At 38.1% G+C, this 72,089-nt stretch overlaps 1 protein-coding gene across 3 annotated transcripts; it reads right to left on the reverse strand.

Moving 5' to 3' along the window:
- Nucleotides 1-1,043: 1,043 nt before the first annotated feature.
- On the reverse strand, nt 1,044-32,372 carry FMR1 (FMRP translational regulator 1). Of its 3 annotated transcripts, none has more exons than XM_032196086.1 (15): nt 32,232-32,372; nt 24,109-24,161; nt 23,001-23,094; nt 21,984-22,055; nt 21,565-21,713; nt 20,300-20,393; nt 20,095-20,211; nt 15,620-15,790; nt 15,085-15,163; nt 10,959-11,068; nt 7,636-7,722; nt 6,917-7,112; nt 5,519-5,698; nt 4,971-5,053; nt 1,044-2,934 (listed from the first exon to the last, which is right to left on the reverse strand). In XM_032196086.1, the coding sequence occupies exons 1-15, from the start codon at nt 32,280-32,282 to the stop codon at nt 2,824-2,826; spliced, it is 1,647 nt and encodes a 548-aa protein (XP_032051977.1). In that variant the 5' UTR covers nt 32,283-32,372; the 3' UTR covers nt 1,044-2,823. The 3 variants fall into 3 exon arrangements, with proteins under 3 accessions (XP_032051977.1, XP_032051976.1, XP_032051978.1); XM_032196085.1 differs by having other exon boundaries at nt 1,044-2,985; XM_032196087.1 differs by having other exon boundaries at nt 2,917-2,980.
- Between the last annotated feature and the right edge of the window lie 39,717 nt (nt 32,373-72,089).

The following is a 72,089-nucleotide window of genomic DNA, read 5'->3' on the forward strand; positions in this document are numbered from 1 at the left end:
ATTAAGCACTCCTACAAAGAATGCAGAGTGTACAGTCGATATCATACTTGGACTATTAAATTTGTTTCTGGCTTGTTGAAAGAAACAAGCATTGAACACGTTTGATTTTAGAGACAGCAAATAGCAGAAATATAATTTATAGCTAGGCCATTAAAAGTTTCTGTACACAAGAACTAAACTGATTTGATTGTTGAACTCATGAATGCTCATCATCAGAAAAACAAAACAAATGAACAAAAAAACATTTCAAACAACCTATATAAGTAGAGGTCTTTTCTTGACAAGATTTTATACCAACTCTGAAAAGTTACCATCATTAACATAAATACATTCGGTAAAGAAAGAAAACACTTTCTATTTTCATAAGCATCTGTTAATTTATAGGCTTTGATGTTAACCCTACTGAATTTAAACTCTGGCATCATTCACAAATACCTCTCATTCTTTTTAAAGAACTTTATTTTTTAAAATAACTTTAATTCATTAGACCATACTTTATAAGTTACCAATAGGACGGACCTGAACTCAAGCATCAGACATCGGTTGCACTTTCAAGTTTTTTAAACAACACATGATTTTTCAAAATAAAACTGTACATTTAGATTCACAGTTTAATTTGTTGAAATTTAATAACATTTAAAAAACACTGGAATTTGAATTGAAAGGGATACATGTTAAGCACACAAATACTGAAAGGTCATAATCCCAAAATGCACTTGAGAATGGAATGCAACTAATTAGTCAAGACTGTAGTAGTTTAGTAATTTCACATTTAACCTAGTTAGCACCTTAGTAAACTCAACCACTGAATGTAAGAAATATAGTGCATATAATGTGACAACTCAACAGGTATTGTACCATTTCATAATGAGATTGTTTCTTGAGCATTATGTGCCATATTTTTTGAAAATTGGTAATATTTTAAGAAGTTTCCTAGAACGTATAAGTAACAATGACTACAGTTAAAGTCTAAACAGAAATATTTTCTCTACTTGTTTTGAGATTTTTAAAGCAATCATTTATAAGGATTGCATCAACATCAGTTAGCAGAGGAAGATCAAACTTTATTGAAACTGCTTGCATACAAAATATATTGCACTATAACCAAACAAATGTCAACATAAAATCCAATCTGTTGTAGCTAATATGTACAGAGAATATTGCCCAAGAGCAGTTACATTACAAGGTCAGTCTACCTTGGTTAATTATCTACAGTATTTTAAACCAAACAGCTTACAGATGATGTGTGCAAGGTACCAATTTCTGTTTTCAAATACTATACATTCCCAAAATAAATAACTAGAAATCAACATTAATGTTTGGCAATACTTTTTAAGACATTTTTATATTTGTTAAATCATGTGCAGTTTGTTGCCGTTTTTAGTATGCTCACCTGTATGCAAGGAAAACAAAGAATGAAGAAAGCAAAAGAAACAAAACTCACAAAATACATCAGAGGCAAGGTCAAGTTTGTACAATTCTGTACACAATCAGTGGCTCTCCTTCTGGAGTAATTTGAATAAAATGGATTAAAATGGAGGTCCTTATACAGCTTTGCCCAGTGAGTTTAATGCATGATCAAAAATAAAAGAAAGCACAGCTCCTCCCACCGCTTCCCACCCTTCCCTGGTGTATGACTGTACTTTAGATCAAATTCTGCATTGCCTTCCAATGGGCTGGTAATTCAGACCTTGTACCTCAAAATAAGATGGATTTGTTCTACCCCCAGTATCTCCAGTTACTGCACCTGAACTTTTCAGAGTGGTGATTTTCTTCCTACCTCTCCTGAAATAGTCCCCAGATTAAAACAGAAATTCAAAAACTTTTGGGACGATGAAGAACATTAGCGCTTTAGACTGGTCATCCGGCCAAATAGCAGGCACACATTACTAGCTTGTGAACGAGTTACATTTGTTCCCTCAGTAACAACGAGTTTTTTAGTTTTCCACAATGGAAAGGTTTTTTTTTTTTCTTTTTTAAAAAAAAAAAAAAATCTGTACTGCCTACAAAGAAAAAAGTTACACCCCTTTTTCAATAACACTATTTGCCAAATCTTCAGTGCAAAATTTCCTATTCTTATAACTGCCTAACCCAATGCTTATGTAAGGAAAAAATTATGGAAAGCATGCACTTGTCTATAAAGTACTAACGTCTGACAAGGATTGCTACATATATTTTACATTTAGTGTTACCAACTCATCTTCCCTGATTTCTGCATCCAAATATAATATTCCTACCTGCCAAGATATAAAAAAGGCACAGATCATACAACTTTTTTGCTAATGAAAATGACAATTGTTACATCACACATTTTTCAGGGTCCACTAAAATACTGAAAAAGGTGGACCAGAATGTGAACTGACACAGGACATAAAACGACATAGCATTTCATGAAGAACTTGTAAGTTAGATTGAAAACAGAAGCCAATTTGATTACTGCAAACACTATTTATTCTGAAAATTGAAATTGAGCAGTGATTTTGACCCGATGCGTTAAAATGGTACAACTGAACAGAAAGTTTACCAATGCACAGCTCAGTATTTTTAAAACAAACAAAAAGATTCTTTCATTGTTTGAAGTGCAATATGTACTTGAAAGCGATTTTCGGAAATTCAGATATTTTTATGCAAATATTTGAATAACTTCTTATTCTGAAAACAACTGCATACTGTTGATGTTAAAAAAGGCTAACAGAGAACATATGTTCATTTCATGCCCTGCGCCATCTTGCCTACTATTTGTCTTTGGCCTAACAAGTTTCTCTAATGTGGAATAGGAATTACTGAAACAGTATAGGAAATATGACTTTAGAATTATGCAGTTTAGGGTACTCCGTTCACCAACGGCTGTTGACCATCTGCGCTGTCCGCTTTCTCTTTCTTCTGATTACGTTCTTTACCCGTGCGCAGCCGACTACCTTCATTGGAGGTATTCTGTAATGTTTTAGTGTGGACACTCCTTTCATTATTGCAGTCAATTCTGATCTGGAACAAGTCAGAGTTATATAAAGCATTCTCCTCCTTTCATCCACCCCTTACGCGTTCATTACCTTTGCAGCCTGGGAGGAGTGCTGTTTATTAAATCGTCAGAAGACACAAAATAGTAACACACCCTTAAGGCTCCGTTAAAAGTAACTAGCTAAAATGGAGCATGGCTGATTCTTTTTCTGTTTGAAAATGCCACATACTTTTGGCCATAAAAGAACAAATCTCCACAAACACTCCAGTCTGCCTAGTCTTGGAAAGCTCTGCTCCCTCACCAAAGCAAAAACATACTATATTTGTGCAAGAGCAAGAGTACATGGAACTCTGAAACATCATTTCACTTTTACTTCAAGTTTCTAGTTGTTGTATGGAAATATTAATTTTTGAAAAAATAAACAAAAATCATAAAATGATACTAACACCCCCAAAATTGTCTCATCCACCTAGGGAATCCAAAAAAGATTTCATTTAATTCACCAAAGATCTACATGGCTTTTATAAATGGCACTGAAAATACTCAAGTGAGCATTTTGAAAGCAAGATTTTTATGCTCGTAGGGGGTAAACTCTTAAACCCATTTCTGGCTTATTCCTTGAGATATTACAAAAATTTATTACAATTTGATCAGTCAGGTTTTAATCATATATAAGTACTTACTTAAATATAGAAAAAGTATCATCTCATCCAAATCTCAGAGTAACAGACAAAAATCATGACTTCGGTAAGTTCCTTAGTTTTTTTTTCCCCTCTAACATCAACATTCTTCTTTATCTGCTTCATCTTCCTTTACTTCAAATTTTGCAAGTGAATTGCTCATCAACTGTAAAAGTTGTGTGGCCATGTATGTGCATATATTTTTTTTGTGTGCTATTTGTTTGCATTTCATATCTGTATTTACATCCTTGAGTTTAGCACTCCCACTTCAAAAACAAAGCATTTGGTCACATGCTCCAAATTTTTCCTTTTTTTTTTTTTTTAAACAGCCTAAACCAAGACACTGAGAATCAGGTGAATCTCCCTCCAGACCTGTGATTCCTTGTAACACCATATAGAAGGTGGCAGCTACAGCTGCTCGTTATTCCTCCATCCTAACATAGCTCATCCTATGTGGTAAGAAGTGGTAGGTCTGCACACTAACAAAAAGCATTTCCATTTGGGGAACCTTAACATATATATATAAAAAATGTCATCATGAATAACTTCACCCTAGAAAACACTTGAAAAGTTGAAAAAATCAGTATCTTTATAAAAATCTGTAAGATCAATATTGAACTGTTTCTCCATTTATATTCTTAACTTGCTTCCTAGATTGCATAGCTTTGAATTGCAAACATTTAGTAATAAAGGTGCATTTAAAAGTGTAAACTTCTTCACTCTGGAGAGTTTGGCTACAATACAAGCACTCCCGCCCCTTTTATTTAAAGCATTAAGTACTCTTTTTGCTCAGTTACACTCCCTCATTTTGAAAGGAAAAACAAGAGCAGAAAATGCTGCGAAAAGGGAAAATGAAAAATAAAAAAAACTAATTACAACAAAGAATCAAATACAGCTGCCTAGTAAAACCTTAGGACTCATGATCAGTGTTCTAACTCAAGGGAAAGCTAAGTTCCAGAAATAAGCTCTATACTGTAATTTGAGCTGGGGTCAGTCTGAGCTAGCTTCAGGAGACAAGTTTGTCATCTCAATTCACTTCAAAAATTAAAATCAAATTACACTACTCTGAACTTTTAAAAACTGTCAGCAAAACAACAGTGTTAGTTCCACATTAGGAAGCTGTATCTTTACACAACTTGAGATACCAAGAGTCCTGTGTGTGGAATACAAAACAATACAGAACTCTGATATTCCTCTAAACATGATTAGATAACAAGGAACCAGAAGGCTACTTTGTCAGGTGCAGTTTTAAAGAATCCCATGTTAGTACATATACACTAACGCTTATGCATCTTTAAGCAGTGCAGAGTTCTAAGAAGAGGAAAAATTACCTGAAGAGATCCATCTGCTGTTCTCCCTTTTGCATCTCTTGAATTACGCTGACGGTTATCTGTTCGTGACTGTTCATCGTTTCCTGCAGAAAGAATTAATCAACCAGGTTTTTCGAGTAAGAACACAGAATTTTCTTGTATTCAAGAAGTGCACAGGCCTAACAGTTAATTACTTGAAAATTTTCATCCTAAGGGACATTAAAAAAATACCCTTGATAACATAACAACAATGCTCAAACTATGGCCCAAGTACCATCATAGAAAATCTTTTCATGCAGTAAATCACAGTACACAAAACCACCATTTAAAATCAGTACAGTTTAAGAAAGACTTTTCTTAGTTGCCCTCAGGAGACAAATGTCTCTCAAAACAATCAACCACAGGATAGAAAAGCGCAGTCAACTTTGGTAAGCTTCAACATATTTACAGATCTTTCCATGATGGCTAGGAGGCTAAAGCATGTTTTAAGACAGGAGGCTGAGGAAACTGAGTTTGCTTAAGGATAACACTGCTAACCTTCTCTTCTTCAAAAAGAAATCTAGATTTACCTTTGAATCCTCCACGACCCCGTCCTCCTTGCCCTCTTGCACCACCTCCACGTCTTCGCCCATCTCCTCTACGTAGGTAGTTGTCTCGCTCCTCTTCTGCTGGGGCTAACGACCAATCGCTAAGTTCATCTCTGTGATCAGATTCTGTTTCAGAAGCATTTGATGCTTCAGAATTAGTTCCTATCAAGAGGATAAAAAAATCCAAAACGTGCCAGTGTAGCTAAGCATGAAAATATTACAGTAGAATGGAAAATACATCTGTACACTTAGAGATTTCTCTTTTTTAAAATGGTTTTGAAATGTTTGCCTCCATACATAATACAGAGATGTGTTATGCATTACTTCTTCAAAAAAAGTCAGTATAGACTTTGTGAGTTAGAAGTATGTTTCAGGTTAAGTTGTCTGCCACACTTTTATAGTTAGTATTATTACTATCCATTATTGAATTTATTGTGCAAATGCAGTTAAAATCACATCTAATCAAATTCAGGAATTTCAGTTTTTTAAATATAACTTGTCCTGCCTCCCCTCAACGCACCACGAAACAGCCTGTAACACACACTACAGAAGCAGAAACTGAAGTCAGAACGCTGTAAACGTATCAGATTCAAAATAACTCCGTTACCTAATTTTTGAAGTTAACAGATCACTTTTACTGACAGAAGTTCATTCTTTTTCCAAATTTTCATTTTTCTATACACATTATTAGTCAGGTGAACCTGTGTCTTAAAAATCATAAAGGGCTTCACCAGAATAACATTAATTCTTGATTACATCATATGCATGTCATGGAGCTCACACAGACACTGCAATAAGTGCAAACATCAGCCGGCCTATACTCTGGATACTGAGGCAACAGATTGCTCTAAAGAAGCATGCTCCTTAGAACTATTCATAAATAAATTATACAAGATTTAAAAGAAGAACACACTGTCATTGACTATGCTCTTCTAGCAAAAGCACCTAAGTTCAACTTCAGGAGGTAAACATCCTACTTTCACTTGCAAGTATTTATACTAAAATAGCCTCTTACAGGGTCAAATGAAAACCAGGTTTTATTAAGAGTCATTCAAAATACAGATAAATTAACAATCCTTGTCCTTAGTAGTTCGTGATCTAGAAGACAGGCTATAGTGTTAAGAGACAGAAGCTGCAGTAAAATAGTGCTAATATAATCTGACCTATTTTCATTCAGAATATTTTCTGCTACATAAAGCTCTAAATAATCTCCAAATATTAGTACTTAATTGAATTTGTTTGAACATCTGTTTCCAAGTTCCTGCAACTGCCAAGCCTTAAATATTAACTACTAACAGAATGGCATTCAAGAAAGCAAGAGACCAAAGCAGCATCCAACAGGCTTCTATTAAAACTGTAAGCATGCTTCTAGTTACCTACCCGAAGCGTAGCCTGGACCACGTCTGCTATGCCCTCTGTTTCTGTAAGGTCGACTACCTCGCCCAAGTCCTGGACCATCATCAGTCATATATCCTTTTTCTTTATCTGTACGATTTGGTGGGGGCCTAGAAGTAGCTCCGATCTGTCGAAGCTGCTCATCTATTTGCAGTCTTTCCAAACGTAGCTGGTCCACTTCCTACTCAAACACAAGCATTGCAGGTGATGTAACCATACGTGAATGTACAGACACGCATTTCTCAGAAAAGAAAACAAAACTAATATATTGCTGTTGATAATGTATTTAATACTTCGTAAGTCAGCTTTGAGGATAGTTTGTTTACCAAAGAACCCTTTTAATGTTTAAAACTGTTGCACAGTTAGCAAGCTCTCCAGCTGTTACACAGACAGGTGAGTGCTGTTATATGACCTTCTGTTCAGAAAGGTTAGTACAGCACAAAGAAAAAAATCAACTGAATTAACTATGAATTGAAGAATCTAAGAAAAAATTCAGGGCTATCGAGCACTTTCCACTCCCATGTTAGAAGCCATTTAAGAATCAAAGAAATAAAACTTTTACAAGAAGCCTTTAATGTAGATTGTGTAACAGCCACTTTTCAACAGCTTTTTCGGCCTGAAAAGATTTTGTTCATCATCCTGTTTTTACCTTATTAAGTATTGTTAGACAAATTTCAGTGGTAGAGTAGCATCATTCTCCTCACCTTTAAATAATTAAGATGATAATCCAGAAGAACAGTTGCATTAGTGATGCTATCCTTGGTTCCCACAAATACGAATGGTACCATTCCCTACAACACAGTAACATTAAACCTATGATTACTGATTAGGCATCAAATACTGAAGAGAACCAAACATTATTATAAATTTAAAAAATATTTTTTACAACATGCATAAGCACAAATTCAAAAATGAAACAATACTATATTTAATTTTTGATGCTGACTAAAGGGAATTATCCTTCTATGCAAAAAAGATAATCTTAAGAAAATTTAGACATCGATATCAACATTTATTATTCCCATCAAGTAAAACATACAAAACCCTTCAGGTTTCCTCCCTTCCTTCAAAACTAATACCAACTTTGCTGATTATGTCTGCTCTCTCACACCAGCTACTTTTATGCTGCAGGTCCGTAAAGAAGCCTTTCTTAAATCCTTTTTTTAAAAGTCAAATTAACACTGTCACACAGCAAAGCTTGCTCTTCCTTAAGGATCCCTCAAATGGTAAAAGGCACATAAGTTAGCACATCAGGCAACAATTACTAGCTTACAAGCCCATTACCTTTCAAACATTAAGTGATTCATTAGTTACCTGTGAAATGTAGGCCTGGAGTTGATCAAGTTCTAACACCTGAAATTATGACCCTTACAGATAAAATATCTAAAGACCAACTTAGGTGGTGAAAAGTGGTGTAAGAAATCTACCTAAAAGAGTCCCAAGTGCTGAAAACAGCTAAATTTTAGCAGATTCAAAAATAATTTCCACAAGGATAACTCCAGTCTAAAACTGGGCTAAGCATCAATTCAAGAGGTAGGACTATTGCCCACACAAACCTAATGACTAAACTACCTGAATTTTGTACCAGCTGAAGCCTCACCACCGCAGTACGAGCTTCACTGTAAACCGCAGAGGTCAACCTAAATCTTGTAAACACTCAGTTGCTGAAACCCATGCCTGAGTAGACAGAGCTTGACTACCCCTAACTGAACTGATAACATTTTATTTTTTTTAAGTTGTTATATTAGGGTATCTCACAGTATCTCATCATGAGCTCTGAACACCCTTAACTCTCACTGCATGCATACTCTTTGCAGGATTGCATCCAAAAGATTTTTGTGTTTCCCTCTACCCGCCCCCAGCAACCCTTTAATCTTAAGAAAACGCTACACTAACTCTAGGCTTTGAGCTTTGGAAATCTGTTAGCCACTGGTGTGGTCCACTGAAGGTGTGGTCCACTGAAATGGACTATCTTATTATCTGGGTCATTTTATTTCATAAATATTTAATATGGCTTGATGAAGAGTAATTACTTTTACACTAAACTGGCATTAACTAGTATATAGTATCAATTTTTAAAAGACAACTGACTTAAAATAGCATGTAAGGAAGAGGTAGGTGCTTGTCACTTTCAGTGGGGAACTCTAGGTATAAAAATGCCAAATCTTAAGAATTTGAGCTAGTAGCAACATGAAGGATTGTTAGCCCTACAAAAACTCCAAAGTGCTTATTTATTGAGGCTTATTTCTGTCTTCAAAGCAAAAGCACCAATCTTCAACTTAGTTTCAGTAGTCAATTCTTATGCCCATAAGTCATCTGCTCAGAAATTTAGAAATAATATATGCTACTATAAGAAATAAAACCTATTTTAAAAGATGAAAAGCCTGAAGAACTCATAAAATCACGGGAGTTATGGAACCACACCCAAATTTTATGGGCAGGATTTTGAGATCTCATTCTTAACAGAAAGAACCCAATACTGTATTAAAAGTGACCCACTGTTCTTCACAAAACAAGTCTGCAATATGTGTCTACACAGTGGAAGATTCCTAGACATTCATTTCAAATATGACAGAAATAAGCTTACAGGTACTAACTTTTACCTGCCAGGTTTTGACATTTTTTTTTTTTTTTTTTTCTATTTTTCCTGGTGTAAAACATGACACAACTAACACCTAAAGCAGCATAAGGAATGCCAGGGTTAACAATGTCATTATCAGGAAAAACAGAAATAGGAACGCAGAGCTTGGCAGGTGAAAAGGTTTTCAGTTCATCTTTAAAAGATGTATTTTGGACATCAAATTAGTTTTTTCAAGACACAAGAATGAAAAAATCTGAAATCCAACTATAGCATGACTTACTCTTTTACCCAAATTTTCTTGTGTAGGCAACATTAAAAACTTTGAAACTTTTAGCCAGCAGCAAAAGCAGCACCCTCTTGCTTATTAAGACAGCTCAAGAATTTTAGAGTTGTAAGTTTGTTAGAAATAGTATTTGAAATAGAAGTGAATCTTTTAAATCTACGAAGAGTTGACTTTCTTACCTTTTCAAATAGATGTAAAAGTAGTAATGAAGTAAAAAAAAACTTAATTGCTTAGCCACTTTTTACAGAAAAATTGAACTGTGGGTCTTCTGTAATAATTTAATCATGATGATACAAAAGATGAAAAACTACTGAAGCAAGAACATAAGTGTTCTAGAAATCTATTTCATGTCTTATTCAAGGGTTATTTAATGAGTACATATTCAGATTTTCGGGTAAGAGTGTTTGATCAAGCACATTTCATATTTGAAGTGCAGGGACTTCTCCTAAATTGAGATGTTGAAACCTTTTTGCTTAAAGCTTTACTTTCAAACCTGCAACCTTTCCCCCACAACATAACCCCACACAGAAGTGCCTTAAGTTGTCAAATTACAAAGTTCAAGACTTCATTAAAGCCTTCTACAAGGCTGGTAGGTAGGAAAAAAATAAACAATTTTAGATAGCCTTTCTGTGCATAAATGGCGCTTCACATCATTCATGGCTGATTTTCCTTTAAATTACAATTCACATGCTACTGCGAATTCAGATTACATTTAAAAAAAGGGTTTAGGGGTTTACACACAGAACACAAACTTTTCCTTACAATGTAAGAACTTACTGGTAAAATTGAAAGCAGGTAAAACCCCAAGAAATCAGTCTCAAGGCAAATTAATGAATGGGAACAGGAAGATTTGCATATAATTTACAGCTTAGCATATGCCGAGAAACAGTATCACTGCTTCTAACAGGAATAATGTGAAATCTCTAAGAAGGTGCATCACAAAGTTTCATACAGCATTTTTTAAAACAAAAATAAAGTCCGATTTACATAGAAATGCCCCTTTAACATTAACAGGGAAACATAGTTCCATAAGGAAAAAGAACAGTAATCAGAGTTTCATCTCACTTACTACTACAAAAATACAAAGAAAATTTCATTTTAGCACTGGGTAGAATATAACCATCAGTTAACATATATAGAAATCACATGAACTAAAAACATACCTCTTCTTGTGGAATATTTTTATCATTTTCAGCCTCAATTCTCACTCTTACAACACCAGATTTGTCCACTATCTCCTGAATCAGCTTTCCATTTTTTCCTATTACTTTTCCTACAGAAAGAACATACAAAAGATTCCATTTTCAGGGTTTTTCCCCTAAAACCTGAGAGCATTACTATATTCTAGTTAAACACAACCATTCAGTAACAGTGCAAGAACTTGTCAAAATGACATAGTACTCCACAACAAAGATTTAGTCAACAAGCCATGAACTATAATGTCTAAGGCAGCCTGGGACGTTAACTTTGGTAATGTTCCAAAGCAATCACTGCAGCGTACAGGAAGAGAGGTACTTTATTATGAAGGTTCATAACTGAATATAGTTCCCTTCCTTTTCAAAGCTTCTACAGAGAACAAAGGAAATGAATCACAATTCTGCACTTCTGTATTACATCATCAATCTCGTTTTGAAAAAGGGTAGAATGGAAGACCTGGGGAACTCCAGACTGGTGAGCCTCACACCTCTATGCCCAGGAAGATCATGGAACAGATCCTCCTGGAAGCAAAGTTAAGGCAAGGAGGTGATCTGAGACAGCCAGCACACCTTCACCAGGGGTAAACCATGCCTTCCAGTGGTCTTCTATGATGGAGTAAATCATACAGTCAACAAAGAAAGACCAACCAGTGTCATCTACCTGGACTTCTGTAAGGTCTTTGACAGTCTCACACAACATACTTCTCTCTAAACTGGAGAGGTAAGAAGGGTGGATTATCTGGTGAATAAGGAATTGTCAGGATGGCTACACCCAGAGAGTTGCTCCAGGTGGAGGCTGGTGACAAATGGTGTCCATCTTTGGACCAGTGCTGCTTAATATCTTTATCAATAACACAGACAGTGGGATCAAGCGTATCCTCAGCAAGTTTGCAGATGACACCAAGCTGCGTGGTGTAGCTGACACACCAGAAAGAAGGGATGCCATCCACAGGGACCTGGACAAGCTTGAGAAGTGGGCCTATGCAACCCTAACAAGGGTCAACAAGTCCAAGAGCAAAGTGCTGCTACATGGGTCAGGGCAATCCCAGACCGGGAGAAGAACTCACTGAGAACAGCCCTGCAGAGAAGAACTTGGGAGCTCTGGTGGATGAAAAGCTCAACATGAGCCAGCAGTGGGTGCTTACAGCCCAGAAGGCCAACTGCATCCTGGGCTGCATCAACAGAGGCATGGCCAGCGATCGTCGAGGTCGAGGGAAGGGATTGTCCTCCTCTGCTCTGCCCTCATGAGGCCCCACCTGGAGCACTGCATCCAGGTCTGCAGCCCCCAGCACGAGGATGTGGGGCTGTTCGAGTGAGTCCAGAGAATGGCCACAGAGCTGATCAGAGGGCTGGGGCACCTCTCCTATGAAGAACGGCTGAGAGAATTGGGTGTGTTCAGCCTGGAGAAGGGATGGCTCCAGGGAAATCTCATTATGGCCTTTCAGTATTTAAAGCGGGGCTTATAAAAAAACCATATAGTGACTTTTTACACAGACTGATAGTGTTAGAACTATCAGGAAGGGGAAATAGTTTTTAACTAACAGAAATATTTAGATTATAAATTAGGAGGAAATTCTTAACTCAGAGGGTGGTGAGGCACTGAACAGGCTGCCCAGAGAAGTTGTGGATGCCCCATCCCTGGGGGCGTTCAAGGCCAGGATGGCTGGTGCTTTGGGCAGCCTGGTCAGGCAGGTACAAGGGGGTTGGTGGAACTGGATCTATAAGATCCCTTCCAAGCCAAGCTATTCTATGATCTTGGTTACATATCCATTCACTAACTCGCATGCTTATTTGGCTTTGCTTTGATATATTTAAATTAACTTCAGAGTCATTTAAGAATAAACTTTGTTGGTTACATATTTTTTTAAACTTTTACAATGACCTACATTTGATGTTTCATCACTTTTCAGGTAGAGAACAAAACCAAATCATTAGTTAGTTGGTTAAAAAAAAAAAAGCTAAGGTTTTCCTGTATTATAGATTCTCTTAAAAACTGAGCTTTTCTTTAGAGATAGTTGAAAAAAAGTTACAATTCATTAAAAAGTCAGATTAAAAACAAATTATACTCTGATGTCAGCAATGCCTACATTTATCTTCAGAACCACATTCTCATTTGAAAAAATGGAAAGTTTAGTTCTGTCCAACCTGAACACACTAACTTGTCTGAAAATAGACAGGATAAATGAGCTGCTTGGAAGGTGAATAAGGAAAGGCCGTATCTTGCAATTACAGGAATAAAGAAAAGTTTAGTAGAGTGATATCAAAGATGTTATCAGCACAGAACAGGAATACAGAATCTTAAAACTGATGAAAAACTTAGAATGTAACATTTATGCAGGCACATTACTTAAATAAGGGCAGAAAATACTGAATACAGGACTGCTACTGTTTTATTGGTACAATTAATCCCTGGAGAGCAAATTAAAACCCTCTTTTAGTTGCACGGGATACTGTACCTATTGTTCAAAGCTAAATAAAGTTTCCTAAATGAAGTTTCACTTTTGCATTTCCATTTTTCTACCATGAACTTTTAAATCCTTCATATTTGTAGAAAATTGACAAGAGATGGACAGTAAACTCTTCCTTGATCACAAAGGCCTACTCAGAGATTCTAAAGCTTATTTGGAATACTTTATTCCCTTACACATCTTCAGTAAATATAACAACATCTTGCTAATAAATATTGAAAAGCTTTGGTGGTATATAAAAAAGTCAAGTAAACCAAAACACGAAAATGAACAGTAAATTACTTGTGCCAATGAAAAAATATTTAGTATTTATTTTTAGATAGAATTCATCAACATACACAACATTCATTAAAAATTATGGACTGCATGCCTACGTTTTGTAACCTACATTTCAGGTTATTAATTTCCATGCAGCCTTTAAAAAGAATTATTTATGTTTTTTTTTTTTTTTTTTTTAAAAGATAATTAAGTAGAAAAACAGATGCTGAATTTTGTTTTATCTAAAGAAAATGCAAATGTAGGAAAATGGCCTTTTGCCTTTTTAATGAAAATTATTTAGTTTTCTGGCAAATCATTAGAAGTTAGAAAGTAAATTACCAAACATTGCTTATTTCAGATATGACATATGGTTGATCTAATTTTATATTAGAAGGGATCTAGGCCAAGAAACAGACTAGAAATGCAAAGCTGCCAAAACCGGAAGTAAGTTCAGAGATCTAAACGTAGAATAGAAACAAAGAAAATAAAACTTCAAGTTAAAATAATGACAGCCTATCATTTCACTTACCACCAGTGGAATTGGGAGGGAGTGGGATGGAGAACTTACCCTAAAAGCTACTGTTTTTATATCAACTCCGGAACTGAGGTGCCACATTCTGAAGTACTTGTCCCTCTGCAGAACTCCACATTGCTTCTACACCAGATTTCACATACTGCTTCACAAACTATTAGAATTACCTACCTTTCAAAGTACACTACAGTGTGTATTTTCCCTTCTCTTATCTACTGGGTTATGCTATGTATTTTTAACGTTGCTTTATAGCAACAGAAGCTCATTAAAATTATTTTACACACACACCAACAAGTGCTGCATGCATTCTTGTGGACCGTCTTGACATAGTTAATAATGGAAGTAATTAAATTGTCTTTTGAGTGTTTTCTTGACCTTTGAGTGCCTTAACCAGGCCTTCAATTCATCCCACACTGCTGCTTCTAAACAAACAATATTTTAGAAGTAAAAGCACAGGAGAAAAGACAAATACAAGTCAGAGCAATAATGACTCATCTGTTGTACAGCTGAACAAATCTCTCCACATCTTTGGAGGAAATCATTTTGGAGGAAATCATTTAATTCTTTGGCTCAATCTAGAAACTGCTTTTACTACTTCATATTTAAGTATAAGAATACTGCTTCTAGTTGAAGATCTTTCTGAACCGCAAACCAGTAGGTAATTCCTTCGTGTAAACTGAAAAATTCAGCACAGCTGAGAAAAAAAGCCCCAAGCTTTATACCACCTATGAACTATTCAAAGAAAACTTTATATGTATTTTTTAAATTCTGAAAGTAAAAACGTGTTCTCTAAAGGCATTTTTCTTTAATATCACACCCACCAGAATTGACATACCTACTAAGTTTCTTGGGACTTGTATGACATCTTCAGCAAATTCAAGGTAACTTCTTGCCTTTTTCACTGCATCTTGATCCTAAAACACATGTGTATGAGAGAAATGAGGTAAGTTACAGAGAATCACAGAATTTTCTAGGTTGGAAGAGACCTCAAGGTCATCGAGTCCAACCTCCAACCTAACGCTAACAGCCCTCCACTAAACCATATCCCTAAGCTCTACATCTAAACGTCTTTTGAAGACTTCCAAGGATGGTGACTCCACCACTTCCCTGGGCAGCCTGTTCCAATGCCTCGCAACCCTTTCAGTGAAGAAGTTCTTCCTAACATCTAGCCTAAAACTCCCCTGGCTCAACTTAAACCCATTCCCCCTCGTCCTGTCACCAGGCACGTGGGAGAACAGATCAACCCCCACCTCGCTACAGCCTCCCTTGAGGTACCTAAAAAGAGCGATAAGGTCGCCCCTGAGCCTCCTCTTCTCCAGGGGAGTTCTCCTATTGTAATCTCTTCTGAAAGGGTAAAGAAGGGAACTTACCTCTCCGTAAATATGGAATGTACAAGTATCTTCATCAAGATCAATAGCAGTCACTCCAGGGACTTTCCTGGCTTGCTGAATATTAGCACCATGAGTGCCAATGGCCAAACCCATTAGGTCTTCACGTACAACAAACTGTTCATGAAATCGTGATGCAAGTTGTCTAGAACTCTGAAAAGGATACATATTTATATAGATTATTACAGCAAATCCTTTGATCTCTGGCAGAAAAATGCACCCATTTCAACTGTTAATGGGAAAGAACAATAACTCAATTAATAGTCACAAGGAGACAGAGAAAATGTTAACTATATATGTATCTACTGTGCAAAAAAGAAATAAAATGAGAAATCTGTCCATGTAAGACAACACAAAATTAAGGTGTAACTCCAATACATTGCTTGGATCCAGAAAACACATTAAACTCATACTGGAATCGCTTCTACCCACACAGAAGGATCAACCTGAGAACTTCAGATTCATGCTACTAAGACAAAATCCCCTGCTCCACCAGGGCAATAAGAGTTACTAAAAACTATACCATTATATCAACTCTCAATCATTTTTGAAGCTCAGGTAATTGCAAACACCTGGTTTTGCAACTCTCATCACCTTCACATGAAGCTGTTATGGCGTAGCTAAACAATACAAAATGGATTACAGAATTTTAATGAGGATCTCCTATACGAAGTAAGACACCAAGAAAAAACTAATTCAAAATAGCTTTGAAAAAGTATTGCTAAAAATCTAGATAAAGCTTGCAAAAATAACGTAAGGAACAGGTTACCTCTACTGACTGTAAGGAACAGGTTACCTCTACTACAGATACCTCTACTGACCACAGTAAACAATTTTGTAAAGCAGCCCCAAGCTTCCAAGAAAGCTATGTTACTGAGCTCCAACTTACAGAATTATGCATAAACATGCCCATACATAAAACAGTTTCAATGTTTTCCTGATTGTATGAAGTTTCTGTCACACAACACGCACACAGAAAACAACTGAGAACACAGGGAAGCTTTTGAGAAATATCTTGCAGCACATTGTAGAGTTGGATCATGTTGAAAGCACTCAAACAAGTAGGAAAGGTAGATTTTAGCAGAATCATACAATCCTGTATTGATGTGAACAGCCTCTGCCCATTCCAAGTACCTCAGATTATTGTGGGTACAAAGAAAAATACTTGGGAAATGCTGAATTGCATACAGCATCCCATCAAGCAAGCAGGGAAGCCACTAAACATAAATGGTGACTTATTTCTAAACAGAAAAAAACACCATAAAAATTACTTGTTTATGAAGACTAAAACAATGACTGATAAATTTCTCCTACACATCCTCTTCATACTTTCAAAAAACAGATTTCTTAAAGGATGCCTGTGCTATATGAAATGGGAAGACCACTAAGTTTGGTTACCATGAGAACTAAAAGAAGCATATGGAGAGAAACCAGTAAGACACGAATACACAGAATAACACAGACATTGTTTATGACAATGAAGTTGTCATACATTTAAACAAAGTTACAGTACTTAAACCTACAGAGAAAAGCAAATATAAAGTATGTAAAAAAGTCATGGATTACCACAATAAGTAAAACTATGTAAAAATGCACATGTCATCCACTAATGTTTGAGCACAAGACCATGTAACAGACCACAGGAAAGTAACAGCTTAATGCATCTACGGAAGATACATTATCACAGATGGAAAGTCTGTATTAAGTAAAATGGAAAGAATGTTTTGCAAGAAAATAAAGTACAGCTCTGTATTACCTTTCCCAAGCCAAAATATAACTCCATATATTTTTCTGCATTGCAATCAAAGTGGTAAAGATGTACACAGGTGCACTTTAAGTTAGTTTGGGTACTAACAGCAGTTTAACCTCAGCAACATGAAACTCTACAGAGGTTGAAAAAACATGATGGAAATGCATACATAATGGTCTACTCTGTCCCATCTGAACCGCTACTGTTATCCAACCTCGTCAGCTTAAAGATAATGATAAATACCCTGTGGAAAATCACTGTCAGACAGAATCTGCTACAATGCATATGAAGTAAAGTATCCAAAAGTAAAGTCTTCACAAACTTGGGGGACCTCTATCACACAGTTCTTTAACTAGATTACAGACAACTCAGAAAGCAAGCACCAACTGCAATGTTTACAGATCTACATTTCAACTGATCCAAAAACTGATTTACTGTTTGATATGTTACAGACCACCAAATGAAGAGTAGAAAACAGGACGATCGTGTCAGTCCTTTACACAGCTACCTACAATACACAGAAAGTACGAAACTTCATCATTCCTAGGAACCTTAACTATGATGTTCACAATGCTGTTATATAGCATGTACTACAATAACATCAGCTTTTTCTGGAAATTATATATTACAAGATGCACTGCAACTAAACACAGTAAAATCTTTATTTTCTTTGGACAGATTAATGAGAAACAACTATGAAAATAATGTTTTAATAGACAGATAGAGGTCATGTCTTAATTGCATTCAGAGAGAATAAGATATAAACCAGAATGCAAAAATACATTTCCAAATTTGGGCTTTTTTTTTTTTTTTTTTAAACATTAAAAACACAACTAAGATACACCTACTAGGAAGGGAAGCAAACAAAAAATAACTGGTCATTTCACTTGATGCTCTAAAAGCCGTATTTGAGAAGGAAGGCCACATAAGTCCAGAAGCTAATATGCGGAAAAGAAGGTACAAAATACAACAAAGGGAAGGGAGGAAAAAAGCTGGTATAGTGATTATAGCTTAGATTAAGAGTACTCTTATAGATTAAAAGGCATGAAAATGAGTTTATTAATGGTTCATTGTTCCCATCAAATAATAACGCAGTAAAAGCCCAAAGCATTCACTAAGTGTATCCCCTGCAGATGGACGTGTGCAGTCTGTACGTCAATTAGCGTTTCAACAGAAATTCTGAATATGATTTTTAGTATCTGAAGTTTTTCAAATTTAGCTGAAACTGACTTCATGGTTCTCAACATACAAGAAACAAATGCCAACATCAAAAATGTCTCCCAACTTTTGTCACGGTAATTGTAACCATATTTTTCTTACAACAACCTTAATTTAAATACTGCTCATGTAGAATAAAGGCCTTCCAGTCAGAATCAAATCAAGTTGTCCAGTCTTTCACAGCAGGAAAAAAAAAGGTTCAGACTTAGAATGAGAGCAAGAATCCCACATTAGTTTGGGAAAGGAATCAATTACAGCAGCTGCTGGTGCATGCATTTGTGGGAGCATGTACAGAGAATTAGCTCTAAAAAGGCTGTTGTTCTTCCCACCTCCAAAATAATACTTTGCACTTCAAGAGGTAAACTACCCACACAATTGTCAGTTCTGGAGGAAGACAGAGAAGAATGGATTGTGCTCAAGAAGGAACACCAATAAGAAGAGACTAGTTTCCTCAAGATCAGCAAGAGACCAAGACCAAAAGAAACTTGGATCGCACCTTTCAAATACAGAAATCAAAAGAGTAATGAGAATAACAGAAGAACGAACTTGTTGTATCCAGTAGGTACACACACAGCTGCTTACAAGAGTCCTGAACGACTACACCACATCCCATTTCAAGCTAAAACCAAAATTGGTCTAATCCCTGTTGGGGTCATGGGGTGGGAATGACAAAATCTGGCTCTAAAATAACAGAGCTGGTATTCACCCAACGTAGAACTTTAATAACAATAGTTCAGGTGGTACTTCTAGTTCCTGCTGATGAATCTAAAAAAAAGTTTTTTTGAAATGTTGCTATTTTTTTCCAATTTGTAGATAGGAGTAAAAACATGAAGATATGTTAATTCTACTGTACAAAGATCCCCTGATTTCTTAGCCTACTCCTTTTTTTCCATGGACAAGTATGAGTCAAACTTCTTGCCAGTCAACACCCACTCTCCAGTTACAGGAATATCAGAAGCTGTATCTGCTGTAAGACAATTTCCTAACATTTTATCTAGAGACAAACCAATCCCTTTGTACATCCTACCAACATCAGTCTCACCCCTTCCTATAGATCCACCTCTCATTTTCACTATGTTTGTTTTGCAAGATTCAGTTGTAGTCCATCTCACTATCAAGCAATATTTACTCCACCTATTTTTAAAAACAGTTACAAAAGCTACTTAGTATGTGGCACTATTCATGCCATAGTGACTATTCTATGGTTCAAAATGCAAAATAAATACGTGTATATACTTATTTGTATTTAACACAAGATCCTGGTTGATGGGCAGGTCTGGATATAAGGTTGGATAAAAATGATTATTTTTAAGAAGTGGCCCTGTAACTATGAACCTCTTTGTTAGGGTTACATCTTCATCTGCATCTTTTTAACACTAAGAATAGCATCCGTAGATAATTGCTTTCATCCCCATACAAATCCTAACAGCTAGTAAGTGCCTGTGTTTTTTTCTTTTAAAAAAAAAAACTTCAGAGAAAAACAACATACCTCCAGCTGTTTGCTAGCTTCTTCATTCCTCAAAATCAGGGATAACTTGGTACGAAGACTTCGAAAGTGCATATCAATCAGCATATTTGCCCGCTTTGTTGTTACATCGTTGATTGACTAAATTATTAACAAAGAAAACAGTGTTTTACATATGTACCTTTCAAACAAAACACTATATTTGGTATAGTTAAATGTTAATACTTACTAAAATAATAAGTTGATGGTTTTCAGAATCATATGTTACAGAAAAAGCTCCAACTGCCTTTTTGAAGTCCTTATGTGCAGACTCTTTGGCACACCTAAGAATAAAAATGCAACATATACACATTTAAAAATAATAACTGCTGCATTTATGTTTCACGGCCAAAAAAAATATTATTTTCTTAATACAATGAATCTAAAAAAAAAATCATATCAAAGTTCTCCCTTTTAATGCAGGTATTCCTTTATTCTGACGTAATTTACTCCTTTTACTTCCAGTGGTTTTCAAAACAGTAGAATGAGAGTTGTTTTTTTTTCCAGAAAATTTATCTGTATGTACATCTAAGAAATGACAAACCAGTTATGGAAAACTTCACATTAAAATAAGCTACGATTGTCACATCCAGCAAACTTGAGTTTCAAACACTCCATGAACCAGTATATGCAACTTCACTGCATCCACTGCAGCATTCTAATGACCTTACGGTGATCTCTTGCACCGTTTTGCTTCTCTAGACTTCTTCTGTCTACTCATTACTTAGTGAACTTGTGTACTATAACATTACCTTGAGAAACTGAGTTTAATCTGAGTTTATAGCTTATTCCACATCAGGGTAATAAAACACATCTCAAAAAAGCAAGAATTGATTTGAAGCTAAACAAGGGGAGATGGTATTAATCCATGGTTTCAGAGCTATATTTTGAAGGAAAAGACACGACAGCATTAAAGGAGAAAAACAATTGTTTCTGTACCATACTATGGGAGATTTTGTTATTGCACAACTGAGCTATCACCAAAAGCGTGATATCCAGAGCTATCACCAAAATACCTTATGCCCTACAATACAGGGCAGTTTTCTATTGTCATTAAATACCAATTTGGATAGATTGTCAAATGCTCTTTCACTGATAGACTGACTGTTTGCAAATCATCTATAAAGTTGACCAAAACGGATTCATATTAATTTGAGTACATCACTGAACGAGAATACAAGTAATAATACATATTGTAATGAATAAAAATCTTAATCTATGCTGCATGTAAGTCTTAAAACCTTAAAGGAAGTATTTCCTCCTCCAGAAATAAGTTGCATTTCAAAGATAATTTTTATACTTCTGATCACATTCATATTTTTATTTTCTACATTCTTACATGAAAACTGTAAAAATTACTTTCAAACACTAAGAAGCATTTTTATTCCTTCTTTTCTCACACTCAAGAAGTTACCCATGTTTTGAAGCAAGTTATAAAGAAATTCTTGCACTTACATTTGCCTTAAATCCTCTGGAACTTCCAGTTTGATTTTATGAAAAGTATCTTTTGTTGCAGGTTTATTGGGGTTCACAGATCTCAAACGCTCAATTGTGACAATTTCGTTGTACGTAGCATCACAGGCTGCATATTCTATTACGTAAAACTGATATAAAAATAATAAAATCATCCAAGACACACATTTTATGACAAGAGTAAGACTTACACTATTAAGTGAAAGGTGCTTTTGTTAACTCTAAAAGTCAAATTTGAACTTTTTACATTGATGTAAATGGCAATTGCAACAGTACTAATCAAGAAGTTACTTGAAAGTGAAGAGGGAAAAGCTTATGTTACTGCACATCAATATAAAAGAAATCAACACAAAAAAATAGTTTATATAAGTAAATAAATATGTACATATGCATATTCCTACCTCACCCTTTATCATTCTCACTTTAGCCAACCACCAGCAGCAGGGTTCTTTTTCATTTGCCCTGGAATAAACCTAAACAAAATATACATATTATGTATTTGCAGCATTCTTAAAAGACATCAGAAAAGCTGATATTGATCAGTATAATCATCAGGTCTGTTATGTGTGAAAACCAGCAAGATATACTGATATTTAAAGTCTCCAACCTAGGCACTGCACAGTGTGTGTGTAACAGCTGAAATATCTACTGCAAGTACAGGTAGGATATAAACTTATCTATATCATATCGTAAATAATATTGTACCTAAGATTTACCAGTAATAATCGCTTCAGTGCTTAAATACGTTAATATTCAATCAACAACGTATATTGTGTGCAAGTCCAAAGAGGTTTTACAAGTGGGGGAGGGAAGATAGGAGAGGACATACATCTATACTACTTTAGTACATACATGACATTGGCCACATCTACAGAAAAAATTTGCCACGTTCTTATTTTTCAAATCAAAATAAACTTAAATAGCATGCAGCCAAAATACAAATGCAAGTTCTCACTTCTTTTTTAATAATAATGATAAAAAAATATTTTTTCATAAAGTGGGCAAGTTTTAAGAATATGTCGTACTTAAGTCAGACTCCCTCTACATATACATCAGTATTTACATTTTTATATTTAAATGTATTTTGTATACATATGTATTACATATATACATGTTACATATGCAACACAATCTTCCTCATTCAGCTTTAAGTTTCATTAACCTATAGACATTTAACATCTGCATAGTTAAAGAGTTAAAAATTAAATGTAGTCAAAGAAGTGAAGTACAGTCCAGGCTAACACAGCAAAACTCTCTTTTGATGACATGCATGACATCACATTCTATGTAGTACTTGGGATTAAAGATGTGATGCCATGCAACATAGAGGCAAGCCTTACAACTGGCTAGGCTGACATGTTTTCCACCCCAAGTCCTATTACTTCTCAAATCAAATTCTGAGAATGGAGCATGCGTACCTCTACTTCATCGCTTTCATTTATATCCTTATTATAGCCTGCAGGTGGAGGAAACCTCACATCGTGGAATGGTATTTGTCTCTCTGGTTGCCAGCTGCAAATAAAAATATGCTGAATGGCCTATTCACTTCTTTTATTTTATTTTTTTTAAGAAGAACCATTACTGTTTTCAAAATCCATTAATATTTGAGTTTTGCAGAGCTTGTGCACACAAACATCTATAGAAAAGGTAAATTAATGTTTGGAAGAAACACCCATTAAGTGATCATTAAGCAGCTTAAACGATAGCTTGATGCTACCTGCACTGTTTTGTACAAACTACTGCTGGAAGATTTCTGTTTACAGTCATAGGTTTTATTCTCAACATCAGAAACACAAATTAAAAAAATTTCATCACCCTTTTGAACTCTTTATTCAAAAGAAGTCTTATTTCTTTGGTTCTATCTATAGCTAATGAAAACGTGATCTGGAATCAGTCTGAATTCAATTTGAATTTTCAGGTTCTTTAATAGAGATTGAATAAAATGAGTATGACAAAAAGAACTTTTTAGAGAAATAAGAAAACAATTTCCCAAACCACAGACGATGCAATAAAGATTGACAGGAAAAAGTATATAGCAGCATGTTGTTTACCTCCTGAAGGAAAGAAAACCTGAGCTGAACAGTATAATGGAAGGCTAACTTGTAATGCCCTTAAATGATGAGGAAAATTTAAGCTAAGAAAACTAGCATTTATCACGTATCTGTAAAACACATTTTGTATTAACGTAATTCAGTAAATTAAAGTAAGACATTCCCATGAGACAGAAGCAGTCATGATATACCGCTTACTTACATTAGTTGCAATTATGTAAGTTCAATAATATGCTCATCTTTCTAAGAAATCTCACACCAACACAGTTTTGTACTTAAAAATATTTAAACAAATAAAAGCATCTACATGAAAATGTCACAACATAATAAACACCTCAAACATAATTCTAAAACACACTAGCAGCAAGCCTATAGTATCTAAAAGATGCCAATCTCCATCATTATTAAGTTATATTTAGTTTAATCAAATTCAAGATGAGAATGTTTCTAGGTGTAACATCAGCAATATACTTACTTGTTTTCAAATACAACTGTTATAGAATCTTCATGTACATCCTTTACAAATGCCTGTTAAGAAAAGAAAGATATAATTATGCTCTGCCTGTCCATATATTTTTAAAATAATTTTAAAATTGTTTTTTCCCCTTTCAGAAATATTAGCAGAACTCAAAATATAAGTACGGTGTTGACTCAGCCTTTTTAATTTTGCAATAGTCCTATATAAAATGCATACTGAAAGCTGATAACCTTGAATTCATGTCTGCCAGTGTACAGACACAATGTCCAAGCCATACACACGTTCTCTCCCACTACTTATAACAAGTAGAAAGGTCACTATCAAATGGCAAGATCATTCTGAATAGTGAGTTATAACTTGATTTTAACATGTTTGATTTTATAATGAACATTTTGTGCTTTCTGTCATGGAAACTATGTTGTAGAAATAAAACAAATACTCCTAGAAAACAATCCTGCCTCTTTTCTCCTTTACTTCAAGGTAAGCTTAAACATCACACTAGCAAAGTTTGCCGACATCCATTCCAGCACAGTATTAGTTTCATCACACTCAGCTTCCTTAGCACACAAACGAGAGTTAAATGCCCTGCAGACTTCCTTCACTTTCCTTCTGGGTGATGGACAGCAGTTGTGCTGTCTCCTACACAACCAGGAAGCAGAATACAGAACTAAGACTCAACCCCAAGTGCTTTTCCACAGTTATGCTACTCAGCTGATCGACCTTTGATCAACTCTCATCTTAATGCCCAAACTTCCCCATCTACAGAACAGCAAGAATGAGGCACTACTTGAAGAGCTTTGGGATTCACTAATGAAAGTATTTTTCACAGCCTCAAATTATAGAGGTCACAGAGCAACCAGGGCTGAAAAGATTGCAGTTTGTTCCTTTTTAAAATACTTTTACAAACTGCTAAAACAGACAGACACTGGCAAAGTGCTGAGCATTCCACTGGTATTTGTCCATATATAAATGTATATTATACGTATCATGCCCTTGCTCAGTAGGTGAAAGAGCACTAGCAAGAGAGACTATGGAAGTTTGTTCTACCAATGGAAATGTGTCTTAGCAGATCTAAAAATTCTCAGTAAGTTGGAAATAACTTAGCAGTAAATAACTTCTTTTAGAAATCATAGCTACTGAACTACAGAGCTTTTCATTCTCCTCCCATTTCAAGTTACTAAGACAAAAATGACTGGCATCTTACACGAAGGTAAAAGTTTGCTAGGTATGGAGTTTAAGTGGTTAAAAATCTTCTCCCAAGACTTTCCTTTATGAAGTATTTCCAAGCATTTGCTAAGTTGCAGAAGTAACTTGTGGAATCAAACAAGCAGTACCCGATGTAATGAAATTAAGCGGTATGTGTGCACAAGTACACATCTACAAGTGCACTGAGAGACATGCAGTAAAATGATAATTTGAAAATAACTAATGCCACCTTGAGCAGAAGTCAAAGCCAAGTTACAAGGACAACAGCAAAAGGGTGTTCTATACCTGGCTCATCTCTCTAAATACTGTAAATGAAATTACAGGAAAGTTTATTACTACTAGCATCCAAAGGAAATTTATTCAAGAAGCCCTAAGATTTAGAGATGGATTTAACAGAACTTAGGTAATTACTTATTTTGAAGTTCCAAGATATTCCTTCCAAGGGGATTACAAACGTAGTTGGTATTTTATGAAATGATCTAATACAAAGTAGATCTAAAACTGTTTCTCTGCATCATGTTGATAGTGGAACATACTCTTTATATAAAAAGGCACCAGAACTCCCAGTTGATCATTATGACCCCCGGACACTTATCTACTGTTTTATGTTGCTGTCTCCTCTGTAAGAGGAACCCAGAACAGAATATGCATTTCACAGATACTAAGATAGTCCTGACTTATTTTGCAACATTACACATGACTTTCGAAGGCTCTTCCACATTTCTTCCAGTGTTTGGTCATATGCAGCTCTGAAGTACCTATTCTTATGGATGCAGCAGAAATAGATGCCTTTAATACCTGAAAAAATACTGTAATCACTACCAAATATTTGGCATTAGTTTTTCACGCCATGGAATGGAGAACACAGAACTTAGTATTATTAGTAACATTTCAGTATGCAAAAGCAGAGGTTATTTTACAAAGCAAATCCTACAGATCCTACAACTGGGGGGATTAATGCTAAAGACTATCATTAATAACTAAACCAGATGGTGACACAAACAAGTCTTATCAAACTGAAGACTAACCTAACACCTTTAAACGTTATAGTACTTTAAAAATCTGGAAAATGTAAAATACAGCTAATTAAAAGAATATTTAACTATGGGCAATCCTTGCCTTAAACTTGCAGCAGGGCCCAGTGTAAAGGCTGAAGGTCTAGTACAGCAGACGCAGAGCTTTTATCATTCCTTTGCTATGATAGACACAGGGACTAAGGGACTCCACTAGGCTGAAGAGGATTCCAACACTGTGCAAATGTTTACAAATTTATTATTATAGCATTTTATCACTTTCCAGCTACTACAAAAGCTCCTCTTAAGGAAGAGGAATGACTTCAACATTGCTTTGGTCTCAACCCAAAACCAAAAAGACACCCGAACCAGGAACACTGAGGATGCCTGTTGACCATACACAAGTAGCATCAATTCAGATTATCAATAGTGGATATAATAAAATGGACAGTTTATTTTATTTATACAGAGTTCATAAATAGATGGAGTACCTGCTTTTGCTCCAGCCTGGCCAAGGAAGTTGATTTCATAACACTGTTATTTGCTCTTTATTTTCCAGCCTTGCTGATCTTATGAGGAGAGGGATACCTTGCAAAGTACCTCATTTCAAGTATACGACACTTCTGCTACTTTCATCATGAATTTTATGCTTACAAAACAATTAACCAGACAAAATACATTAATAGCCCAGATACACTGTTGCCTAATCCCAACTAATCACAGAAAGCCGGTTTTCCTTGTTCTGCAGTTACAATCTTGTGACACAGGAAAAAAAACCTCAGATACACCTTGGCCAGAACATTTTTCCAAGTCCATATAGAATTATTTCTATTTTTCACAGGTATAAGAATTTAATATCTCTAGTAAGTAAAATTAATTTGTACATTTAAGTTTGAACACTTAAGCCTTCCTACATTTCTAAGTATAAATTTAAATGCCTCAAAACATTTCTAAATTTTATAAGAACCTGTAAAAAAAAAAAACAAAAAACAAACACTCAACTATTATTGCATTATGAAAACTAAAACTTAGCACAATTGTATTTTGTATTCTGTATTCTGTGATACTCATAATACTATACACAAAGCTAAAAAGAAGTGACAGACCATTAACATCACAAACCAAATTCACAGTAACAGGACAAGCCAGTCCCAGATGTCACTGAAGGCAGAGAAGAGCCACTGATTTCACACAGAGTATTATGAAAAGCAAAACAAGCATTCACCAGGCTTTCTGGAAATAAAGAGTACAAGTTAGGCATTGAAATTTAAACCCAAAGATGCATATATTTGGGCTTGAAAGGCACACTCAAGAAGGGACAGAACACTGGCTATGATAAACATGAACACATACATGGGGAAAAAAAACCAACACATTAAAGACACACTGAAATCAGATGGAACTCAAATGAGAAAGCAGGACACTAATGTGTCAGCAGCTGTGATATCACTAACAGTGATACCAAATAAGAATACATAAGAAAAACAAATCACCAAGAGGTTTCCTCTTGCAAAGTGTACTTCTGTACACATAAACAATGACCAAGTCTGCTTGTTCCTCTCTGATGTGAAAGATACAAGTGTGGTAAGTTTCCTACACCAAATTTGACTTTCAGTCACATTAGCCATTAGCATTTATCTCCATGCTTTAGACATAATTAAAAGAGAATATAATCAAACAATGGCATGTTATGGTCTTCCTCACATATGACCATTCATACTGTAAGAACAGTTATATGCCAAAGATGTGGTCTAAATTGTATGAATGCTTAGATACAAAATGAGAATTTCTGGAAATTCCAGTGTATTTGTTATTTTTGTGCTAAATGGCATGACAGAAACTTCAGAAGAACAAAAAGGCACTAGCTGCCACGAAGTGTTTTGATTTTTTTTTTTTTTGTCTTACATTAGATGCAAGTAGTGTCAAACATTTTAATAACAGAGGATAATAACATTTTAAGTTAAAATAGGGAAAAAATGCTCTAAGATGAAAGTGTTATGTTTATACAAATGTGTATCTACTGTTTGCCTAACAGTTGTGAACCATTTTGTACCTGTTAGAAGGAAGGATGGCTACCAAATCTGAGAACAGGCATACCGCCATACAAACAAGCAGACCAGGAAACAAGAAAAGTCACAGAAATGACAAGATCAGGAAAAATGGTACAGACTATCATCCTCAGAAGGACTGAGCAGACATGATTAAGAATGTACAAAGAGACTGAAGATAGTTATTTGCTGAGGGTACATCTGTGTGGAACATTGAAAGAAAAAAAAAAAAAGGTATGGAATGCAAAGGGAGGCCCTGAGTACAGTCATTAACATAGACATGAAGTAAAGAAGAACTAAGATGAATGATTTCGTCAATTGCAGCTTCAACAGAAAAAAAAAGTGAAGTATCTAGAAAACTAACAAAACCATGGCAGAACACTGAAGCTACTGGGATAAGAATTTGAATATTTTAACAAGGTTATAGAGCAAGAAGTAGAAAAACTTGATTACAGAGAACATGCAGATGTTAACAACAAATATCTGAAGTAATCTGCCTCAAACAGGATGCTTTCCATTTCTAGCAGGATACAAGAGAATCACTCCCAAGCTGGGGAGAGTAAAAAATCCCATGCTGGAAAAGCATCCAGCACATGCCCTTTTACAGAGGAAAAGTATCTAAAGCTAGTGCTTGAAAGATTAGACAAGGGACTGTCTATTTGTCCTCTGAGAACAAGAGCTTAAAAAACCCATTTACCACACCATACTAACCAACAAGATGTGAAAAGATAAGCCCTAACAGCACACGTCTTCAAGGTTTCGTTACTTAGCTGTGCGCTCCAAAAGAGTGGTTCTCTCCCCTTAGGATTTGCAGCCCTGGCTGTTTGTTGGACTATTCTTAAAATAAATAAGGGGATTTAATCTTTTCTTTCCAGGGATTCCGGGCCACGCGATCTATCAAGTCATGACTAAGCATCTCTAGATACTGGATTACTGACTATTCCTGAATCATGCTTACTGACTGCACTGCACTTTCCATGGAATAGTTCACACGGGTAAGGAGAAAAAGTTCATTAAATTGTGATGCGTTCACCAAATATTTGAATTAGTTAATGTATTAATGAATACATGAAGAACCAGTCTCCAGTGCAGCAATCAAACCAAAGCATTCCAGAACTCTGTGAAGCAACGCACCTGACCAGTATGAAATGTGAATTAACATCTTCCACGTGCTGAATGCATGCTCTACCTCCTGAGGTATCAAAACCATCTCTTGGGTTCTGTGCGGAACATGATCCCTTCAGATGCATCTCAGCATGTGCTCTGGATCAAGTCCCACAGGTAACACAAGCAGAGAAAAGCCTGGTTCATGACTCTCAGTAGAGCTTAGGTGCCACTTAGACACCAGTTTTATACTTTCAAAATCAAGATGCTGCTGGGAACACTCAAAAATGAAACTGTTTAGGGACTTGAAATCATAGGGTCTTAACAGAGAGTTACAAAAAGGCTATGAAAACCTCAGGTGGCTGTTAGGTACCTATTTCTATCACATAGAACCTTCACAACTCCAGCAGCCTCATATTCTTCCCCTCCACATCCTAATATCAAGACGTAGGAGTTGTTCCAAAACACATAAATATTCTAATGAAGATCATCAGAACGATTCAGAGCAAACGAAACTAAGTATCAATAAACCATGAGATGGAATAAAAAATGTTTTATTTGTTTTACAACAATAACACTCTAAACATTTCTCAGGAAGTTGCTTAAAAAAAACTTCAACAAAAATAAATAAAATCTTGCCATTAAGTCTGCATTTAACATCATAACACTTCTTGTTATGCTGGATCAATCAATTCATTTTATAATCAAATTCTGGATCTGCAAGACAGGCATAAAACTCACAAGAAAATATTCTAACAAATTACTTACTAACAGTGTGATACCTAAAGATTATGATGAATTCCAGTTGCAAATCTTTTATTTAAGTAATTCAGGCTAGAAGAAAATTGCTTATGTACGCTGAATATTACTGCACAAGATTTCTTAATTTTTTAGTTTAAAATAATCTGTTGCTCCATTTATCTCAAGTTTGATGCTGCATCTAGGCAGGTAGTACTCATTAAGAGCTCCAGTTAAGTCCCCTTAGATAATTTAGCCAACTCCTCTTGGGTAACTTAACAAAAAAAAAAAAAAAAAAAAAAAAAAAAGGATTCTTGTATTTGAATTTCTAAAAGTTAAAAGGCAAACATAACATGCGCTGTGGACGCAATGTCTGTGCATACTTGGATACATTAAACCACACTAAAACATAATGAATAAATCCCTGTGAGTATCAATACGCTCATCTGAGATTGCGACCTAAACTACAACCAGAAATATGTTGGGTATTTTATGGAGAACAAGGAAAAAGGACATCGTGACATCAAAACTGAACATCGCAAAAAAAAGTTCCAGAAGCTTTCAGTTTGGCCCAGGTTTCTTTAACAATATTGACCACTAAAGAAATGTACAGTATCATTTTTATCATCTATTTTGTGTAAATATAGTCATAAAATTTGATAAAAGCCTTGTCAGAAATTCTCTCAAGCGACATATTACACCTTATATTTCTTCATGAGCAAATACTGCATCTTCAAAAAATTAGAACTGATTTCTGTTAAGTGCTAAATAAATTTAATTCCAAGAAGCAATATATAGATCCAGGACCCTGACTGCAACACTGCAAACCCACAGGATGCTCTGTGTACCATATTTACAAACTTCTCATACTTACCTTTTTCCTTATCTTAGGATCTTTCCAGAATATGAAATTATCTCATGGATTAAAAAAAAAAAAATAATCTTCAATTTCTTTGAAACAGAAAAAGGAAGAAAGCCAACAACTCAACGGTGTTGGAAGCCTACCATTTGGATACCAACCTGCCCTGCCACACTACCATCAGAGTGTGAAATTCTATCTGTGCCTTCATTGCTAACATAAATATTGGATGTCGCTCAATAGCTGGGCCCATATTTTAAAGTACTACAGCACCTAAATGACGGTAAACTTGCGGAAACTGATCCATGACAGTTTCTGGTACGTTCATAACAGGTGCACGTGCCAGTGAGGGTAGGCCCAAACCCAGTGTTCAAACTTTGATTTTCTGTGCACAGTGTAAAAGCACAGCGCACACCCTATTAATTAAAAGGCCCTTAATTAACACACGCCGACCCGCAGCAGCACTACGCGGTATTCATAAAGGCATTAAGTGCTCGGGGTGTATATGGAGGACTCGGTGACGGCTTTATTCAGCGCAAGGGCTTGGGAATAAACACGGAACGCTACCGAGCAGCCCCGGTAAGACGCACGTTAGATAAATAAAAGCACTCAGCGACTCAGCACACGCATTTTTGGTCCAGCAACGCTCTTTAATATCCGCAGGCGACGTCCCCAGCCGCGCCGCTGAGCCCCGCGGGCGGCCTCCGGGCCCGGCGCCGCACCTAACGGGCCCGGAGCGGCCGCGGAGCTCACCGCTAACGGCCCGGGCCCGGCCTCGGCGCCACGGAGACCAGGCCCAGGGCCCTCCTGGCCTCCCCCCCCCACCTCCGCCTTTTCCCCTCCCCACAATAGGGGAGGCCCGCGGCCTCCTAGGCCTCCGGGGGCCTCTCGCGGCCTCCCCCCTCCCCGGCCGGGCCCGCCGAGCCCCCGGCCGCGGCCCCCTCCCCTCGCACACGGCGCGGGCCTCGCCGCGGCCTCCCCCCTCCCCCCCCCCCAGCCCCGCTGTCCTTCCTCCTCCTCCTCCTCCTCCTCCCTGCCCCGGGGCCCCCGCTTTCCCTCAGCGCGGGGAGGAGCCGCCGCCTCCTCCTCCCCCTCCTCCTCCCGGCCCCGCTCCCTCCGCGGAGGCCCGGGCGGGCCGCGAGCAGCCGGTACCTTGTAGAAGGCCCCGTTGGAGCCCCGCACCTCCACCACCAGCTCCTCCATGTTGTGCGGCGGCGGCTCGGGGCGGGTAGAGCCAGGCCCGGCGCCTCCTCCCTGCCCTTCCCTTTCTCTGCCTCGGCGCAGGAGGAGAAGGAGGAGGGGGGGTGGGGGGGGGGAGAAGAGGAGGAGGGGGAGGCGGAGGAAGGCTCGGGGTGTGTGTGGTGTGTGTGTGTGTGCGCCGGGCGGGGGAGGGGAAGGGGAACCTCAGTTCACTGCGGGGGTGGGGCCGCGGAGGGGCGGGCCGGGGCCGGGGCCGGGGCCGTGCTGAGGGGTGGGGGGGGGGGGGCGCTGCGGGCGGCTCCGCGCCTCCGCTGCTCGCCCTCGGCCGCCCGGAAGTGAAAGCGAAACGGGCACCGCCGGGCGGCGCGCGCGGCCCCGAGGGAGGGAGGGAGGGGTGGGAGGGGAGGGGAGCGGAGGGGGAGGCGGCGCGGGGGCGCCCGCTTCGAATGTAAACACTGAGCCCGCGTCACGTGACGCGCCGGGGCGGAGCGCGGAGCGGGCCGCAGCCTGCGCGCCCACCGCCTAACGGCCGCGCAGCCGCAGCGGGGAGAGGCAACGGAAGGCGGTGGCCCGCCCCTGAGGTTGAGTGACAGCCCCGCTGGCCAATCGGGTGGCGCGGTGCGCCGCGCGTTCTGACCAATCGGAAGGGGGCGCGGCCTGTTCTGTCTGGCCATGGCGGGGGTTGGGCCTGTAACGGCCGCGGCAATGGCGGCGGGGGCATCATGGCGGCGGGACAACACTGGGGCGGGTGGGGCCAGGCCTGGCGCCCTTTGTGGCATCCCTGTAACAAGGGATCACCAAGAGAGGAGTGAATCAGAAAATAAAGTGTGAATCAGAATCCTTGTGTCAGTTTTTATTGGGTTCACCATGGCCGTGGTTAAAGACCTGAACGCCCCGTGAGGAGGCTGAAGCGAGACGAGCAGAGCACCAGGCCTGGGCAGCTGGCGTGCTGCTGCTCAACGCCACAGCGAGGCCTTGCTCAACAAGCAAGCTCTATGCCTGCTAAAAAATGGAAATAATATGCACCATATTACATACACTGTTACTTGACCTATAAAATGTCACTGGAACCATATAAATGGTTCAACGCAAAATCATTCAACAATCTACCCAGAGAGCTTATGCCCGCTTCTAAAACAAAGCTAGCTGATACTTTTTTGGCATTCTTTATTGCGATTATTCTCTAATTAGTAAAGCAGACTGTTGTCACACAGGCAGGTTATGTCTGAGCAGACAATATAAGGCTGGCTAATTTAGCTCTGACTTTTACTTTTGATTTCCCCATTTACCCCCAAGCTAAAAGCTGCTGTACTGTATAATCTTCCCTAATGCTTATTTTTTCATTTTCATTGCTTAAATTCAACATTTTTTATTTATTTTGTCTTGACTAGTGAATGTTCTAATCCCTGTCTGCTTAATGAGACCAATTTACGTATTTCCAGAGTGCGCTCTTGTTTTTCTGCTGATTGACTCTTAACCTTTCCTCATATTTTCCAAATTACTTACTGTTGCTGCTATTTTACTTTGAACAATTTCAGACTGAATTGTCCATCCCTTCTGAAATGTAATGTTCGCTAATTAACTAGTTCCTTTGTAGATTTACCAGATCCTTTTAAATGTGCCTGTCTGAAACTCAGTGACACTAAAAATAGATCTCAGTAATTCCATTAAAGTATTTTAATATTAATTATTATATCTATCACATTTATTTTTGTTACTTTATTATGTTTAAATAAATACCATATCCATTTAAAATTTCTTCCATCAAAAGATGTGTTAACATATCTACTGATCATCTTTATCCACACAAATTTCAAACTTTTGCATGTCTGACCCCCTTTCATGATAAACACCTTTCTCCCATCTGAAGTTCTGAATTTATAATCCCTTTCAAAACCAGCTGGAGTTAATGTTCCTCAGATGATCTGTCTGAACACTGGACCAGCTGAGCCGTGCTTCATTTACAATCTAGGTTTATAGTTAAAACACATACACTGTTTTTGGTTGGTTAGTTGCCTTTTTTAAATTTTATTTTATTTACGTAAAAGTATGGAAACAAAGAATGGGAGCTTTTTGGCCAACACCAGGTATTAAACTTGATCAGCCTCACCTAGCTGTGTCTGCCTGATCAGAGTATGATTTTGTAATCATTTCTATAGCTCAACAAATCTAGATTCTTACATGATATGAGTGGAAAATTAATCCCACTACGAAGCTTCCTTTATGAAGATCTTGCATGGAAGGCTTCTACTGACAATTAAGGAAAGATAAATGAGCTGATAAGAGATCTGTATTCTGATGCAGTTCACATTCCTTTTCTTGTTGGTGTACAATGTAGTCTCAATAAAGTGCCTTTCAGTAATCCAAGTGAAATGGTAATGTTATAGTAAGTAGGTCAGCAGTTGGAAGAAACAGTTACAATCAATAGAGATATAAAGATGAAAATCTTCTTGGACAAGGTTGCTTTATGATTAATCAATAATACCTGAAGGTTGATTATCACCATAGAATTGCACTTTTATTAACTTGTCCTTGACTAAACCGATACCCAGAAATGAAACATATCCAAATCACAGTATAGAATAGCAGGTATTCCCAGAACTTTTGAAGAGAAGCTGAACTAAAACAGAGATTTGCAAGTCTTAGTGTGTGTATACAAGAAATCGGATTATATTATGCCTGATCATTCAGTTCTTTAAATAGATAATGTGAACTTTATCTGTCAGTCCTGATAAAATCCTCTGAAAAGTAGTGTTTATGTGGAAAAACAATAAAAATATAATAATAGAATCATTAAGGTTGGAAAAGACCTCCAAGATCATTTGGTCCAACCATCACCCCACTATCAATGTCACCCACTAAACCATGTCCCGAAGTGCCAGGTCCAACCTTTCCTTGAACACCCCCAGGGACAGTGACGCCACCACCTCCCTGGGCAACCCATTCCATTGTCTGACTACTCTTTCTGAGAAGAAATGTCTCCTAATTTCTAACCTAAACCTCCCCTGGCACAACTTGACACCATTCTCTCTTGTCCTATCACTAGTTACCTATGAGAAGAGACTGACCCTCAGCTCCCTGCAACTTCTTTTCCTGTAGCTGTGGAGAGCAATAAGGTCTCCCCTGAGCCTCTGCTTCTCCAGACCAAACAAACCCAGTTCCCTCAGCCACTCCTCATAGGACTTGTGTTCCAGGCCCTTCAGCAGCTTTGTAGCCCTTCTCTGGACACATTTGAGGGCCTCAATGTCCTTCTTGTAGTGAGGGGCCCAAAGCTGAACACAGTACTCAAAGTGTGGCCTCACCATAGCAGACTAAAGGGGGGACGATCACCTCCTTGGTCCTGCTGGCTACACTATTCCTGATACAAGCCAGGATGCCGTTGGCCTTCTTGGCCATCTGGGCACACTGCCGACTCATGTTCAGCATCAATCAGCACCCCCGGATGCTTTTCCTCTGCACAGCTTTTGAGCCATTCTCCCCCAACCCTGTAGCGCTGCATGGGGTTGTTATGGCCCAAGTGCAGGACGTGGCAATTGGCTATGCTGAACCTCATCCCATTGGCCTCTGCCCATCAACCCGTGTTGTCCAGGTCCCCCTGCAGGGCCTTCCTGACCTCTGGCAGATCAACGCTTCCCCCCAGCTTGGTGTCATCTGCAAACGTACTGAGGGTGCACTCAATTCGCTCATCCAAGTCATCGATAAAGATACTAAAGAGGACAGGCTCCAACACTGACCCCTGGGGAACACCACTGGTGACTGGTTGCCAGCTGGATTTCACTCCGTTCACCACCACTCTCTGGGCCTGGCCATGCAGCCGGTTTTTAACCCAGCAAAGAGTATACCTGTCCAAGCTATGGGCTGCCAGCTTCTCCAGAAGAATTCTATGGTAGACCGAGTCAAAGGCCTTGCTGAAGTCTAGGTAGACTACATAAACAGGCTTTCCCTCATCCACCATGCGGGTCATCTGGTCATAGATGAGGTTGGTGAGGCAGGACTTCCCTTTCATGAACCCATGCTGACTGGGCCTAATCCCACAGTTGTCCCACATACATGGTGTGATTGCATTCAAGATGACCTGTTCCATCAACTTTTCTGGCACCAAGGGCAGGCTGACAAGCCTGTTGTTCCCTGGGTCCTCCTTATGACCCTTCTTATAGATGGATGTCACCTTAGCAAGTCTCCAGTCATGCAGGATCTCTCCAGATGACCAAGACCACTGATAGATGATAGAAAGCGGGCCCAGCAACCACATCCGCGAACTCCCTCAGCATCCTTGGGTGGATCCCAACTGGCCCTATGGACTTATGACAATCCAGATAGAGTAGCAGGTCTCTAACTGTTTCCACCTGAACTGTCATTACAAAAAGACAAAACCAAATACCGTAAAGTTATTTAAACTCCAAATCTGTCTTTACATGTGTAGACCGGTGGGTAGTTGTCTTCAATGTTGTAAAAATATATAAAATATATCAGCAGTAAAAGCCAATTCATCTGTATTCATTTTCTACCATAATTAATCGATCCGATCTGTGATTAAAATTGTATGTTTCTTTATTTTTTTGCTGTCATTACTCCACCTTCTCCTACAAAAAAAAAAAAAAAAAAAAAAAGTTTCCATATAGTAAGTTAGGAATGGATGTGCATCCAAGGTTCATTTTGTGACAGATTATGCTTTAACATAGATATATGTTTCCAGTTGTGGTTTTCAGTTTCTGCAGTATACTATATCTTCCTCACCCGAACCTGTAACGAAGCCCAAAGGATTGAAATCTGTATTGTACCTGCAATTCAAAAGCTTCCCAGTTTCATGAAGAGTCGAAATAAATATTGGAACCTAAACTTCAGAAGGCTATTAAAATCAGTGACTTACAAAAATACAGTCTTTTAAAAATAAGTATTCTGAAAATTCTATGTAACAACTATCAAGCTCTGGCTCAGTTCTATCATCAAAAAAAAAAAAAAAAAGTCATTATTATTCAATTCACCTGTGAAATAATTGTCTTGGTGGTTAATCTCTTTATTATTTGCTCCATGTTATGTTATTTTCAGAAAAATGGATCCAGTTTAAAATTAACAGTAATTTCTGCATTCTTCCAGAACAGTTTCTCTGTGTGCTGTTGTTGGTCCACAACTTTCAGTAATGCATTTTCTTTTCTTCTTTTTCAATGTTAATAATGAATTTGAAAGCATAGCATGTAGAGGTTTGTTGCTTAATTATTCGGTTTTGCTCATTCATTTCTATCCATTTCCCTTGTAACTCTACAAATTCATTTATTAGTACATTAAGCCTGAATGTTATTGGTGTTGTAAATGGTCCATGTTAATAGATGACACATGCATTCATATGTAAAACTGCATGTTAGTTTATGCAGCTACTTTTTTTTTTTTTTTAATTAATCGTTTACCAAATACCATTTGAGATGAAAGTGAAAAGATTCCCTGGATTATGTAGGTCTTGAAAATAAACAAATTAAAACAGAAAACCAAACCAAACCAAAACAAAAGCAATAAATTACAGGCGACCTGGAATACAACTGTTTAGAATGAAATGCAAGAGAAATGTTTGGTTCTTTAGTTGTTGTCAGATAGCATTCATGACTGTAAACATATGGATGCTTCCCTACAATATGTCTGATGGATAGATATGTATGAATACTGTGTGGTAATCCATACACCAGTCCTCATTTCAGTTACGTGAACTGTACTCTGAACATACAGCACGTAAATTATAGTTGATGTCTCTGGAAGATCCAGGACTTACTCTCTTATGATCCTCGTGACTTGGCATTAAAGTTGCCATTTAGAGAAGAAAAGACTGATATATTAGAAGTTAACTCACCAGGAATAACTTTGTTCCATAGAATTAAGAATCATATGCAAAATTTACTGGCATCAAAATGGTTGTAATTAATCTGACCATCTTAAGTGCAAGGCAAGTACAGCCCTATGCTTTTGTGGCCATAAACAGAACCTTAGATAACAATTCAGGTGGAGACAGCTATTCTCTAGATATCTACCTTCAGTCCACATTATGAGTCTTTACTGGATTTTTCAACCAGCTTCTGTATATTTATTAAAGGACAGTATTAATCAGCATCAATGTCACAGATGGAACTAAAAAGCTTAGAGGTTCTAAATTTCAAGTCAATCTAGAACTTAGTGTTATGTGTACAATAGATAGACATTTATAGTATATTTCATGTCTGATTTTATAACACAGAATGCAAGCATATTTTTTTAGCACCCATGGGAAATCAGTTGAGCAATCATCAGGTACTGATCCTAACAGTGCATTCCTTCTGCTGTGCATAAGAGCAGGATACTTCAATACTAAAGCTAGTACAGGGATTTATGAAGATTGATTATTGCCTCTCTTGAACACACTGCAGTTTTCACTGAGATTAAACTGAATAGATCACACAACTCCTCCAAAGCCATAGCAGAATTCCCCATGATGTTGAGCAGCAATAGGTCTATATTTCAAAGGCTGTATATGCTAGTACGTTTATATGGCCTTAACATTATTTGTATTGACCCTGATGGTGACTGCTATGGAAGTCCTGTATAAAATGTCATAATCTTGACAGACTGAGATATTTAACTCCCTATTACAAGCAAATATTACTTAAAAGATTTGTATTTTTTCCAGTAAATTGTTATAGAAAACAACACTGTAATCTTATACCATGGCAGCAGGTGACTTGGGGGAGGAAGGAGGCAAAAGCAATCAGACTGTAATAATGGTCTTTCTGCCCTGTTTACTATTTTGCTTTCAGCTGACATAGCTAGCATTTTTGGTCTCGGTAGCTAACATTTTTTTCTTTACTATTTTGGATGGTCTTTGACATATCATTTATATGCTTATACTATCCTAGATATATTTGGTATAGCAGTATTTTTACCTTCTTTTACTTTATCTGGTTTTCCAAAAACAAAACCAATAAACAGTCAGTATTAACTTGTTTCTGTAGCTTCACAAGTTGCAGAAAATAATGTTTGAAGACAGATAAACATTTTCTGAACACCTCGAAGAATTAAAGTGCAGTAATTGAATCTTACCACAAGAGGCCCCCCAAAGACAATTTGTCTTCAAGCATGACCATGAGATCATGAAAATTTATCTTCAGAATGTTGATGTGTTCCATATATTTAATTAAGTTTTAAGATAGTTTGAAAATTTAATTGTTGGTTTGAAAGAAAATATCATTTTAATTTCTTAAATATTGATTACAGTGTAGTTCAGGTTAAACAATAGTTCACATAAAAACAGGAATGTATTTGAACCAAATTAAACATTAAAAACAGTAGTAAATGTTAAAATTTAGTAATGATTTTTATTATTACTATTGCTAGATGTATTTTAATTTTGAGAACTGTCCTTTAAACCACGGTCTATGTTGCTCTTCCATTTCTTTCATCCACTTATGAGAAGACTATGAAACACCTTAGCAGTACATGCATAGAATCATAGAATGGCTTGGGTTGGAAGGGACCATCAAGACCATCTGGTTCCAACCCCCTGCCATGGGCAGGGACACCTTCCACCAGATCAGTTTGCTCAAAACCCCATCCAACCTGGCCTTGAACACTTCCAGGGATGGGGCATCCACAACTTCTCTGGGCAACTTGTTCCAGTGCTTCACCACCCTCTGAGTGATGAAATTCCTCCTAATATCTATCTAATCTAAAAGTACCCTCTTTTAGTTTAAAACTATTGCTCCTTGTCCTGTTGCCACACTCCCTGACAAGGAATCCCTTCCCAGCTTTCTTGTAGGCCTCATTTACGTACTGGAAAGCTGCTGTAAGGTCTCCCCAGAGCCTTCTCTTCTCCGGGCTGAACAGCCCTAACCTCCTCAGCCTATTTTCATAGGAGAAGTTCTCCATCCCTTTAATCATCCTCGTTACCCTCCTCTAGACTCTTTCTAAGAGGTCCATGACCTCCTTATACTGGGGGCTCCAGAACTGAATGCAGTACTCCAGGTGCAGTCTCATGAGAGCACTCATTGATCGCACCACACAGCTTGGTGTCATCGGCAAACGTGCTGAGGGTGCACTTGATCCCACTGTCCATGTCATCAACAGAGATGTTAAACAGGGCTGGTCCTAATACCAACCCCTGAGGATTACCCCTCACCACAGATTTCCACCTGGACATTGAGCTGTTGACCATAATTGTTTGAGCGTGACTGTCCAGCCAATTCCTTACCCACTGAGTGGTCCATCCATCAATTCCATGTCTCTCCAATTTAGAAATAAGGTTATCATGCAGGACAGTGTCAACTGCTTTGCGCAAGCAAATCCTGAAGTTCTCTTATGAACTCTTGAACTAGATAGTACTTACTCTACTTTAATGGTCCTGCCCTTTTCAGCTCAGAGTTCTTTTTCATTTCCACAGACTTTCAAAGAAAATCAAATGTACTGTAAGTTGAGGGTGAGGTTGTGCTCTCTATTGGATTATAATGAAAAGTCAACTAAATGTTCTCATTCTACAGGAAGGACATTGGTGCTGCACTCTTTGCTCTTTTAAAAACTCTCCTTCAATAATGTATTTCTGAACCAAATCAAATGAGATTTTCAGCAAAACCATCGTGATATTAAATGGAAGGCTGCTAAAGGAACATCCCCTCTAATTTAACATAAAACAAAATAAAATAATAAAGTGTGGGCAGGTATCAAACAAGAAACTGAAATTTATCTGAAACATTTAAACTACCTTTTTATGACAAGTAAAAAACCCTCTACTTTTACAAAATAACAGAAAAATTAAGGTCTGCCTACTGTTCAGAAAATTTGAAATCAAGACGCGTAGGTGAGTAAGTATATGCATAAAACTTAACTTCAGTAACCCATTAAAATAGTCTACTTTTGACTACAGAAGAGGCAAATCTCTATTATAAAATATATAATATGTAATATATATATAATATATATATTATATGTGTGGTATAAGATCAAGGCCCTGACCTTATAAATAGACAAGACCAGGACATTTTCCACAGAAAATAAGTCACATTTTTAGGCCATAAAAGAAGACAATATTCTATTTACACTGATAATCAAGTTAAGTAGGAATTACTTATCAGGAATATTGCTAGTGTTCTGTGTTGATTTATAGAATCACTGTGGGTCATGTAATGATTGGAGACACTGGGCCTTTGTTCAATACTAACAATACCTGGGTATTCTTAAAATCAGTGTGAATTACTAAAGTATCATAGAGAATATTTCCCTCAAATCTCTTAATCTGTATATTAAAATATTGATGACATATCTTTGAGCTTAAATTTGACTAAGCTTGAGCTTAAATAAATCACTACCATAATCAGTCTGCTTTTATCCACAAAAATACATTTCGGTAGATTATCTGGTATTAATCATTACTTCTTCAATAGCAAAGTACCAGAAAGTCTAACATATATCAAACTCTCATCCAGATGTATTATAATTTTAGTAGGAAGCTAGGTTTTCGTATGTGTAAATATGAGTAAAGTATTTGACTCCATTGACCAGTCTTTTTTTTTTTTTTTCTTTTTTTCTTTTTTTTCCCCACTATCGAACTGCTGGACTTAATTTAACAAACAAACAAACAAACAAACAAAAATCTGCGTAAATTGTGGTATTGTACCTGAAGGGAATTCAACACCAAATATGGCATATTCACCAATAAGAACAAAAACTAACTTCATCAACTAATTCATTGTTATATTTAGATATACTACTGTAAGCAAAAACCTGTGAGCATCAGTTTTGCTTTGAAAATCCAAACTGAAAGGCTCCTGCATCACAATTTATTTGTGAGACAGAGATGCAAAACGATGGACACAAATAGTGTGGGAACGTCCTTCATTCTCAGAGTACGAACTCTAGGAATCACTAGACATGCTGCCTACATGCAGTAGTTATCTTACCTAGAAATTACTTGTATATTTGACACCTTTTTTGTTTAGTGCTTACATAAGAAAACAACTAGCACAGTCAATAACTTTGTATTTATTTAAAGATTTTTTTTAATATGTTTTTATATTTTTTTCCTGTAAAAGTGTAAAATATAAAGAACAGAACTGCTCTTTAGACAGAAGATTCTTCTGTTTATGTAATGATAAGTTATTCCTCTTTCCATTCCCCCACAACAACAACAAAAAGGGCATTGTTAGACTAAATAGAAGACTCCAAGGTCTTTTAAGTTGAGATTAGCATATTTTTGCAAACCTTATTTTTCTCCCTGCTTTATACAACATCTGCTTTTAACATCATTGTCAAAACATCTATTCCTGTACTAAGTTAGATTAGCAATTCGCACCTTTATAGAAGATTAGGCAGAACTTATGTTTGATGCCAGACATGATTATTGATTTGCATTTTAAAGAGGTGTCATTCACTCAATGCATCATTTTTCCTTTTCTACTTGTAACATTTTTCAGAAGAGATGGAAAAAGAAATGTAGATTTATTTTATGAGTGCTCTCTAAATCTTTTGGAACAACAACACAGCTGAATCTGGGAGTTGGTGGAAGAAATGTGTCAAGTATGGAAGGAAATTTAGAGATTTCAGTGGGTGAAAGACATGGCTATTCTTGTAGAGATGTTGTGCCTCTGCACGAGATGCAGATTGCTGTTTCACTGTTGTTTGCCTGCCTATGTTGGCCATGGGGCCCTGCCTAGTCTGCATGCAAAATGACAGCCTGTGTTGGTGTTGTGCAAAAAGGCATCGCTAGGAATCACGAGCTATTTTCTCACTCTGTCACACGCCAAACTAAACCACAAATATTGAAGTTTGGTGATAAATTTCTTTTTGGTAAAGTACTCTGCTGAAGAAGTTTTGTTACTGATTTCAGTGAGGTCAGGATTGCTCCTGTCATCTGCCACTGCAGTCTCCAGGAGCTCAGTTGCCCACCTAGCAATGGGGTTGCAGTACATGACCTCCAGGTATACCTTCCCACCTAAATTATTTTATGAATTTGTAATGGTGCAGTAATTCTGTATTCAAACATGGTCACGCCATTGGATGCAATGAGTAGTAATGCCATTGTGGCCAGTTTTCGTTAAATATTAAAATGCCACATCTGCTGTTAAAAAAAGTTTAAGGCAATTTAATGCCTTGTCAAAGCTCACCTGCCATGGGGTGCACTGCAGCAGATACCTGAGTTGGAAACTATATTACGGAAAGGTTTTGGTGTGGATGCGTGTTCTGCTATGCAGGTCTTATAGAGATGTCAGGCATTGCCAAAAGGTAGCTGATGAACATGGAGAGATAAAACAACAGAAGACAGAGTTAACCAACAGCGGAGAAAAAGCGTATCAGAATAAAAGGAGAATGTCCCTGAAATTATTTCCAAAGAAGAGACAAGTATATCAGTCAGAATCACAAGAGACCAATTGTTCTTACATGACATTATGATGATAGACATCTGAAACCCTAAAGGAATTTGTCTTAATGAAGTAGTCTGGCAGTCTCATGTAAAGTAGCTTCCAAATGGTATAAAAACAAATTGTTGTACCAGTTCACGGGAATGGAAATGCTTTTATAGTAAAGGCTATCAGTGACTTCAGTTGTGCCACCGATGAAAGAGAAGGGAATAAAAAAAGCTAGACAATGCTTTTAGGCCTACTGGAAACCCATTTTGCTGTTTTCCACAGCCAGAGAAAGAACAGCAGGACTATAGTTACTTGAGGAGAGGACATGAAACACTCTTGCTTGTCAGGTGATTTCTCAATTATTTGTTATTGAATGGAAAAAGAATAAATAAATCGGAGGCTCTGGACTAAAGTGCTGTGGAAGATGGCTTTTGTCAAAGCGGTAATGCATCTTTGTGGGGAAGATGGGAAGAAAAGTTCAGAGCTGCTGCTCTGAATGGTGTGCTCAGGATGAAAGGCTAAGGAGGAGATATAATTGAAGCAGGAGAAAGTATAATCCTGGGTCTGAAGAGAATCATTATTGGCAAGTGAGCAGCTTTATGTTGATGGTGAAACCATGAGAACTGGAAAAGCCAAGAGACATGCTGAGAAAGGTGAAAGCTCAGAGCCCACCTTCTGCCCCATCCCCATCCGCCTCTGCCCTGCAAGGGGACAGGGAAGAACAGGCAGCAGAGACACCGGGTAAGATCCTGAAGGATCACAGGAAAGGCACAGCAGACTGTGTGCCACAGCATCTTTCTCCCTTGTTTCTGAGGTCCATCAGAACAGGCCATCAATCTTAGTTATGTGCTCCAGTAAGAAAAATACCAGTAAAGAATGAGTCCTTTTAAAGCCAAGAGCACTTTTGTTTGTTACCTGAACAGGAATCAGGTAGAAGACAATGTTGTTCTGTGCTCAAAACAGGTCTAATCCATCTCAGAAATACTTGGATATATAATAATTAGCTGTTGCTGATGTGTTTACTTGATTTAGCTTTATTTGCCTTTGACAGCTTCCCAACATGAAAAGGAGTGATTAAAATAAATCATTCAGAGATACTATTTAATGAGAAGAAGGCAATTGAAAGGCTGTATGTGCCCCTGTAGATAACAAATTGTACATCTGAACAGAGAGCGAGAATTCTCCAAGGAAAGAAGTAAGCTTCTGTGTTCAAATAAAAATGATTTAGGACATTAGGAAGACAAACAAGGAGCTACAACAGAAGTAACACTTTCCGAGTATGTTTTCAGGCTAAATTAAGTGAACAGTGAGGGGACTAGCATCATTCTTGGTCTGTCCACCAGTAAGGGATATTTCCTATCTCTCTCCAAAACTGAAGCACAGGCTGTGTAAGCCATTCAGGACTATCAACGGTAAAAGATCTAATTTCTCTTTCACAGACATGAAGACAAATTCCACAATGATTTCAATGGAAACAAGAAACACTTGAGAAAAAATGTAGGAAAAATACTCAAACCACAACTTAGCCTATTTGATATACAGGATCTGAATCTATACAGATAGAAGGAATTACGTATGGCATTCTTCAATAGCTCCTGTTAGTAGTGATGTGTATATTGATAAAAACCTAAGATCCCTGAAAATTTTACTTTACTTTATCTTTGTCAAATTTATCACCATTAAGATTTTATCAAAGCTGAGTAAATATGGCATGTATCATGAAAAAATTTGAAGTTTCTTCCTCACCAGTATTCTTGGTCTCTTGAAAAATGAATATTGATCAGATGACAGATTTAATGAAAGAATAATAGGTACTCTCTAAAGGTACCCTTTAACTCTCTAGTTACTACACAGAATACTATCTGTATACTATGAAATGGTTTTCTGGGAAATTTGTATTCTTTGTTACAGTGGTTTGCTATTTCTTTGACTGGCTTTCTTGATCAGCTGGTCTTGTGCAAAGATAAAAAGAAAAGCTTTGTCAGTTGGAAAACAGGATTAAATATCATTTTTTTTGGTCAGTATCAAAACAGACCAGCTTAGATTAGTTCTCTTTTTTCCTCATATCACACTGTAGTTTCAGATACACCATGGTACAAAAACAGTGCTTTTCCTACCATGGTGTGAAAGCCTATCATTAACAAGTGATTATTCAATTTATTTTTCCCTAAAATATGGCATGAGCCTCCTAATCTTTCATTCACATGAAACAAAACAATTACCACTTCTTTAGAAGTAATATTGAAGGTATTTTGTCCTACTTAATAAGCTATGGGTGGTTGATGCTTGGAGGCTTGTTTTTTTAGAAGTCAGATTAATTTATGGATTTTTGTTCACTTTCTACTGGGAGCTTTGATAATAGAGGTTAAACATGGGAAGGTTTTATCCCTGTTAGGACTAGGAAATGTAAAACAGAATTTTTCTTTTCAATAAAGTTTGTCTCCTGAACCCGAGGCTAGAGTAATAACAATAAGTGAGATAATTTTCTCATCATTATCTGTAGGAAATGTAATAAAATAGCTACAAGAGGAAATGTGTTTTGAATTATCTTATTGAGAATATTTTTCAATAAATGTTAGACATTAGAAACAATAACATCTTGTTTCCTGTGGTAAAAATGTGCTAATAAGAATGGTTATATTAATAGCATTGTTGCAGTCAACCTGGGTTTGCTGGGGTTTAGCATACACCAAATTAAAAAAAACAATGACAACACTTTTTAGACTACTCATGTATAGATTTTGCTGTTAAATATCAAGATTCCTTCCTTTTTATCCTAGCTTTGCATTGTAAGCACTTCTAAGTGTCACGAGTTAATTTGAGATTTCACTCCACAGCCTGCATCCACATTTGAAAGTGGTTCATTTTCATGGGTGGTATTGGTTGATCCTACTTCAAGGCCTGATTTTGCTATCATTCCTTTGAAGTAGATGGAGAAGAGTTGGAAGAGAATGATATGGGCATGAGTGGTGGTCCACTTGCTGTCCTGATGACACTTAAATCTGTTTTACTGCACCAGATAACAACTTACATGTATTTTTCTGACAGCTTGGTTGAGATAGTAGCTTAGTAAAGAGAAAGGGAAAGATAACAATAATAAAACAATTAGTTTTATCGGAAGAATGTAGGAGACAAGGAAATGTCTCCAAACTACGTTTTGATACTGAAATCAGAATCAGGACTCCAACTAAAACTTCTGAAGTCATACAGAAAATATAAATAGCCAATATTCCTCAACCCATCTCCCAATAGCATTTAATTAAGCCATTTAGCCATGTCTTTGGAAACATGTCTTGCTGTGCTATCCCTTCTTCTAGAAAGAGGGACACACTTGCACTAGCTGAATGCTTGGTGATTACAGTGATTGTACTTTTCTTACTGCTCTTCCCAGCTGGAGCCCACGCAGCTTAGCTCTACAGGCTGCCTGGGCTATGTAGACCTTCCAGAGAATTCAAAACAACATTTGCCTCCTCTCTGTACACCCCTTAGTCTTTTATCACTCAGTTGAGTCTGGCCTTTTGACTGCTGTCCTAGCAGAAACAGCTTTTTCTGGAACTAATTGTATAGATACACTTGAAGCACTGGCACCTTGCTCTCCTGGAGGTGCCATTCCTCCCAAATGCTGCATTGCCATCTACTTATCGCACAGTAACTCAGATCGTGCTTTTTGAGTGCATCCTCTCTCTAAGAGAAAGGTCAGCATCCTTTTGCAATAGATGTCAGGAGGTCCTGCACCTTGTTCAGCTAGCATCTTTCCTGCTATCTGCTGCTCTGTTAAAGTGATAAGGAACAAAAAGATTTCTGCTGGTCTTTGTTGTTGGTCTACAATGATTATGTGAGGGGAAACTTGGCACCAAAGCTGTCATTCCCTCTTTAAGCTCTAATTATTATTATTATTATTTCCTTATTTTCATCATATCAGAAGAAAAAAATACATTGATTGCATATTATATACAAATAATTAAAAAATAATAATAATAATAATCTGAAGACTGACCTCTGTTGAAGAGTTGAGTACAAATTGGTATTGCAAATTGTCTTTTCTGGTGGGACTTTTTTTTTCTGGGAAGATAAAGTAATTTCTTTTAAATTGAGCTGTAGCTATCAAACAAACAAATAATACTGGATTGAGTCTACAACATAGTGGCATAACAAATTAAGAAGTATGTTAGATAGTCTATTTGTGAAGACCAAAGTTTAAAAATATCTAGTCAGATCAGCAGCTTCTTTCTTGGGCTGACTGACATGTTTTGAAATTTCCTCTGTACACAGATAAAGGGTAAAAAGCTGACTCAAGAGTTCCTCTTGACCTGTAATGCAGAGACGTTTTAGGCTCTAAATGTATTGCTTATCTGCAAATCCAAAATATCTGCTACTGCGTGAAATGTTAAGCATGTCCTAGAAGGCAGCAAGTAACTGTATTCAGAAGTATAAGGCTAACTGGGTCTTACTGACCAGCTACCATATTTCGTGAAACAAACGTCCAGCTCTATTTCCCAGGGTGGTAGGGGTGGAGTGGACTTTTGGGTGACCCAGGCTAAATCATTTGTCCAGCCTTTATGTCCACGGTTTAATGCATGAAAATTGCCTATAACCCTGAAATTTCTGCTGGTTTTTAGACTCCTCCAAGGCAAAAGAGTGAACAGTATTTCACCAATTTTAAGCTTGGTACATTGCCTCTCAGTGAAGGGCTGGGTGATTACTGAGAACTTTTTTCTAATTCCCTTTCTAATACCAGAAACCATCGGTATTCAGACACCGCTAGAATTCAGAAAGACATTTAGTATAACAGTATGAATCCTTTTATTCATTGTAGCAGGTACTTACATGAATTGTAATCGTTCCCTAACATACATAATGACTATATACATAGATGTGTGGAGAGAGCACCCAAAATCACTGCATTGCTTTACTTTTTATTGCAAACATCTCTATTCTGCTTCCAAAGGCACTATTATTCACAGCAAATTGATTTTTATATAAACACCAGATGCAAGTAGCTGTTTCTATGTACTTTTTGCTCCCCTTCTCCCCAGCCCCCGATTTTGAATTCTGTCAGTTCAAAATTGAGCCTCATGGGGGTGCTATGCCACCTAAAATAAATTGTATTGCATTGCAGTGTGGAAGGCCTTGATAGATCAGAATATTATAATGACATTTGAAGAAGAAATTTCCTTTCCTTCCCCCACCCTTTCAGCAGACTTTGTTCCTTTATTTACCCACAGGATCCTTAAGAGTTACTTTACAACTGAGTTTCTCTTCTGCCAAAGAAATCTTCAAATAAAAATTAGATTTTTTTTTTTTTTTTTTCTCCCAGAATGGAGTAGCACCTTTTTATGTAGGTGAAATACTTCCTCAGGTAAAAGAAAGAAAAATACATTCTACAAGAAACAGGCTTTTCTAAATCATACTCAAATAAATAGTTTTAAGAGATTTCAAAAAGGTTACTAAAGATTTATACTTGCTTGTGTGATTAGCGTCAGGCTTCACAAGATGGAGAGCCAAAAGCTAGCTTTGCTGGTACCTATCTAGGACATTATTTGAATTGTTTTTCCCATTTTTTTTTTCTGAGTATCTACAGTTTTTTCCTGTTTTTGCAATCCATTGCTAGTCACAAAGCAGTAAGATATGGTAGCAATTCTTTTCAGACTTTCAAAGCACAAAAAGAATCTTAGAATATTTGTATACCCTCCAGATTTTCCTCTCATTAAGAAAAGGGTGCAGGTGTACTATGAACTTCAAACCCATGAGTGCATATATCAAGGGCAATATTTATTTATCCTTTTTTCATTTATGTGCCAGTCATGGGTATACGCACGCTCAAATCTGAAGAGCTCTATTGAATTGAGGAGTGTGTTTTTTAGCTTAAAGAAACCTGCAATAAAGGCTTCATCTATGCCGTCACTGGAATCCTTCTCATTTTCTTAAAATCCTACATTCAACACTGAACTTTCAATAGCCAGGGTGAATTAATTTGAAGTCTCAAACAAAATTCATTTAGATGCTTTGGAACAAGAGAACTGAAAGCAAGTTTTGTGGTTAGAGGGAAATGAGAGGGTTATATACAGCTTTATTCAACTGACACTCATTTTTCATTAGCTGGTAACCTCAAAACTGAGAAAAAAAAAAACACCTCCAATGTTGATGTGTAGTTAAGAATTGCTTGGAAGGGATCTCTGGAAGTCCTGTAGTCTGACTTGCTGCTGAAAGCATGGTCAGTTATGAGATCGGACCACGTTGCTTGTGGCAAACTGATCTCAAGTAAACCTGAGATCAGGTTGCTCTATTTCAATAGATTTACTGTTTGTGAGGAAAAGTAACTGAATCAATCTGAATCTAGCTGGATTGGAAAATAATCTAGAAAATAATAAAATGAATAAACAAGGCTCATATGGAAGAGCCTTGGCTGGGGCAAGGACTTGAAGGGATATGTTATATGGAACAAATATCTAGAATATCTAGCAGCTTTATGATGAAGTTTTTTGTTTGTTTGTTTGTTTGTTTGTTTTTGGTTTATCCAGTACCTTTTGTATGAAAACACTAGGGCCCGACATGGTCTCTGGAGTGCTGCTAGCCCTTACATGGCAGTCAGGTGCTATGAGCCCTTGCACCAGCAGCGACTCTGAAATAGGATGCAGGTTGTGTATCAAAGAGGGCATCTTTGTGCCTGTAGTGGTTTAGCTGTGAATTGATAGAGGTGGCAAAGCAAATCCAACCCCACTGAGAGCCCTCCAATTATTTCTGCTATGTACAAGTCTGCTTTGTAAACAGAAGCCCAGGTAGCCAGCACAATACAATTTAGATTTGTTTTTTCCCTGCAAATAAGAGGGTATTTGAGCAATCAAACAAAGTTTCAATATTTAGGTTGAAAAGAAGTTTTTGTTTAGGAAGGTATTACCTGTACCCTTTAAGCTTATGCCTCCTCAGGCTCTAAACTTTCTGGATTTTCTGTGCCTGTTGTAACTCTCTGCACTGTACTTGAATGGGAGAACACATTGTTCTTGTTTTCTTAAATGTTCCAGAAGTTAAGTGTCTTGCAAGACCTGCCTTTTATTGTTATTATTTTAAAAGGACCTTGTGTTACTCTTACTATGAAACAGCTGATTTCTTAACAGAAATATTATTATATTTTTATATATATATACACATATATGTATATTAAAAACCAAAACAACAACAACAACAAAAACACATTGGAATGAGAAAGCCTGTAAATGTAATGAAGTGCATTTTTCCTGTAAGACTTTTTTTTTTTTTTCTCTTTCCATGCTCTATCTTTGGTATTGCTTGACTTCCCTCAGAGGCATCAAGCTATATATATGTCATTTTACCCTAGATTCTAGTCCTTGTTTTCTCCAGACAATTTCATTGGATGCTGCTTCTAGCATGACTTTTCCTTTACGGTTTTAAGTGCGTGCTGTTTTGGACTGAAACTGTGTGCATTAGAAATTGTTACAGCACCAAATATTAGTTTCTAGCTTGACATTCATTTTTTCAACCTAATATAGCATTTTGCCATGCCTGAACTTCTCATTACCTGGAGTCCTGAGTACCTTACAGATAGCTACGCTACCACAAAAGTTTTGTACAAAAAGTTTTGGTACAAGTAATGAACTGTTTCTACTACTCATTTCATGTATGCTTTGATATGATAAACACTCTGTGTATAGGGTCTCAGCAACAGAAAGCATGGGTCCAGGACTTCTTCACATTTGCCTGTTATCTGTTGCTTCTTCCAATCCCAAACAGAGCTAAATCAGCTCATATAAGCAATGTAGTGCCTGATTCAGTAGTGCAACAGGAGCTCAGTAAAGGATCAGCTCTTACATTCTTTGAAAGATAGAGTGATAGGAAGCTTGGTTGGCACAGAACCCTACAGAGAAGAAAATAAATAGTACAGGGAACAACATCAGTAGAACAGGAATGAAAGATAGGAGAATCCGTATCAGCTCATAACTGATTTTTCATTTTGGGTCTCAATGATCCTCCTGTCACCCCCTCCCCCCCCCAAAAAAAAAAATATTATTTATATATATGTATATATGTTGCATAACAGCGCTCAGATAGGGTAGTTGTGGAAGTAGGAAAAAAACAGCCTGCAGAGTGAATGCAAATGAGTAAATGAGAAGTAAGGAGTCTAGGTCAGTGACTACTGATCTCTTTCCAGAAAAACGAGAAAATGAGGGTGATCATAGTAAAGTCACACAAGACCACTGAAGCACTGGAGCATTTCCATGGAGAAACGTGGGTTTTACCCTGGGAAAAAAATATTGTGACCATTTCAAGAAACACTGCTGTAAATTAAATATGTTTTTTTTTTTTTTTTTTTTTCCTTGAAATGAAAAATCTCCCATTGCTCTGTGGCAAGTTCATCACTTCTGCAATAAAGTGGATAAAGTCTGGGGAAAATGCATCAGTGTTTCTTTATATCTCAAATAGCAATGTTCACAAGCCTCTCTGATTCAAAGTTATTTTCCAATCATAATTCATCCTAAACCACTATTTTTTGATTCTTCTAGACATTGGTATAAACACAGGCTTTGCATTTAGTGTGTTTCTTAAACAGCCCAGAGAAAATCCATATCACTGAAAGCCCTTAGATGCTTATCATCAACTGTCTGCAAAACATTTATATTGGAATTTTGTTATTTACTTCTTTCATTCCTTATCTTATTTTCTTTCTCTAAATCCACTGTCTCGTCTTTCACTGAAAAAATACAGTCATGCTTTTTTTTTTTTTGTGGAGTACCTGCATAGGGTGAGAAATATTTTGCACTTCAGCATTTAGTGTTCCAACCCTTGCTTCTCTTTTGAGACAGAATTCATTAATGGAAATCATTCAACTTCTTTCAGCTGCTGATAATGCTCATAGGCAGCATTTCCTTTGGAAAAAAAATGCTCTGGGGGGCTGTAGCAGATAGGGTGAGCAGTTCAGTGTTTTATCCTTTCTTCATGCTTGTTAGGAAGCGTTAACCATACTACAATCACGTGTTCAGTAAGTCTCTCGCTATGCCTTCAGCAATGATAGATGTAGATCTCCGGCCTGCAGTCCATCTAGCTATCTGCACGGTACTAGAGGTAAAAGAAAGATTTTCCTTGCATTTGTCTCCCTGTGGAACCAGCCAGTTTTTGGAGCACCAGGAACAGACTGCATGGAATAAAACTATTTACATCCACAATATTTATTAGTCAGATCAGATTTTGGTAGCATGATTCTACAAAGTTTTCAGCAACAAACTTAGCTCAGTTACATTTGAGTATCCCAAAAAGGCATCGTGTTCCACAAACCTGGTGAGAGTTTAAGTAACACTGAGCAAAGTCAGTTTTCAGAACAGCAGAGACGCAATCCTGGGGATGGGATATACCGTTGTTAACAGTTCACCTGATTACCAGACAAACTCAAGCCAAATAACAGCACCATGAGTTCTGCTTATAAAGAGTTGGACAACCAACAACTTAATGTAGTGTATTATAATGGCAGCAAACTCTTGACTTCACTAGTAAAGTGAAGAAGACTGTCTCAGTGCCTGATATTTTATTTCAAAGATAGCAAGTCAGCAAAGCACTCTGGACTTGGAGTGGCTTTCTTGCTTATATTTGATACAACACAGTAAATTCTGAATCCCTTTCCATGTCTTTTTTTCCTAATAGCAAGTCCACACCTCTTCAATTAAAGCAGGTGACAGCCATGCTTCCTGGGTTTGGTCTGTGGCTGTTCTCTCATACTAGGCCCTAAGCAGGAACCCACGACTACTACTACTACTACTACTACTACTACTACTACTACTACTAAAAATTAACCTCTCCCTCTCTCTTCCTGCTGCCCTTGAGCCTGGAAAGTTTGGAGCTGACTAGGCCCTCATGATCTGGGTTTAGGACATCACATAGCAGGTGTAGGCCTGCTGGATGGCTGTGTCTCCTCCCTTGGAGCTGCTGCACATGGATCATTCTTCCACTGTGAAGCAGCTTCCCACACAGGCTTAACAACCTCTGTTGACATTTCTTCAAATCTTGATCCAGATGCAGCACATGCTCTTTTTACAAGAAAGAAAGCTTCACTAGTTGTCACCATGTCCAGAGTGAAACAAACAAACAAACAAACAAAACAAAACAAAACAAACAAACAAACAAAAAAAAAAAACAGAGACAATGGATAAGAATTTTAGCCTTCAAAAAAACAAAAGCTGGGTACTAAAAAGGACTTTCAAGGGGGCATGTTCGTTTTGTGGGTTCAAACATTGGAAAAAACCAACCAACATTTGATCAGCATTTCTGCTACTCAAAAACTGCCTCAAAAATTCCTGAACATGAACCAATAAACAAAAGGCAGTCAGAATATTTACTGCCATCCACAGCTCCTATATTGAAAAGACTTATTTTGTTTGAACATAAATCTGCTAGAACATTCTGAGATTTAGCTCACTTGCACAGGATCTGACTTACCTCCCTAGCTGCTGCTGCTTCTAGAGAGTTTTCAAATGAGCCAGAGCTTGGAAAATCTGTGTTTTCTGCTGAATCCATAGAGATGAATGTAACGAGCAAGCCTTTCCATGCTCTCGCTTTCAGAAATTTTCAGAGGTCCTCTCCTTCCTAGCACCTCCTCTTCAACCAATAAATCTGCATAAATCATCCATTATCATCCCACCAAAGGGTCTGAAGCTGATTGTTTTCAAGAAGCTTCCAGAGATTCTTTAGCAAACTGGATGGAAAGCCCTCAGCTTTGATGGAGCTCTCCTCAGAAGAATTAAGGTATATTCTTTTTATTTAGGATTGATCATGTGGAGATGGAAAAGCCTTTTTCTTCAACTGGAGATCCTAAGGCAGCATCAGAAGCTGCTCTTTTGTCATGTACTGAAGAGACACAGTCAAGTTTTCTGAATCAAATAGCTTGTCTGGAAGACAACCACATGAACTTTCTGATGAAGAAAGCTACATTTTAGTCTTTTTTTCTCAGCTTGACTGAATTCTTCAGCTGAAGCCAGTTACTGTTCCAGCTATGCAGTGTCCTGCCAGTCAGTCAGCTGGGAGGAAATGACACCAGCTGACTGCAAATCCCAATGGAAAAGTCTCAACCATCACAGTGACAACCATGGTGCATTGCAGTGACATCACAAAAAAGCACCTATTTCCTATGAAAATGGGTTGACAGCAGCATGAAATTGCACTTGTTACTTTTCATTTACAGATTCTTTTGGCTCTGGAGTCAGGAATTAAGTAAAACTGCATTTAAACTTTAGATGTAGTGATAGGACAGCGATGTGTCAGATTGCATCCAGTAGCTGGTCCCTGGGGAGGAACAGAGAGGTCTGCAGTGTCAGGAATGAAAATGCCAGATGTCTGCAGTTTTACAGTTGCATACATTTCACACATTCAGAAATGTCCATACTCTCTTACCTCCTTACCATGCTGACAGTAAGGACATGCAATCCATGGTATTAGACTGCCATGTATCTGAGGACAAGAAGCATCTCAACACTCAGAAAGCTTCAGTGATGAAGTATCTGAGTGTTCTCTGTGGAAATCACATTACAAACATGTTACAGATGTTGCCCCCAAGTCTGGAGTAGTGTTGTTAGTATTTTTTATCTGGTATGTTTTTTTGTAGAAAGTTAATTTTCATTTGTGAACATTACTGGAACTAGTGTTCCCACTTTGATTCCCACATGATTCTACATGGCCTTATTCAAGATTATCTTCAAGATCTCTGTTTTCTATAATCCAAGCCAATGATTTATCAGAATCTATTTTAAAATAATCATGGCAAGGCATAAGGTGACATGCAACTTCCATCCCTCCAAACTAGAGTTAGTAATTTTGGCCACCGAGACACTAACATGGGGGAAAAGTTTGAACACCCATCTTTAACTGACATGAAGCAAACCCACAAACCATGCAAATGTACAACAACTTTCTAAGGAAGCATCAGGGCAAAGCACAGGCTGGCTGTTCCCTAGAGGATGGGGAGCCCAGGGGGATAACAGGGCTGGCAGTGGCTCCACTAGCACCCACCCCAAAGTACCCAAGAGGGGGTGACTCAGAGACAGTGGACAGCTTTAACCAGGAGTCCAGATCATTGGAGAAGCCCATGATGTTTAGGCAGGTCAGAGGTCATGCTACAAAGTCAAACTGGAGGTCAGGATCAGGTCCATTGGTGACGAAGCAAGACCATGGTGGCAAGGCAGGCCTAAAACCAAGTTGGGAAGTCAGCATGAAGGGAGAGGTAAGGCACAGCTGTAGCTGTACCAGAGAGCGGTCTTCTTCCCGCAGGGCTCAGGCTGGGCCTGAGGGCCTGAGCTTGCACAGGGCTCCTGGGCCATGGGCAGGGCCATGACAGGGAGGCCACAGGTGGGGCTGGGCAGGGCCCTTAGGCCCGTTCATCCCCACATGGCAATGACAGCCCCAGGGCTGGAACCTGCCTAAATGTGGATTTAAGGAACAAATCTGCACTTTCCCCCTGATCTTTTCATGGCCTACAAAAGCGTTAAAACCTTTCCCGTTTCTTGGCTTCGTGGTTATTCATCACTTTATGTCCTATAAAACATACAGATTGAAATTGCCTGCAGTAGTTTCCTGTGTAGCTAAACCTACAAGCCATATATCTGTATACCTTCACACTATTCGTGACAAAATTTAGTTCCATTCTTGATGTGACACAGTAAATTCTGAATCCTTTTCCATGTCTTTATTTCCTAATAGCAAGCCCACACCTCTTCAATTAAAGCAGGTGACACCACACTTCCTGGTGTTGGTCTGTGTCTGTTCTCTCATACTAGGCTCTAAGCAAGATTCCACGGTAAAAAACAGGGCAGGGCAACTGGAGAAGACTTCTTATTAAGACAGTTTATTTGAAAATGTGAGACTCTTAACTGGGTATTTACTACCACTAAAACATCTAAAATATCCTGTCTTGAGGCCCAAGGCCACCACCACTTGGGAGACAGAACCACATTCTCATCTTTAAGATGAGGATGTAATTTAGGAAATATTTTGGTGATAAGTCTATGCTTTATAGCACTTCATATGTAGTGTGAAGTTAGGGACTGATAATCTGAAGAATTTCTTGTGACTGTGAACATAAACCATAGCATGTGGTTTATGGAGGTGACAGGTGGACCATCCTCCACAGCATGTCTACCGTCACCAAGTCTATCGTCACCAAGAAATGGAGGTCCATTGAAATCTTTAAGTGCCCACAGGACCATGACAGAGATTTGATATCTGCTTCAGCAGTGCTGTACTGAATTGTCTTCTTAGGGCCTGGAGCACCTCAGCAGGCTCTGCTGCCTGACCCTAGCATGGCCTGGGCTCCTTGTACACAGCATTCTTCTGTGCCTGAGCCATGCAGTAACAATGATTCTGTCTGCTCATGTACCTTGCTGCTCCTGACCTTGCCCGAGTGACAAGCCCAAGGCCTTCTTGGTCTGGCTGCAGTCCCTGTGGTCACTACAGACTTATCTGGTGGTCAAAGGGCTGTGGCTCATCCTGGTGGCTGTCAGTAGGGCTTCTCTGAACTTGTCCAGGGGCTGTGGGATGCTGCCCTGCCTGCCTGGCTGCCATTTCCACCATGTCTTCCCTGCAGAGCAGATGCTCCTACTGCTTTCCGGCCAGACCCACCAAGCTCTGTGACCATCAATGCAGGTCATGGCTGAGGAAAACCTGTTCATTTATTTGTACTGCTGAATATTCCAAAATGTGCTTCAACTGTTGAGACAAGTGATGAAATCAAGTGTGGGAAGGGAGTAAATATTCAGATGAATTTATCTAAATACATTGAGACAGAAAGTTAGATAATTGTGTTCTCTCTTTCTTTATTGGAACAAAGTGAGTGGTTAGAAGGAGAATCAAAGAGCCCAGATAGACACTTGACAGAGTCTTCTTTAAAGCTTTATGCATTTGGTACTTTCATAGCTGAAAGCTGAGTGGAAAAGCATCTAAAGTAACAAGTTGCAAATAGAAGGCAGCCAAGTTAATGTGGCCATGGAGAGAGATCAAACAGAGTCAAAGAAGATTCAGAAGAAGATACTTTGAGAGTGGGTGCAGCAAAGAGGAATAATGTAGCATATAGAGAGACATCTACCAAAAGTAATTGCAAGAGAACATGTATATTTATGCATATAGGGTGTACTCCAGGAATGCCAACACCTATTAAAACCCAGGTCCTGATGCCATCTGAAATAATTCCAAGATTCTGACCACCTGTACTGATCTACAATAACCATGGCCAATGCCCAGGGACCTTTGGCTTTAGTGTAGGTGGGAAGGTTTTCAAGCTTGTTAGTTCAGATTAAAAACCCAACTCACATGGACAGTTTACATATGCAAGGATCTGGGGCTCAGGCTTTCAAGATGAACAGGCAAAGGTACAAATGGTTGCTGAATTTGTGACATTTTAAGCCAATTTAGAATATAATTTTGTATTGTTTTTGTGTTGTACTTTTTTTGCATTATGTCAACTTTAGTAACTCGAGCAGGATACAAGGAAGTCCAAGGAGACATCATCCTTAGCATTCTTTAGTGAGCAGTTTAGAGCCACGGAAGTGACAACTCAGACATACCCCTAGCAATGAAGCAGAATATAGGAAAAGAAGTAGCTGTAAATGCATCTTACTCAGCTTTTCTGTAGTTCTCAGGTTGCTTCACAAGTACTATTTAATTAAGCCTTCCAGCACGTCAGTGAGGTGCTTATAAGAACTCTATGAATAATTCATTTTCGTTTGGTGACTTAACTGAAAAAGTAGAAGTAATTTTCAGAACAGTGTGACCCAAAAGGAAAGTATTCAGTTTTTCTAATCAGAATACATTTTTTTTTTTATCCTCAAGAATAAAATCTTAGTATTCCATGTATCTAATAAAAGAGAACAAAGAGCCAGAGGTTCTAAAAAGAAGGAGGACAAGATAAAGGTTCAGCTTTTCTAACCAGACTTGGTGATTAGAGCACTCTTAACTAGGCATGGGCATGTTAGTGTTTAACATGGTAGTTTCTAACCCACAATGAGAGAGTTCACCCACGTGTCCCAAACCAGAAAGCATCGCCTGCTCTCTAGTGATTTTGACACTGCAACAAAGAATGGGTGAAAAGACACATTACAGGCATCTGCAATTTCACTAAAAGCCTACCTTTTATGAGCCTTTTAAATGAAACTAGCAATGGAAGTTTCACTAATTCCCTTTTTATGGTGGTTCCAGCAGCAATACTATTTAATTCACACAGGAAGCCTTGTGCAGCTGGATTCCTAGTAGTGGTAGTTTCATACAGGCAGAGAAGGAAGAGAATGGCAAACTCCTGTCTCTCAGAAATGCAAGAGCCAGCCAACGCAAGACTGTTCAGCAGGATGAAGCCAGCTGTGCTGCTTCTACTGATACCACTCAGGGTCTGCCCAATCCAAGCAGCATCTCCAAGTCCCCTCCTATCTGGGACTGAATCCTTTCTCCTATGCAGCTGCCCCAACATGCAGAAAAATGCAAATTGTGTCATGCAGCACTCCAGCTGGTAGATTGAGTCCAGAACATGAACTTCGAAAAACACTTTTATATTCCTTCAGTACTAGCACTAAAGAGCTTATTAAAGGTTAAAGTCTAAGGATGTCCAAGAAAGTTGCAACAGAACACAATACATTGGTAGCCAAACTTCTCAACATTAACATAAAATGTTCTGACACAACAATTAGACCAACTCAGCTCTTACAGGATAGGCTGGCAAAACTGACTCATCTCGAACAGTGTGAGTGCTGTTTGGTGAAAGAACTATTTACTGAAGAGATGACATGGGATATTAAGTTCAGCTTCATCTTTGTCACTGTATGTTAAAATTATTAAGGTACCAACCAGAAGTAGTGTTTATAAAAAGCATTATAATGTTCCAGCTTAGTAATTCACAATGACTCCATTAAATTTACAAAGGTGCTTTAACAACATCAAGGAATCATTTCTAAAATACAGTAGATTAAGAACTGCACATTAAAAAGTCACTGTTATGAGGTCATGGTAAATGGTTCGGGTCCAAAGTTTCTTTTAGTTATGTTTTAATATCTTCAACCCTGTTAAAACCATAGGAAAACTTGCTTGAAAATATCAGATTGTTAAAAACAAGGTGAAAGAGATGCTAGGGAAGTGGAAAAACAGAAAGGTTTAGTTGATACTGGGCTAAATATCCCATTTAGCTTTGTGACTTTTGATAGCTGCTTTAGTAATGAGAAGCTTTTATTATTGGTTGAAATATTCTGTGTTTGGGTGTATGTGTGCACAGTCATGAATTCCCCATGTATGATGCAGAATTTCTTCATCTTAAAACTCTAAAGCAAAATTTTTCAGTGGATGTGCAAGAGCTCCATTCGAAACCAGAACCCAAGATTTTAAATTGTCATTTTATCCTTGTAATTTAGCTTCAAGTTTGAAATCAACCTTGACATTGCTCACACAGAGCTTGCTCACATTTTTCACCTCAGTCAAGAAATGAATCTAAAACACTGTGGAAGACAGAATGTTAGTTCACTAACATATAAATAGGTATCACGTTTAAGGGACACAACAAGAGGCTGAAAAGGGAAAGAGCAGTGTAACACAGATTGTTAGCATTTTCTTTTGTAAGACCCATGTCCTCACATTCCAATTAAGCAGAGAAGGAGCTTACTGGTCTAAGTTTTTCCCCTCAATAGATAATTTTTGCACAGTTGAACTGTTGCACAGGGTATTTGCTATGCATGCTAAGTCTGTCCTGATGAGCCCTGCAGACGTGCTCATGGCAAAGGTGCTGAGGGTCAGGAGTGAGATGTGCTGCCAGAGCTGCATTCGTAACTCTCCGTATTCAGGGCACGTACTCTCGTTATGCCTCCCTCCTACCAGGGCACTTTGGTTTTCTTAAGTAAAGCAGCACATTCAGCTATCAAAGGGAAAGGGTGAAGGCAAAGAAAAGGCCAGGAAGTTCCGATATTTAATGAACCTTTCATTCAGTGTATACAGCTTCTCACGTAAACTGAGTGTGTGGAGAAATCCCATGGAATTCAGACAAGTGCGTGGTCTAAATGGCTGAGTAGGAGAGTAAGCAAAAAGTGTGGAAAAAGCTTATTCAGTCATTGAATCCAGTTCCTTTTAGTAGTGGGCAATCCTGTCGTATAATCCAATCCATAAACTGATGTATGATCCCTTACTTCTTTTTTTTTTTTTTTTTTTTCCTGAGAAAAAAAGAGGGTGAGGGGAGGATTAGCCTGTTATAATTTTCTGTGTGACCTTAAGGTTTAGCATGAAGGACATAAGCGACGATGGTGACAACTGCTATTCCTTTATCCACAAAAGGAAGGCATGAAGGAGGAGGCTGTTGACTATCAGTGTAGACTCCAAGAACCTAAAGGAAAAAGATAGGTCACTGTGATATGAAATAAGACCAAAAGAAAAAAAAATAGTTACCCTGGCTCTCTGTACTGTGTAGAAGAATACAAAAGGTATTTCTTATGGATCAAAAGTTAATTCACAGAGCTTTGAGCTCTTTAAAGATCCTCAGTTTCATGGGGCCAAAATATCAGCAATCTTCATTTCTCCTTTTATCAAGCTAAACAAGCAGGGTTGTTGTCCCTTTGCAGTATAAGAGCCAGTGAGAACTCAGAGTGACTATATTATTTGTGTCCTCTTTGCCATCTCTGAGAATACAACTGCAAGATGGTATAAAAATAGTTTAAGACAACACTGACAATTTTGGACCATGTGAGAGAAGATCTTCCATGAGTTATTCAAGAGTGAGGGTGATATGGACCAGTGCCTCAGTTCTTGTTGTCTAGTCATGGCACTGTTCCCACACCCGTGTTTGGGTAGAGCCAGAGATTATCCTGTGTGCAGGAGAACAGCATACAAGTCACCAAAAGTTATACAGCAACCAAAGAGGTGATTAAAGCTCCTGTGTATGTCTGTGCCAATCTCACTGGCCTGCGTAGAACCAAGCAGCCAAGAGCCAGCAGCACAATCTTCATCGCGTGACAGCAGCTACCATAAGCAGCCAGTGCCCCTCTACCTCATTTACCTAGCACCGAAGCCACTGTCTCCGTGACTTCACTGCAATGGGCAACCCTCGAGGGAGGTGAGAAGGTGCTGGGGTATGCCTGCACATGCTGCTACAAAGGCTGTGTTGCACAGAACCTCTGCAGCTACATTCACCCTTTGCAGAGGCTCAGTATGCCACCTACTCCTCCTAACTCATAGCTCTTTAAACCAGGTTTCATATGGGATTTAAGTAGCCCACACAAAGTCTTGTTAGTCCTCTTAGGAGAGCATTTAGCTTATAGTAAATATGCTTAGGAAAGTTATTGACCCCGTTATTACTTCAGAATGCCAGGCCGGTCGCTGTAAATATCCAGCAAGAGACCTGCCTGTGTTTGATAGCTTTACATATTTTTTCTACATAAAATATGTAGGTGTTTTCGCTTTATATTTTATAACAGTATAATGAGTACTGCATGTACTGCATGTTCTGTATTAGTATGTAACTAGTACAGCAACCTCTGTGCAAGAGCCAAATGCCATCCAGAGACGAGACTTGACATACATTTGTCAAAACCAAGAAAGCGAAAGCAAGTTTCAGCATGTCAGACAACCTGCATCTAAAATGTGAGGTTTTCTATACCATGCTGTCATACCTCCTGAACAACCCACGGTAAAAACTGCTAATGATGAGCCACATTAAAATTACATTAATTCAGTTGAACAAATAAAAATGTGGAATTGTTATGAATCCCAAAGAGTAAATTCAGGTGTATGTACTAATAGCTGACTTCCCACCCCCTGAAGTGTGAATTGGCGCTTGATCTTCAGACCCAGGTGCTGGTGCTGCTCCTTAGGACTGCGATGGCTGGACATGAGTGTGGTTTAAACAAGCCTATCACTGAACCAGAGAAAATGAGTTTGACAGGCTCTTCGAGAGGACATCTGTTTCATCTCATAGCCTGAAGGCTTGGTTTAAAAACCTTTGTCGAAGTGACAAACTTTGGATCTTGGAGGCTGTGGAATGCAGCTCATAGGAGGCTCCAGAGCTCCACTGTTTTTATCAGGTTGAGAAAATCACCTTGCTCAGACTGTGGGTTAAATTGAACTTTTATCCAGAAATGTGATGATTCAATCTGCAGCATTTAAAATGAACAATGAAACTATCTTCTTGGTTAGAAAGAAAAGCGGTAGATTTTGTTTCTTGTGAATGCATACTGTGCTGATTGTTAGCTTCATTATTCTCTGAAGTGTGTCAGATCTGTGGTGAGAATGCCTAATAACTCGCAGAAGATTTGGGGTTACTGCTACAGGTATATGTCAGTGAAATACATGTGTTTTGCAATACTGAGACACTAATCCTACTTGCTTTATTAATTAAATGGAATTACACAAATGATAAAGTAAGCAAGATTTGGCTGTTGCAGGGAAGTTAGTCTTGTCCCCTACGTGAGAACTCCCTAGGAGAGTCATATTCTTCTTCCATTACACTTATAGTATTGGACTAACTTTTATTACAGAAATGTTCTCATGGCTAGCATACTTCCCATGTCTTGGACTTTGTATGTGAAGTAAAACCTAAATAATACACAATGGCTTCTGCAAGGAGATTGTGTCAGTGTGTGCAGTCGTCACACAGATCAATGATGGCTTTGTTATAGCTTGACCAGGAAGAGAATAGAGTCCAAGTCTTGACTGGAACCTTTGCAAAAATTAGATCCAGAAGAACCAGGTACAAATTGGTGGGTAGTCCCCAGCTGTGATCGGATGTGGGGAGAATCACCCATGCTCAAAGGGAAACAAAGGCTTCCTTTTTCAGTATCTGACTTGCCAAATTAAATAACCAGTTAAACACCTGCCTCTGTTTATGCAAATTCTTGCATTCATGCCTACCACTACTCATCTGCACAGTCCACCTGAGGTGGGTGCCTTCGGGGCTGATACAGCTGGGAGCAGGTAACCATCGCAAACAAGTGCAGCACAAGCACTTGTGGTGCCCAGTTTTTTCCCTAGGCTCAAGCATCAGGGGCTGGCTAAGCTATCCACAAGTTATAATAAGATTTCTCGGTGTTAGATTTGGCAGGTTTCACTGTTTACTTCTCTCTTATATTCATTTGTAGCATTTAAACAAAGCGGTGTTTTCAGGTAATTGAGGCACTTGGGAAAACCGGTATTAACAAAATCTATTTTTCCGTATAAAGTATTTGGCAGAAAATGACAGGCTTTCAAGTTTTTTTTTTTTTTTTTTTTTTTTTTTTTTTTTTTTTTGTTTTTGTTTTTGTTTTTGTTTTTGTTTTTGTTTGTTTGTTTGTTTGTTTTTTGTTACGGTTTTGGCTGTTATTAGTGAGGGTTAAAAAATCTCTAGTGTAAACAATTGGTCGTTCACCTGGCATAAAATGACTGTGGCTGTATTAGCTCTTACCCTTAGGGAGCACTGTAAAGTCTTGGTAACAATATCACAGCCCTTCTGGCAAGTACAAATAGAAAGAAGGCAAAAATTATAAAGAAGGCTTCTGTCCAAGGATGAGCTTGAAACTATTATAACTACTACAACAGGAGCTATGCTTCAGTGCATCCCCAGACTGCTGACAGGAAGGATATCACATCACTGGGGACTTTATGCTCTTTCTCTGCTGTGAGTCTGGGGACATTCCAGAAAAGTTTCACTTGCAGCTTTTTTTTTTTTTTTTTTTTTTTTTTTTTTTTTTTTTTTTCCCCCAGCAAAATGCAGTCTGTCTATTTCTGTCCTATTTAGGAAATATTTATGATTGGGTGAAAAACAGAAAACCCAAATGATAAATGCGTATGAACTAAACACATCCTTGAAGTAAGGCAAGGATGGTTGCATGGAGGAAAGGAAAGGATCTGCAAGGAAATCTAGTAGGACAGTCCAAATTCCAGTCTGGCTTCTGCCACACTTTAGTACTGTGCATTTGGTATTTCCCTGTGTAATGGATCCCCAAACTTTGGCATTTGTACCTTTTAGCATTGCCCTCCCCATATTAATTGCCCTGTTCCACCAGTGGAACCAGTGCTAATTTAGCTGAACAGAGACCTGGGGGTGGAGGTTGTTCTCCAGAGCGTTTCATGACAGATGGAGTAGATCTCAGGCAAAAGAAGTGTCAGAGAAAAAAATAAAATAAAAAAAAATCTGTATTTAGTTTCCATGTCTATTTAGAGCTACAGCAGGGCTCAATGGCTGAAATTTGTGTGTAGCCAATGATTTTGACCTCCTTTCATTCAAATATATGTGTTCAGTCATTGGGAGCCCTCTGCTTTGGGTTTTCCTCAGGGAAAGGGCATTTGAGGTAGCAGCTCCTACATCCAGGAGAGTGCCCTCATCGGAAGGTGTTATTTTAAATGGAAGTCTCCATTCTTCTTATTGAAATGAGAACAAGAAAGAAAGACTTACTGCTTAAAACAAAACAAAACAGAGGGAAGCAGGTTTCCCCACTGTTCAAGAAATGCCCGAATGCCCCTGGGACTGCTTCTCAATGGACATAATGTGCAGGTGTCTTTGTGATGAGGGAGCAAAGCCCAAATTTTCTGCTTTGGTTCCTGAGACTACCAGTTCTTCACAGATCCATGACTCTTTCATTCCCTGAGTTGCCTCAAATTCTGCTATCCAGTCTGCAAGTACCAGCAGGCTGCACAGAGCTGCTTTGAGACTCGCCAGCCAAATGCTCCACTTCCACTGCCTGAAGGGTCGAAGTCATGCCTGATGTAGAGTTCCTAGAGGAAGGCTCATTAAAAAAAAAAAAAAAGAAATTCAAAGGAGAACTCTTGTCCTCAGTTTTGTTTCATGTCTAGAATATTCAGTGGGATCTGGGAGCCCAGCATGGCATGAGCCCCTACCCATATAAAGTGATTTTCATCAAGGCCTTCTCTGATCTTTTTCATCAGAGCATACATATTGCTTTCTATATTCTATAGTCTTCCCCTAATTAGCAGTACTTTCCATTGGGCAATCAAATGCAATCAGGGTAACCTTTTCAACCATCTGTCCTGAAGACATCTCTATGTGTATTTTATTAACTAGATCAATTTATTAATATTGCATGGTACTTTCATTAGTATAAGCAAAATAGAAGCATCAGCCACCCATTTCTTAATCCTGTTTTGAGCCATGGTTTATGAATTGTACATAGAGCTGACTTAACACGTAGCAGGAATTAGGTATAACAGTACAGCTTCTTACATGCACTACTTCATGGCACAACTTGATTACATACTTCATCTCTTTTATTTATTTGTTCAATAAAATCAAGCAATTGCTTCTGAGAGCTGAAAAAACACAGTTGATTCGATTCAGCAAGATGAAGGGACTAAAGGACTAACATATTGAAAGCAAGATAAGGAATTCATTCACCACGTCCCATTGGCAGGCAAATCTTGAGGTATTTTCAGAAAAGCAGAGCTTCATCATACGTAATAGTTACCTGGGAAGACAAGCAGCTAACTGCAAACATCCTCCCCTTTATCTTTCTTTCTTTTTGCCGGCTTTTATTGCTGAGCACAATGTCATATGGTATAGGACATCCCTTTGGCCATTTGGGGTCAACTGTCCTGGTTCATGTGCACCCCCAGGCTACTGGCTGGCTGGAAGTGTGAGAAACAGAGAAGGTCTTGATGCTGTTTTGTAATAACTGAAACACTGGTGTGCTTTCAACCCTGTTTTAGTCATAAATCCAAATCATAGCACCATACAAGCTGCTATGAATAAAATTAACTCCATCCCTTCCAAAACTCCTACACTGTAGACTGCTGAGAAGTTTTTTTGTTAGCATTTCATTGCTAGTTCTGGAAAATAAAATAATTTATCAACCTGCAGAATTATTTCTGTGCATAGGTAATTTCTAATCTGTTGCTTATAGGATGTTTTAATAACTATATGACACCTGTTCAAAGCCAATTTAAACAGAGGAGGGAAATAATTATGCATTACCTCAAGATTATTTTGTAGTTTAATATGTTCTGTGAATGGTGACAGATGTAAATAGCTGCTGTATACGCTGTAGGAAGCAGTGACCCATGCAGACTGGCATAGGCTGATGTTCCCTTTGTGCTATTTCCAGTTGGCAAATGGTTCCTGCTCTGCACTTCTTACTGTATTTACCCTTCATTTTTCTAGACTATCTCTTTTTAAAAGCTACAGTGGAATTTCAAGGGGCACATGTTCTTAACATATTTCACAGACTACTTTCCTAATTGGGAAAGTGCTCTGTAACATTAACTCCACTTGTAAAATTTTAGAGGAATACATTATCATGCTTCAAGCTCTTAGACCCATTCCCACGGTGAACTAGTTGGCATTAGCCTGGTATATCACCAGTTCTAAAACTTATTTTCAGACAGAAAAAAGACTTAAGCAATTGGGCCATCTGTGTATCTGTCTGTGTTTCCTCTCCCTCCCAGTAATATTTTTAAACCATCAGCAAATTTCAGATAAATTTGGCAGAGGGATATGGGTCCCCAGAATTAATCATATTGCTACAGGTGTTTTGAAAAGAGAGGGCTAAATAGAGAAGATGGGTCGTGGGATTACCCAAATAAAGGGAAAATCTGCAGGATGATTGTTATTAGACACTAAAGAATCAATGTAAGAGAAGAAGCTGTTAATGCCCTCACTGCAAGAAAATATTTCAGAAGAAATATTGATGTGAGTGTCTAAGAAGCTGCAATCAAGAGCATGATAAACTGTATGTCCATAGGACACCACAGGCCATTATTTCATACATCTATGTGTTTTTTAAATAAATAGCACACATCAAAGGACTGTTACCTGATTTAATGATCTCAGTCTGCACAGTCATGATATCTTTATTTCTAGATGATGTGGAGGCAGCAACATGACTATTTGCAGGTCCAAATTCTGTAACTGGCACTAAGCAAGTTAAAACTGGAAAATTGTCTGATGGGTTTGATTTCTAATTCATTGGGTGTTTCAAATTTTCAGGATTAGATACTGTATCAGATTGCAAGGTTGATGTTTTCAGCTCCCCATGAATCAGAAAACATTCAAAAAAATTGTTCTGAAACACTGACACCTGGTGATTTGGAAAGGATATGCAGTTTCTGGGATCTTGCACCTTCTGACTAAAAATTATGTTCTTTGCAGTCTCTCTGGTATTTTTGGACACAAAAGCTGTCCCATTTGGGAATTATCAGTAACAGAGATCCTAGCAGCCAATGCTAGGGTTGGCGCACACAACTGGGGTGTCTATCCTGGAGCCATGTATCTCCTCTAAGATGTAGTTTATTCTTTACAGATGTGTTACAGGAAAACAAAACAAAACAAAACAAAAACACATGTTTAGAGCAGCTGTGGAGCTTGGGGAACACTTGCCCAGGGAAACGGTGCAACAGATGCAGCCAGGTGTAAACTACAGAAGAGAGAACATAGAAACCCAGCGGTTCGTTCAGCCTTTGAACGTGTTGGTCAAGCAATGGGGTTTCTTCTATGTCAGCTCTTTGGTTTACTGCAGTCAATATCCATCCTGTTCTAACACCTGAACTAGAGCTGGAAATACCACAAATAAAACCTTGATTAACCTCCTAGCATGACAAATTCAACATCACAAACAACAAAACCCCACAATTTTTGGTGCCCACTGGCTTGCTGCCTACACATATGCTGCCAATATTGCCATTAATAATTCCTGTTAGTATTGTAAATCTGCTGTGCTGTCTACTGAATATGCTTTGGGAATATGTGATAACTGAAAGCATCAGGAAAAAAAAATGTTTAATTATTGAGTACAAACTATTTCAGATGCTATAGGTCTTTTATGTCCATAGGTGAGCAACAAGAAGGTGGGCGGGTATTTTGCAACTTTCTTTTGCCCAAGATATTTATCCTTACCAACTGAAATCATTCTGTTCTCTCCTAACCCATAACTTGAGAAGTGAGGGAGAAAGGCACCTTTTAAGAGCTTTTTTTATTCATATCAAATCAGGGAAAGCAAACAAAGGTTTGTCTAGACTACAGAAGATTACACAGCCTGACAGTTACATCTCAATTATTTGAATTTCAGCACATGGTCAAGTACTTTGATGGGTGAGGGTCTGTATTTCAGTTACACAGAGGACTGTTCTAGGTGGAGGATCTGGTGCAGTTCCTGTTTCTTTACTGCCTCTGGTGTTTGTAACAGAATGAAGAAATCTATTATACAAGCAAGGTCAGTAGGATTAAATTCTTTGTGTGAGGTTAGAACATTGCCTACAATTAATTTTTTTTCTCAGTTTGAATTTTTTTTTTTAGTTTCTTCCAAAACATCTAACAATATGCTAGATACGGTCTGCATGGGGCTGTATATGCTGCTGCTATGTTCTGGTGGACTGAGCTCTTTATCTTGCTCACTGGTTGTCATCCCATTTTGCAGTGCTGTACACATCTTCTCAAAGGATCTTATAGACTCATAGGTTAGAAGTGAAAGGATGGGCCCATCTATATGTAATCAAGAGGCAATTTATTCTCATTCACATCATTATAACTATGCCCATGGCAATTAGACCACTTGCTTACCTGGAGAAACTGCATTGTGAAAGAAAATTACAAAATAGTTTCATCTGTCTGTGAGCTCTATGATTTTGTCATTACTGTAAAATGCCAATTTCTTCTCAGATTTGGAGTCCTGCATTTGGAAAAGAAAGCCATGACTACGTAGCCAGTACATGAGCAAGCGCCAGTGTTAGAAGCACCTGACTTAGGTTGCTTCCAAATCCCGTGTGGTCACAGCCATATACCTGCACAGTTAACGTCTCTCCTCACTTCTCACACAGTTGCTCATTATGTTGTCCATGCCCATCAATATAGAACAATGTTTTAAGTCCAGTCAGTTAGAATTAGTGCTGTTGGAAGCAAATCAGTGATTTGTAAGAAAGAATTGAACAGTTCTCTATCAGCAGTTACCCCTCTAGAATATGATTGTTGATGCTTGCAGACAGTATTTATAAGAAATGTTAGTTCATATTGTAATTAAAAAAATAAAAATAAAAATCTAAAATTCTGATAAGGAATTCCAATAATACATTCCAGTGCAGGAATCCTGTTTTCATGGTGCACAGTCCCTGTGCCTCATTATACTTGGTGGGTATATATGGATAAGCAGACTTTCACCACCCCAGAAGTCATATGTATGTCCTGTCAAATAGCATTTCATGATTTGAATGAAAAGTTGGGCCAGAAGTGACACATTGCTCATTGAAACGAAGGACATGTCACACCCAATTTCCTCTTCGTGTCAGGTTGAGTCACTTTGCCCCACCGTCTGGCGTGAGAAATGTGTCAATGGCAGTGGTTCTTATTTCATGCACAACATCTGTTTGTAGCTCACTGGTTAGATGAGCAAGTCCCAATATCATCCCAGCCAGCTGCCTCACGTACTATTTTAAACTGATATGAAACACGAGGATAACTGTAATATGGGGCATGTCAGGGGCTATGCTCATTTGGCTTTGCTCATCCAAACCTTTGACATTGTGTTGAGTTCCTCGTCAGGGCTTGCTCTGGTTCTGCTGTGGATTAGGCTGTGTCTCAAGCAGGGTATTTTCAGAAGGGAAGGATGTGTTAACAATATTGCTGTCTTAACGTGAACAGATGTGAAAATTGGCATGGTGCTGAGATGGGGCATATAAAAAACAGATACAGAAATCTGCATCAAACTTTGGCTCAGCAATAATTCTGGGAGTGTAATTTTAATCTAGTCTAATTAGCCTAATTTCTGTGACTGCTGATTTTTCAGCACGTCTCTAAAGAACCACAGTTATGAAAAGAGAAGCAAAACCTGCAGTTGTCGGAACAGATGTTGCACCAGTCCATCTAAACGGGGAAATTGTTAAATTCAGGATTTGATACAACTTTTTGAGAAAAAAGATTAGGGGATAAACAGCAAATAGTGACATAAGCTTCTGCATTATTCTTGTCCTTTTATGAGATGGAGCCAAGGAATATTTTTAGATATAAGCAGGATATAAGCCAGGTCTCTGGCTAAGACTCGGGATTTTTTCAGTGCCTTTGTGGATGTGGATCAATTCCCCATGCTTTTCTGAGGCTGTTAGGGCCAAGATGATATAAAGTTCTAGCTCAAGTAGGAATTTCCCCATCCTTCTGTTCTCTACTACTAGATAGATAATTTGGGAAAAATAATTCAAGAGCCTGTAGAATTTGATTCCTGGGTGAGAGCTCCGGGAAGAGCTCTCACTTAGGGAACTGGTTTCCCTGCTCCCAGAGAGGGTCTGAATGTCAGGACTGCAGAGGAGCACTACAGGGTGGCCGTATTTCTGGGACAGGCTGGGAAAGAAGATTCAGTAGTGAGTTACGTCAGTTCACCATAATGTTTTGTGATGTCAGTTTTCTAGACTCACCCAGACAGGATGATGGGCATATATAATAAACCCTCAGATACATAAATAATAATAAAAAAAAAGATCATCTGAACTGCCTGAAATATTAAAGAACATTGATAAATAAATTACAACATTTTTGACTCGGGTCCCTTTATGAAACATGTTATTAAAATGGCTGTAACTATATCCTGACTCAAGAACTGGATGGAGGGTTTAATCTATATTTTAATTTACCTCAGAAATACATAGATGCAATGAAAAAGGATTGATTGACATCCCATGATATTGTACCAATGCCACCAATCGATCCAATTCTTTACTGTCACAAACACCACTGTAAAACTAGTGAATTCCTTAACTTCATTGATATTGTTGCTCCTGCTTTGCACAATTGCAAGTGAAACAATATTAGACCTTCCCTGCCCTTGCTCTGAAAACCTGCACATTTCATTTGAGGTTTATTTGAGCAAGGATTTAAAAAAAGCCCCCAGGGTTTGGCCAAGGGAATAAATAACTCTATCACCTGGGAATTTAAGTGAGAAGACAGGATGAAATGTCATTTGGGAATTATTATGCAAAATAGAAGGAGTGCAGAAGGCAAAACAATGTTAAAATATAATTTGTGTGTTTTAATATTATTGTCTTTTTATATTTTAAAGGCACAATATAAAAATAAATATGACAAAGGGATAAATGCATCTAGCATAATTAGCATGAAAATTACACCTCATTTGTTTTCAGGATATTGCCATGTCTGGGTTATAAATGGCATGTAGATACAATAGAAAGTGAAATATTTCAGAATATTAAATTCTTTTAAGATGGTGCCATGGGGGCCTTAATGTCTTCTTTTATTCCTGACTCTAATTTATTCTTCCTGTGTTGTCAGCAATAACCCTTCCACGAAAATGCATTCTCTATCCCTGATCTGAGCCGTGCCAATTTCTGGTACACTGTCTACAGTGATAGCTAGCTCAGGGTGACAGTTTTATACTGAGTGGAAAAAAGAGCATGTTCCCTCACCGTACTGTTCCCAGATAGGAGCAGAAAGAGTTCCCATTCTTTTACTTCATGAAGCATCTGGCAGGGAGTCACATTAATACACTGCAAATTGTAAAAACTTTTTTTTTTTTTTTTATGG

The sequence above is a fragment of the Aythya fuligula genome, chromosome 13, assembly GCF_009819795.1.
Source record: "Aythya fuligula isolate bAytFul2 chromosome 13, bAytFul2.pri, whole genome shotgun sequence".
NCBI classification, from domain to species: Eukaryota; Metazoa; Chordata; class Aves; order Anseriformes; family Anatidae; genus Aythya; species Aythya fuligula.

Coding starts and splice junctions, on each gene's coding strand:
- FMR1 (XM_032196085.1), bottom strand. CDS start 32,282: ATGGAGGAGCTGGTGGTGGAGGTGCGGGGCTCCAACGGGGCCTTCTAC. Junction 24,162..32,231: donor CCAACGGGGCCTTCTACAAG/GTACCGGCTGCT, acceptor TTTTCTTAACAG/GCATTTGTAAAGGATGTACA. Junction 5,699..6,916: donor TGGTCCAGGCTACGCTTCGG/GTAGGTAACTAG, acceptor TCCTCTTGATAG/GAACTAATTCTGAAGCATCA.